A 69681-nucleotide genomic window follows, 5' to 3' on the forward strand; every position below is an offset into this window, starting at 1 on the left:
GTGTGTGTGTGTGTGTGTGTGTGTGTGCTTGCACACACACAGGCACACGCATGCATGCATGTGAGTACACTCTCATGCCATGGTGCATATACAGATATCAGAAGACAGCTGGTAGAAACTGGTTCTCTCCTTTTACTCACATTGTTAGACTTGGCAGGCATGCCGTTAGCTGTTGAGCCATCTTGCCAGACCAAGGTCAATATTTTTAAAGAGGATTTCTTTCTTTGTTAATGTGTATGTATTCATATGTGTGTGCACATGCCTGTAAGTGTGCACAGGAGCCAGAAGAGGATGTGGAGTAGCCTCCTCTATCACACCCCGCCTGTTCCTCAAAGGCACCGTCTCTCCTTGAACTTGAATTTTCATGGTGAGGCTGAAAACAAACCAACCTCAGAGGTCTTCCTGTTTCTGCCCTCTCAGAGCTAGGATTACAGGTGAGCATGGATGCCCAGCTTGCTGAACTCTGTTCCTTATGATTGTGTAGTAAGTGCTCTAGCTGCTGAGCCATCTCTCCAGGCCAAAGGTTAACATTTTAACATCCCTCCAGACCTCTCCCTTACAATTGCAAAGGTCCAGGCACATATTCCTGTACTTTTCAATGTAAGCAAATGGGACTGTGTGCCTTGCTTACTTGCATGTATGAGTCCTTGTGACGTTAGAGACTAGTGCATATAGACCATGTACATTCCTTTACAGAGCTATATGAAATGTACTATAATTTGTCCATGTTACAAATGGTCCTTCAGTAAGCATCTTTGTGCATATGTAGAGGCTAAATTCTCGAGTGTGGAATTACAGATGGGGCTAACACATTCGTCACGATCCCTAGAAAGAAAAACAAACAAACAAACAAAACAAGAACTAGAGTCTAGATAATTCTAGTGTTAGTGTCCTGAGTGAGTTTCTGGGAAATGACAGCATGCTACACTACCTTCTTGGCAAATCAAAATCAAATAACATATTAGAATTCTGGAAAATGACCCAAAGCCATTCACTGTTGAGTGCTTTAAGAAAGAGTTGGTTCAGGGCTGGAGAGATGGCTCAGAGGTTAAGAGCACCGACTATTCTTCCAGATGGACCCAGGCACTCATATACATAAAATACATAAGTAAATCTTTAAGAGTTGTTTCAGAAGGAAAGACTTTGAATTCTCTTTGCACATGAAAAATCTCTCTGAACAAGGCTTGGTAAGCACCGCTGGATGGCAGGATGGTATTTCAAAAGAACTTGGCAGCTGGGATAGGATCAGGTAAGATTTCAGTCCACGAACAATGAATGCAAGGCCCAAACCTTTCGTGTCTGGTGCAATGGTTCCAGTAAGACCTGGTGTAAGTTATGTCTGCAGGCTGACAATCAGCAGGAGGCTTGGATTTCACACTAGCCTAACATCAGACCAGAGAGAGGCCTGCATGCAGACCCAAGTTCAATTCCCAGAACCCACTTAAAGGTGGGGGGGGGGGGAGAAGGGACTCCACAGAGTTGTCCTTTAATGTCTACATGCACACCTGTGACATGCCTGCACATGTGTGTGTGTGGGGGTGTGTGTGTGCAAGCACACACACCCCACACACACACCCCTGAGAGGAGCCACTGTGGTAGAGAGCTTAGCTTTTCCCGGAACCTGCTTGGTACCACTGCCCACTGTCACCTCTGTGAAACCTTCCTGACTTCTCACCCTTGCTAAGCCTCTTAACAGGAGTGAGCAGAGTCAGTCTGTCTGCTCCTTCCCCCTAACCCACCTCTCAGGAAGGGTCACAGAATAACCTGTGGACTTGAGTCTTCCCTGGCGAAGAGGGAGCTCCTCCATGGAGGGTTCCAGAGAACTACCAAGGCTTTCTCTCAGTCAACCATCTCTGACCAACTAGGCAGATGGATCCACTTACTGTCTTTTTATTTCCTGAAGCTCACATAGGCCGGTGTCTGAGCTCAGTGGCTGACACAGCAGGAACCTAGCACTAGCCATCTACTTTCTTTAAATTTTATTTTATAGGTGTGAGTGTACTGCCTGCATGGTCTGTACACCACTCGGGTGAGAGGGTGTCAAATCCTCTGGAACAGGAATTACATCTGTGTTGTGAACTGACATGTGGGTGCTGGGAATCGAACCTGAGTCCACTGGAAGAGCAGCCAGCGCTCTTAACTGCTGAGCCAGGCTCCAGAGATAGCAATCTAGTTGAGAAGTTTATCTTTGCACAGCCAGCAGCTTGAACTTACAGTCCAGTAACATTTTCTCAGAATGTCTGTCCACACTTTGTATTACAGTTCATTTGACTAAGGACATATTTTTTACTTTTATTTTTATTTGCTTACTTTATAAGAATATATTACCCAGCACTTGAGAGGCAGAGGCAAGTGGATCTCAGTGAGTTCGAGGCCAGACTGGTCTACAGAGCAAGATCCAGGACAGCCAGGGCTCTACAGAGAAACCCTTTCTCGAAAAAGACAGAAAAAAAAAAAAGAATATATTTAAAATATCAAGGGTGGGGGGATGGCTCAGAGGTTAAGAGCACTGCTTGCTCTTCCAAAGGTCCTGAGTTCAATTCCCAGCAACCACATGGTGCCTCACAACCATCTGTGGTGAGATCTGGTGCCCTCTTCTGGCCTGCAGTGTAAAAAAATAATAATAATTAAAAAAATAAATAAATAAAATATCAAGGGTGACCGTGAGGACCTGAGAGTGTGAAGGTCCTGGGGGCTCAGCCCAGCCCTATCACACTTGATTGGACCAAAGTTGGACTTGGTAGCGGCTCCCGCAGGCCGCGGCTCCCGCAGGCCCCGCCCCCAGGCGCCCGGGCCCCGCCCCCGGCCCCGCCCCCGCTCTCCATAGTTACGGCGCCGTGAGGTGGCGGCCATCTTGGCGGTGGAGCGATGAGCGGGTCGAATCCGAAGGCTGCGACCGCGGCGCCGGCGGCCGGGCCCGGCGGGCTGGTGCCGGGCAAGGAGGAGAAGAAGAAGGCGGGCGGCGGCGTCCTGAACCGGCTCAAGGCGCGGCGGCAGGCGCCCCCACACACGGCCGACGATGGCACCGGGGCCGCGGTCACGGAGCAGGAGCTGCTGGCGCTGGACACGATCCGCCCTGAGCACGTCCTGCGCCTCAACCGGGTCACCGAGAGTGAGTGGCGGGCGGGAGGGCGGGCGGGCCGGGTGGCGGCGCCGGCGGCCGCTCAGGCCGGCCAGGCCGTGCTTCTGTCGGCCCCGTTCCCGGGCACGGCGGCCCAGGGCTTCCAGAGGCCAGCGGTGTCCGGGCCTGGCCCGGCCCTGCCCGCCTGGGACCCCCGCCCTTAGCCACCCTGCTCATCCTCGTCCCCGAGCTTCCGCAGCCCTCGGGGCCGGAGCCCCTACCTGCTGACCCCGCCCTGCCCTCGGAGGGCTCGGCCCTGCCCGGTCCCGTCCCGGGTCGGGAGCCCGGCCGTGCCCCTTTGTGTCCAGGTGGGCTTGGGCTTGCATCGGACACGTGGCCGCCGCCTTTCTGGCAGACTTAAAAAGGTGTGACACACACACACACACACAAAGTTTAGAGTTTCAGTGTATGTACGATCTAGCACGCGGATCTTGCTCTTGACATTTTTCCCCCGGTGAATTTATAGTTATGTCAAGGTTTCAGAAGTGTGATTTATTTTTATTTTTGCATAAAAAGCCACCTTCCTGTGTCTGTAAGGTGTAAGGAGGGGTGGGAAGAAAGACGTGTCTGTTCCCCGGTACTCTCTGTCTTTTGGAAACTGCCAAGTCCGGCCTTGACCTGATACCCTTTTCCTTGCTATTATTTCCCCCCAGGAGTTTGCAGTCACCTGGTTATCTTTGGCTTGTTCTCCTTATCTCCCCTGCCCTTGAGACTTCTTAACCCCACTTCCCTGATGCCAGAGTGTCCGCCAATTGCTTCACTCAGCCCAAGGCTGTGAGGTGTAGTTCAGGTTGTTGGTGGTAGCTCCGGAGACTTGGAAATGGGAGTTTAAGGGGAAGTGGCTACTACTGGTTCAGCCTGTGCTAAAGGAGAGAGCTCTATCTCCTGAGATAGTTTTGACTGGATTTTGGACGTTTTGATGGCCCAGTTTCCCAACACCGGGGTGGAACTCTTGTTTGCCTGCCTGGATGCAACTTTAGATAGTCCAACAGTGAAAAGCTGTTTCAGTTCTCGATTTTCACTTGGGGATTTGAAAGTTCAGAAATGGTTAGCACCTGACTGTTAACATCCTGTTGGCCTTGCCGGCTCCTGACATCCAGAGTGAGTGAGGACTTCAAATGCCTGGCCCCGTAGACATAGTAACAGCACTCAGGCCTCCTCTGAAGGCTTTGCCCAACTCTGCAAGTCCTTAGAGAAAGCCACTGACAGAGAGAGCTTAGTGACCTTTGGATTTTGTCACTCTTAAGTTCTTCTGTGCTATGAGTTATTTATTGAACGCCTCCTGACTCAGAACCCACGCCACAGGGTTTTGGAGTTAGAGCAGAGTTAGCCATCTCACTGGAGACCGACCCGCTTGTAAAACACGGAACAACTAACTAACACACATGAGCATGCTCAGATAGCCTGGAAGGAGCTGGAGAAGATGCAGTGGGGAGTCAGGCTGACGAGACAACAGCATTTCTGTGCTGTGCAGTTTTGACTAGCTTCTCGGGTTGTTGAAGGTGCTGTCTGGCCTGGCATTCTCACTGGCCCTTTCTCCGGCTGCCCTGTTAATGTATGCATGCTTTTGTGCAGCCCACAAACTCCACATGGCTTTAACCTTTTAAGTGGTTGAAGTAGATGTTAAACTCTTGTTACAGGTGGTTATTAAACTTGGCTTCCGTGTGCACCCACGGTTCCTTTTGCTCATTCGCTTCCGGCCCATAGACCTTTGGGTTACCCTGAGAGTTGAGCAGTTACGTCATATACTGAATGGCTGAGTTATTTGTGACCTAGCCTTTTCCAGAAAAGTTTGTTGTTGATCTGTTTTCTGATAGAGTTGGCAAACAACCCCTATATTACTTGTCAGTATGTATTAAATATGTTTTAATCTTTATTCTTTGACAATGTCATACATGTATATAATGTATCTCTGAGCCATCTTGTTCCGCATCTTTTCCTTTTTGTTCTTGAATTGTTTTCTAATTTTGATAATACAAGAGTGTGTTTGGGGGCTGAGGAGATGGCTTAATGGTTAAGAGTACTGGCTGCTCTCCCAGAGGACCTGGGCTCCATTACCAGCACCCACATGATGGCTCACAACTACTTAAAACTCCAGTCCTAGGGGATACAACGTCTTCTTCTGGCCTCTGCAGACACTGTACCCATGAGATGCACCCATATACATTGTGGAGGTTTGAATAAGAACGGCCCCATAGGCTCATGTATTTGAATGCTTGGTCACCAGGGAGTGGTGCTGTTTGAAAGGATCAGAAGGATTAGGAGGTGTGGTCCATTTGGAGGTGTCACTGGGGTAGGGTAGGCTTGGAGGTTTCAGAAAGCTCACAGAAGAAGGCCCAGCATTGTCTGCTGCCTACAGATCAGCAGCAGCTACTGCTCTGGTGGCGAGTGTGCTGCCCTGCTCCCACCATGATGGCAGACTAAGCCTGAAACTGTGAGCAGACTCCTGGCGAATGCTTTCTTTCATCAGAGTTGCCTTGGTCACAGTGTCTCCTCATAGCGATACACCAGTAACCAAGACAGACATAAAGTAAGGATAAAGGTCAGTAGAGCGCTTAAGGCCCTGGGTTCAATCCTCAGCCAAAAAAAAAAAAACAAAAAAACAGAATAAAGGTCAAACAAATTTTAAAAGAGGTTGTTTGGACCTTGAGAGATGGCTAAATGGTGAGAGCACTTAGCCAGGGGACTTGGGTTTAGCTCCCAGCTCACATCTGGCATCTTACAACTGCCAGTAGCTGTGATTCCCGGGGATCTGACGCCCTGTTATTACCTCTTCCAACACAGATGTGGTGCTTACATGCAGACAAAACATCACACATATAAAATAAAAATAAACCTTAGAAAATAAAAAGCAAAAAGAATGTTTGGGGGAACACTTTGAGTGAGTTTCATCAGAGAAGAACACATTTGCTTCAAAAGCAGGGAATGAAATAGATGGTAATTTTGGGAGATTACTTAGTAGCATTGGTCTCTCCTTTTCAGATTATTTATGTAAACCTGAAGACAATGTCTACAGTATTGATTTTACCCGCTTCAAAATCCGAGACCTGGAGACGGGGACAGTGCTCTTCGAGATTGCCAAACCTTGCATCTCAGGTAGGCCTGGGTATTGTGGGGCTCACCCACCACTCGGGGGAGGAAAGGTCTTTGGAAAGCCCAGTGTGTGTGTGCCAGCAGCACGTGTGTTTCTGGATTTCACTGTGTCCCGATTCCGTGGCTGAGATCACTTCCTGTGGCCTCGCCTGCCAATCACACTAGTTTGGAGCAGTCACACTGCTGATTGGTGTTTTGTTTTGTTTTTTAGTTTTTATTTATTTCTTGTGTGTATGTATAAATGTGGTGGCTACATGTGCCAGTGTGTACACATGGAGACCAGAGCATAACTTTTCGCAGTTTTCACATTTATGTGGAGTCCAGGGGTTGGATTCAGGGTGCCATGATTGTGTGGCAGGCTCCTTTACACCTGAGCGATCTCACTGGTCTGCTTTTGTTTTTTGGGACAGGTTCTTATGTAGCCCAGGTTGGCCCAGAACTTGCTGTGTAGCTGAGAGTGCCATGTGCTAGGATTACAGGCTCATGGCATCACAACCAGCCTAGGAAGCAGACATTTATTGTGTGGTGGCACTATCTAGGTTCTTCAGCACATTGCCTGTGTAATCATGACACTGTGAGTCACTCAGCCACTTTTTCCTGAGAGGGAGCTGAGACCCAGAATTGACATGTGACGACACTGCTCTAAGATCCCTCTTGTTCAGTGAGTCACATTGCCTACGGTGGCAGGATTGACCCTGCAGCCAGACAATACTGAGGAAAGCTCTTGCTTGTCTTTAAATACTGCTTTAGGCTTCCGACCAGGTCCTGCCTTAGTGGTTCTGTTTTTGTTTTTTCTTTTGAAGGTTTTAAAAAAAAAATCATGTGTGCCACAGTGTATGTCTATCGGGGGTTTGTGCACATGAGTACAGTTCCCTCTGGAGACCAGAAGAGGGTGTTGGATCCCCTAGAACCGTAGGTACAGCAGCTGTGAGTTGCTGGACAGACAGGGTTGCTGGGAACCGAACTTGAGTCCTCGTCAAGAACACTAAATGTTCTAACTGCTGAGCCAGCTTCCCAGCTCCATGAGTTTTTTGTGTTTATTTTTATTTTTAATAAATAAATAAAAGATTATTCTTAAGTATACAGCAGATTCCAAGACAGCATTTTTTTCTGGTTGTGGGTGACAAATGATGAATCCAAGAATCTAGTCACGGGGTCCTCTCAGATGCAAGAACAGCTAACTCCTTCACCTTTGCTCTGTTGTTTGTTTCTATTTTTGGTTTTGTTTTGAGATATAATCTCATGTAGCTAGAACTAGCCTCAAATGCACTGGTAAAATGAAGGTGACCTTGAGCTATCTCCTGCATCTCCACATCTCAGGGTTGCTGTCGCAATGGAGACTTTTGTTTTGTTTTTTTGTTTGTTTGTTTTTTGTTTTGGTTTCTTTCGAGACAGGGTTTCTCTGTGGTATTTTGGTGCCTGTCCTGGATCTCGCTCTGTAGACCAGGCTGGCCTCGAACTCACAGAGATCCACCTGCCTCTGCCTCCAGAGTGCTGGGATTAAAGGCGTGCGCCACCACTACCCAGCTGTTCTGGTTTTAATTGTTGCCATGTATATGAGTATGGTGTGTGGGGGTGGGTGGGTGGGGTGAGGTGGTGTGTGTGTGTGTGTGTGTGTGTGTGTGTGGTGGATCAGAAATAAGGAAGGAGGTCAGAGGACACTTATGAGAGTTGGTTCTCTTCCTTCCGCTCAGTGGGTCATGGTGATGGAACTCATGTCTCCATGTACTTCACTGGTAAGCCATCTTCTAGGCACTCTCCTGTGATTTCTAATTTATTTTGCAAAGTTGTTCTCATTTGATTTGTTACTCAGCATAAGCCTGCAACTCCAGGAAGGGAGGTGTCGGGATCTTAGGGAAATCAACTTTCCCAAGCTGGGGCTGTCTCTCAGGAGTGGAGCACTTGGTCAGTGGGAGGCCCCAGCTTGGTCTCCAGACTGAGGCAGACAGACAGACAGACTACCCTAGGAAAGTCTTAAATCGATTACTGAGCCGTGGCTCAGCCTTGCCTCGTGTTTCCCTGTCATAATCCAGTCCTGACCAAGGCCCTGCAGACCTGCTGCAGATGCTGCAGGGTTCGGATCTCCATCCTTCCCGCCTCTGCCTTCGGCTCATTTGACTACACAGGTGCTCACATCCTGCAAGGCCTGTTCTCATGAGCAGGAACACATCAGCAGACCCAGGTCCCTTAGCCGTTAGGTGTGAGCCCCAAATTGGGGTAGTTTTCCAAGGCACCCATGGACTCAGGCAGTAGAAAATTCCCTTCGTGTCCATATTAAAACAGTTGAGATCTCTTCTCTGGACTCACAGTAGGCTAGAGCAGAGGCAAGCATAGACCCCATGCCAGTCCACATGCTGGTTCCTGGCCAGTCTGTTTCCACCCTTTTCCAGGTAGTCAGAGAATTGGACCTGGAAAGGCCTGGAATAGACAGGCGTGCCTCGAGGCTATAGGTCTGTCTTTATTGAAATCACGAGTGTTGAAGGGACACAGGGACCTGTTAAACCTCTGTGACCTTACTCTCTCTGGTTAGTGGTCAGAACAGACCTAGTCTGTGTGATGGATCACGTCAGAGACTTGGTGTCCAGCTTGTGTTTCTGGCTTCATCCAGGCCATGTCCGGTGCCCGAACGGTATCTGCATTTGGCAGTGTTTAAGAACAGGCTCTAGGCAGGTGGGCTGCACTCAGAACTTGCTGCCTTTGTTAGCTGTGCAGGAACATTGGGCAAGACGGCCTTTTGAACTCGTTTTCTTGTCTAAAATAGAAACAACTCCTCCCTGCAGGGTGGCTGTGAAGCCTGGTGGCTGGTGCGTGGCAAATGGGGTTGTTGTAACTAGCAGGAGCTTGTTAGTCAGCCATTGTGCTATGTTGTTGGTGGCATGCTAAGGCAAGGCTGTGTTCTTTCAGATCAAGACCAGGATGCAGAGGAGGAGAGTGTCGATGTGGATATCAGCGTAGGGCGTTTTGTCCGCTATCAGTTCACACCAGCCTTTCTCCGCCTCCGGACAGTCGGTGCCACGTGAGTGTGCTGTTGCTTGTATGAGGCTGAACATTGTGCTTGTTCTGGGGAAGATCCTGCTCAGTGGGGTTGAGGTTGGCCTCCAAGGAAGGAGGAAGCGAAGTCGGGCCAATAGAGATTTTTTTTACAGGGTAGAGTTCACAGTGGGGGACAGACCTGTGTCAAACTTCCGGATGATTGAGCGGCACTACTTCCGGGAGCGTTTGCTGAAAAACTTTGACTTTGATTTCGGCTTCTGCATCCCCAGCAGTAGAAACACGTGTGAACACATCTACGAGTTCCCGCAGCTCTCTGAGGATGTCAGTATGTATCCCCACTCTTCCTCAGTGCTGTAGGAACTGTGGACCTCGTGACCCATCTGGCCTAGCTGCCTCCTTTTGCAGAAGAGGAAAGTGGTGACTTGGTGTCATCTGACCTGACTGCTTCTGTGGGGCACAGGCACCCCTGGGCCCTGAGTAGAGAAGACAGCCTCCTCCCTCTCTACTCACAGTCCTCACTTTCTCCACACCTTTTCTGTCAGCGTCTCAGGTCCTTAAAGGTTGCATGCTCTGGAGTGGGCCCTTCGTGGCACAGCAACACTACCCAGGCATGTGGGCAGGGCTTTGTGACATCTCACTTGGGCTTGAGTTGGCCTGGAATATACAGAAACTTGCAAGAATAGATTAACCTGTGAAGCCAAATAGGCCAAAGGGTTTGGAGAGCAGTCTGAATGTAAACCGAATTGCTTTGGCCAGGATGAACTCAGAGATCTTAAAATCTCTGACACCTTCTAAGACCTGCGATGCCTTTCCCTGGGGTTTGGAGATGCACATGCTTATGAAATCAGAACTGACAGGAGGTGAATATAGTGCAATTACCTTCCAGTGGGGTCAGGGCTAGTATTCAGACAGACAGGCAGAGACAGACAGACAGAGGCTTCAGTTCTAGGCCTCTGTCTGGATTTTACAGGTACATAAATTCCAGAGCCCTCTCTAGAGAATGCATCCCCATTATTCCTCTGGATGTATACCTAGGATTCCTTCGGCTATCAGGGAGCATAAAAAATAGGAAGGCTTGAGAGATGAGTAAGAGCACTTCCAGAGGACCTGGGTTCAATTTCCAGTACATACAAGGCCGCTGACAACTGTCTGTATCTCCAGTTCCAGGCATCTGATGCCCTCTTCTGGCTTCTGCAAGTATAGCACACATGGTGTCCCGACATACATGCAGGCAAAAAAAACCCAAAAAAACCAAAACCACTCACACGTAAAATAAATAAATTTTTAAAAATTAACAAAACAAAAAACAACTAATTTGGGCATGGTAGTGCCTCCCTTTACCCCCAGCTCTTGGGATGGCAGAGGCAGGCAGAACTCTGTGAGTTCAAGGCTGAGCAGAGCGTTACAGTGAGATCCTGTTTCCACAAACAAAACAACCTAAAGAAGCAGGTAGAGAGAGGCCCAACCAGGGGTTTTTACTAGGGTGTCTAGAGGTAGGCAGCAGGCCAGAAGCCAGGGCTTGCTAGGCCAGCCCAGAGCGCCGAGGAAGTAGATGACTGTGACAGAGAGAAAGTCTGTTTCCTGGATACTAGCTGGAAGAATCAGGCTGGGGATGACTAAAGAGTGGATGGTGTCCTTGTACTGAAGTGTACCTCATGTTCCATGTGGAGCCCTCCCGGCTCTGGCTTCTTTCGTTTTACCACATTACTGGAGGTAGCGGAGTCAAACTTTCCAAAGCACCGGTTTATCAGTTTTGGAAGGATGCTGAGGTTTTTCTCTACCTAGTTGTGGGACCAATTCACATTCTCCGCTTTTCTTCCCTACCCCGACTTACAGTTCGTCTGATGATCGAAAACCCGTACGAGACCCGCTCGGATAGCTTCTACTTTGTTGACAACAAGCTGATAATGCACAACAAGGCTGACTACGCCTATAATGGAGGCCAGTGACTGCCGCAGGAGCGGGCAGGGAAGGTCCTTTGCTGCCACCACGAGGCACATGGGGGAATTGCAGCTACTGCTTGTCAACACTCGTTGAACCTGGTCCGGGAAGCTGGGGTGGCGGTTTGCTCCAAGGAGGTGCCGGCCAGCAGTTTCTTTTCCCGGTATTTTTTCCCCTGCCCCCTAGTTCTCAGAGGTATTATAGTAAAGATTAGGGTAAGGTTCCTGGGATCCAGATAAAAACGTTTATCTCTGTGTAGTCTTAGCTATGCACTGGTTATCCCGACAAGCCTGACTGTCCAGGCACAGCTGTGTCAGTGAGAAGGCTCAGGCTAGGCCACCCTCGGCTTATCAGCCATTCTGCAGCTTCCTGGGTGCTGGGGGCAGCTGAGAGCAGCTCGCTTCCTCCTTCACCACGGTGTTGCGTGGGCACAGTCTGTCCTCAGCCACTGCACAGTCTGAGGCCAACCGGTGGAGACTCGAAAAGACAGGGAGGGCGGAGGCAGACTGAAAGACAAGATTTTGAGGGTGCTGCTTACTGCCTTGGGGACCCACAGCCAGTCCTAGAGAGACCGTGGGCTGAGCCTGGTGGTCTTTTCTGTTCTCACTCTGGAGGCCACATGGTGCTCTGCTCCCCTGGCCTTGACTTTTTCTGCAGCAGACCTCGTCAGTTCTGTTCCTGGAACTAGTGTCTCTTGAGTTCAGCGTAGGGTGGATGCTTTGGGCTCTTCAGTCTGACCACTGTGGGGAGTTCTTACACCGTGTCTGTTCCAGCACCTGTGATTCGGGTCTATCCCTGATAGAGTTGACCTGGCTCATGCCAGGAGAGGCGAAGTTGCAGCCTGGCCCCTGCATAGAGAGAGAGCTGACTGTGTTTACATGGCTAGCCTGGAAGATGGGCCTAGGTCGGGATTTGTGTCTGGAATTCTGAGTCTCCTGCTTAGGAATGTTTTCCTGTCTGTTTGCCTTTCCTGGAACCATCTGGCAGATGGTCCTGAGTGATGCATGTTCTCATCGTTCCTTCAGGCTGCTGGATGCTTGAGTGTTGGAAAGGGCAGTGCAGGCTGAGGTTCCCGCCAGAGCACTGTGGCCTCAGACATCCTCCTGCGCTTGTTGTGGGCATCAGGTGTCCCCGGATCCTCACTGACTAACTCCCTCCTCTCTGGCTCCCCAGGTTGTCTGTGGACTGCTTGAGGACTCTGCTGTGGCTCAGGTCCATTTAGCATTGATGAAGTGTCTGTAGTGGGCAGATGTGCCTATAGTGGGGCAGATGTGCCTGTAGTGGGCAGATGTGCAGACATCACATTGTCTGTAATGAGAGCAGGGTCCCGAGTGCGCTCTGAGGAAAGGGCATACTTTGGCCAGTGTTGCTCTGTGTTTGGTTTCTAGAGCACTAGGAGCCTTGGATTTTGGTCCTGCGCTCTCTCTCTGGCCAGCAGCTGACAGTGCCGTATGCTGGAGCCTTCGGAATAAGAAAGCCCTAATCACCTTTCATGCTGCACGGATTTACCCACTGAGACGGAGAGCCAGGTGCCCTCCGGGTGGGTACCTCCTGACCACTCTAGTGAATCTCAGAACTGGAGTCCACTCCAGACCCAGGTGCCTTCAGTGTGCTCTGCCCATATGCTGCGGGGGAGCTGCTGCATGCCCCTCTTCTCCTCCCCTGGGACAGATAGGGGCTTCTCTACCTTTTCTCACGTGGCTCCTCTGCTGGGGTTTGCATGTTCTTGACAAAGTTCTGAGTGCTTCTTGCTCTGTTTCCGTCTGCTGAGGAGAGATTTGGTTTTCAGTATTCAAATAAATACTACCTAGGAAAGAGATTCCTGGGGCTGTGGGATCTTTGCCCAGTGGAGCCCAACTTGGGCTGCTCCTGTATTCTGCTCTGCTGTTTCTTGCCTGTAGGGCTTTTGCTTGGAAAGCACCAGAGGGTGGAGGAGCTGGACACACTGGCTTGAGAAGGGCTGGTCACATTGAAGACCACTCAGACCCGAGCTCCGTCGTTGTTGGCAGGATGGACTGGTCCTCCTTTGCTGCTGAAGGCCAGTGGTCCGTGTCTGGCTTCTTAGGGAGGCATTTTGCTGTTTTCCACTGTTTGTACCTGACTTATGGAAACTGGAATTCATACTTGGCAAGTAACAAGCAGAAGCCGAGTCAGACGTCATGTGTTCAGGAATATCATCCATCCACAGTGGCTTCCTGTGATGCAGTGAGAGAGAACCATTGCTCCAGTGTGAGGAGGCCCTGCCCTGTGTCAAGAGCAGGAGTCTGAGCAGATGGCCGCTCCCAGGAGAACCTCCCAGCAGCCAGGCGGCCAGAAGCCTTCCTGCTGTGAGCAGGGCTCTGCTTGATCTCCATCCCTGCGCTCTGCCTCTCTGAAGATGTAGTTGATCTGCTCTTCTTTATTCTAAACCACAAGCATAGGAGGAAGGTGCCAGTCCCTGGGGCTGAGATCAGCTGCTGTCTCCGGTTAGCTCAGCGCTGTCTGCACGGACTCTCTGAAGCTTCTCCAGGCTTTGGATATTTCCCATTCCAAGGACAGTGCTTTACACTACCTGGGACTGACCGTAGACTCAGATTCTGACAGTGTCCACATTCCGTGTCCAGAGTATCATAGCCACAGGGCGGGTTGGGGGAGATAGGTTCCCCTCCACCTTGTTTCACAAAGGATCATGTAATGTCATTGAAATTGTGAAAGTCTATTTTCCCTGTAAATCTATTTTTCACAGAATATGAGAAACATCTCTGTCCTTCCCACTTTACCCAAGATCCTCATTCCAGAACCAACCAGGTGACTTTATTTGTATAAGATGTTATTTTACCACAAGAGACAGTAATAAAAATTTTCACAGTATGTCCACTCTGTCTTGTCTCCTGATTGGGCCATAGTGGTGGCTCCCAGTTTCTTTCTTGAGCTATTGCATTTCTGTTGACTTTGGTGACCCTCGTTCCTCATTGGGGAACAGAATTAGGCTTCACCAAATTTTTCTGCTGTATGTTTTACTCAGGGACTTTGAGTTGAACATTTACGTGCTGGGGGGGATGGAGGGCGGAGGGATGGCCTGGTGCGGCAGAGCACTGGCTGCTCTCCCAGAGGACCTGGTTTCTGTCCCCAGCACCATGCTCACCATTGTCCTTAACTCCAGTTCCAGGGACTTTGACACCACCCGCCTTCTGGCCTCCAAGGGCACCAGGCACACATGTGGCACACAGACAGACATACAGGGAAAGCACCCATACATGCCTTATTGTTCCTAAAAGGCCTGTTTTTATGGTCTCTGCATGGGGTTTGATGGGGATCAAACCTGGTGCTTATGCATACTACACAAGTGCTCTTCCATTGGGCTGTGTCCCAGCCCTAAAGGTAGGTTTGATAAAGTGACAATAAAATTGACCTTATGAGTGTGCTTCTGAACTAAACATGGTGTCAACACGCCTTTAATCCAGCGCTTTGGGGGCAGAGGCAGGTGGATCTCTGAGGCCAACTGGGTTTGCTGTGAGTTCCAGACCAGCCAAGGCCACATAATGAGAACCTGTCTGTTGCAGTTTAAAAACGGCGGGAAGAAGCCACACCATACCACAGGGCCCACATGGGAGGTTTATTGAGGGGAGGGGAGAGAAGGGGACAGAGACCTGTCCCTGGGGACGAGAGCCAAGGAAGAGAAAGAGGTGGTGTACAGGGTCCGCCTTTTATAAGGAATGTGCACGGGGTGCTTTCAGTGGCTGCAGCTGAGGTATATCCTGTCAGGACCCTAAGGGCAGGCCAGTGCACTGTCTCAAACAAAACAGTCCAGTTTGGGGCTGGAGAGACGTGCCTCCTGTGCTTGACAAGGACCTGGGTTTGGTTCCCAGCACCCACATCAAGTACCTTGCAACCACCTAGAATTCCAGTTGCAGGGGATCTGACTCCCTCTGGCCTCCACAGGTACCTGGATACATACAGTATACATTCATGTGTACACATACATACATTAATAAAATCTTTTTTAAAAAACGAGTGCAAAGCCCAGAGGTTGCGGCGCACACCTTTAGTCCCAGCACTCCAGAGGCAGAGGCAGGAGGATCTCTGTGAGTTTAACACCAGTCTGGTCTACAGAGCGAGTTCAGGACAGCCAGGGCTACACAGGGAGACCTTGTCTCAAAAAAATGAGTATACTTTAGAGCCAGGAATTGCAAGTACCTGTCTGTAATACCAGCACCCAGGCAAGAGGATTGGAAGTTCAAAGGCAGCCTAGGCTGCGTAGCAAGATCCTGTCTTCGAAAACAAGCAAATTCAAAAGTACAGTTTGGTCTGGGGGTATAACTCAGTAATACAGTGTTTGCCCTGGATTCAAGCCCCATCATGAAAGAAAGAAACAAAAAACCCCACACATTTTTGTTTGTTTGTTTGTTTTTCAAGACAGGGTTTCTCTGTGTAGCTTTGCGCCTTTCCTGGAACTCACTTGGTAGCCCAGGCTGGCCTCGAACTCACAGAGATCCACCTGTCTCTGCCTCCCGAGTGCTGGGATTAGAGGCATGTGCCACCACTGCCCGGCAACCCCACACATTTTGACACACGCACACAACCTTATCCCCACCACAGTCACTGTAGAACATTTACGTCACCCACCCTGAACACCCCTGGGCTCCTAGGGGTTTACACCCAGTTCTTTCCCTTACCCTGTTCTTCCAGCTAATTTGGCTGTCTCCCTAGAAAATGTGTACACTTTTAACCAAAACAGACTCAATAGTTAAAAATGTGCACTGCTTTTGTAGAGGACCCAAGTTCAGTTCCCAACACCCATAGTGAGTGGCTCACAGCCACCTGTAACTCCAGCTCCCGGGGATCAGACTCCAGGTCTCTAGGGGCACCTGAACTCCATGTAGACACATTTACACACAATTAAAAATACAAACTTTAGACCTATGTACACCCCGAGGTCAGGGTACAGCTTAGTTCTAGAATAGGTGCCTAGGATGTGTACAGTCCCCAGTAGCAAAAGGAAATTTGTTTTAGGTGGTTTCTGGCATAATTACTGGCCTCTGTTGAAGATCATGACATTTTTTTCTTCTTGCAGTATCTGTGTGTGTGCATGTGCACACATGGCTCTGAGTGTGGGTGAAGGTCAGAGAACAACTTGTGCAGTCAGTTTTCCTTCCACAAATGTGGGTGCTGGGGTTGAACTCAGGGCATCAGACTTGGCAGCAAGTGTCTTTACTCCCTGAGCCATCTTGTAGGCCCATGATAAATTTGTTTCCCCCATTTATTTATTTATTTATTTATGTATGTATGTATGTATGTATGTATGTATGTATGTATGTATTTATTTGAGACAGGGTTTTTCTGTGTACCCCTGACTATCCTGGAACTCGCTCTGTAGACCAGGCTGGTCTCGAACTCACATAGATCCACCTGTCTCTGCCTTCCAAGTGCTGGGATTAAAGACATGCGCCGCTGCCGCCACCACCACTGCCCGGCTCCCTTTTATTTTTGGTGGTACATGCCTGTAATCCCAGCATTCCAGAGGCAAAGGCATGCTGATCTCCACGAGTTCAAGGCCAGTCTCTAGTCTACTTAAACACAAGTTCCAGGCCAGCCAGGCCCAATGGGCCACAGGCCATCTTATTTTTTGAGACAGGTTTTTCTTGTTGAGTCCTCTAGACTGCACGCCAGTGAGCCCCCAGGATCCTCCTGTCTTTGTATTCCCTACCTGCTGCATTGCTGCACCCAGGTCTAATGGACTCCAAACTGTGTAAAGCACTTCAAGGTGCCGTCGCTCAAGCCCCAGTATTCCTCTCTGTTTGTCACCTGCTCTTGTCTTCCACCCAGAGCTGGTGACCAGGCAGGGAGGATGACGGGGTAACCTCAGAGTATTGACTAATAATGGTCATTTAACACATTATTTGAAAGGCTTTTTTCTTTTTCTTTTTTAAGGCAGCTCCAGACTTTGGAGAGAGGGAGAAATGGACAGATGGGGACATTTGTAACCCAAACCACTGCACCTTTACTGCAGTTTATTGTTTCCTAGGAAGTGGATCAATTCCATGAGGGGATGTAGACTTTTGGTGAGCAGGTCAGGTCAGTGCTAACTACAGGTGTCTGGTTCCAGGGAGAAATGCTACCAGCCGCAGGAGTGTAGTAGGGATTCAGCTGAGTATGGTAAAGCTATGCCTGGAGGAATCAGGGAATTCTTCCCGAGGAACCCAGATATCAAGGAGTGTTTGGTGGTATTCAGCTTTTAATACGTCAGCTGTTTCCTGCTATGACTTTCTTGTGTGCTCTCAAACCTTCCCCAAGAACTTGTAACAGTGTGTTTTATCTGATAAACTTCTCTAGCATCCAGAGCAAAAGGCAGACAGGACAAAGCATTTCAGACAAAGCTCTGATTCTCCTAAATTAAGGTAAACACCCTTATGGAGACACCACCTGTCTCCTAGGTCTAGGTGCATAGCTTTGTTTCTTGTGCAAATTAAGCTCAGACCCTCCTTTCTTATACAGCCTTGTTGGTTTTGTTTGTTTGTTTGTTTGTTTGTTTATTTGTTTGTTTTTGGGAGCTGAGGACCACTGAGCTAAATTCCCAACCCCTTAGTGGCATTTATACTAACATTATAGACTTCTAACATTTTACCTAACCACCTCTAGGAATGTAGTTTGAGCACATAAATTCACTTTTTCTGATATATTAACCAATTTTAGCTCTTAGTTGACCCCCTCCTTTATTTACCACTCCCCTTTTTGGGTTGTAAAGGAAAGCCTGACAGTCACTGCCTGAGGAAAACTCTCATCTGCCTTTATGACCCTGTAAGAACTCAAGCCTGGTGACCTTGCCTTAGCCAGAGCACTGCTACTGCAGGGGTGTATACCTGTAAACCTCAGGGGCTTGGAGAGACTGAATTGGAGAACTAGAAGGCCAAGATGTGGATGAGGAAGAGCCTGACAGGGAAGAACGAGATGGGAAGACCAAGGTGGGCAGAACTAAGATGACGGACTCAAGATACCACTTAGAGGGAACAGCAGAACGATGTAGAGGGAATCAGGCAAGAAAGTGTGAGAGCAGGAAAGAAGCTGTGTAGAGAGAGAACGACTCAGAAGAATAAAGTATGGACTGAAGAGTTTTGTGTGCACAGATTCATTAGAGAAGCCCTCGGATTAATCCGCCACTGGTAGCGTCTCTTCTGGAACTCTGGATGAAGGCTATCGAGGGGCAGCACCCCAATAGCTTTCGATAGAGAAAGACAGCTTAAGAGGATGCTGGTAAACCAGGAGGTGTGAAGGTTGAGTTAGTGTTATTTATTTGTAGGTGATATTTACCGGGCAAGAGAAAACATGAGGTACAACAGAACCCACTGTAAGAGTTTTTATTAGGGACAGGACAGGGTGAAGGTGAGTAGGCCTACCAAAAAGAAAGGCTATCGAGGGGCAGGACCCCAATAGCTTTTGATACCTGATGCCTTTGAACGGTAACCATAGTAATCAGAAGAGTAATCATTCAAGTCCATTCAGGGAGAGAGGTGTCGCTTGGCAGAGGCTGTCCAGAGTAGACAGCTTCCAAGGGGTTCATAAAGGTGACCCCCGAAGTCTTCAGCTACGGAGTGGACCTCACCAAAGGGTGCCGCAGACCCTGAGGACCCAGTACCTCCTAGAGTGGTGAGTAGTTTGAATATGAATCCCCTCTTCCCTAAGAATATTTCTGGCACCATGGGTCAGAAGGAGTCTAAAGAGAAACAGTTTTTGATAGAAGTTATAGGACACAGACTTAAGAGGCATTTCGGTCAGCTCCAGTCTGTTTGCAAGCGTAGATGAGGAAGCAACAGACTATCTGAATCCCAAAAGGCCCCCTGAAAAAAAGAAAGGTCAAGAGGACCCCTAAGGGCCGTGGACCTTGTGGGATGGTTTCACTGGCGGACTATGATAGCCGCAAAGATTGTGACCCCTCCCTTCTAGGGAGGAACCTGCTGTTATTTCATTTGGGGTCTTAGAAGGAGGTAACACAATATTATCACACTACAAGACCTCCTGAGAGTGTAAACCAGAGGCAGTAACAGGGATAAAACTTAAAGTTCTAAGTTTATAAGGACAACTAACATAAACTGTTAAGAATAAGTTTACTTTAATTATAAGCTATTAAAGATAATTAGGATATACAACTTATTGATTGATTGGCCAACTTAAACTATAAACTGTTAAGGATAAATTGTACTTAAATTATAAGCTATTAAAGATAACTATTAGGATACAAGGTAAAGCTTGATTATCTTAATAATGGTCAAATTCTCTAACATATACAAAATCATGTTTATATACATGCTAAGTATGCTAAATATTAATATAATCAATTCATTACATAGCCCCTTGGCATTTAAAATATTTAAGCTTCCCACTTTAGATAAAACTGCCATACCTCTTATTGCCAGGGTTTTGTCCAAATTATACTTTGAGATTACTTAGATTATTTCCACTTAACCAGGTCTAAAGATAATTTACCCTGCTATCTAATTTCAAATAAAAGATAGCTCACCAAACAGATTTCAAAATAATCTTCGACTGTTCCTTTGTTTAAAGGAATTCACCACATTGGCTGCTCTCTGTAATTGATCACCTATGTCTCCTGACGAATTAAATGTAAAAATGCTTTTAGATGTAAAGTTTTTTATAAGGATATGGAGGATTAGATATAAAGAATGTTTAGGAAAGCTAAGAAATAACAGGATATGTGAAATATAGGTTATTGGGATAGATAAATATGTAAACATCTAGATATGTTATAACTGATACATGAGTCTCAGTAAATAACCTAGACACATTGGGGGTGCATGCCTAAGTTAGATCTATGGATATAATTCTTTACTGAGGTCTAACGTATATAGGCTTTAAAATGGACTTATATTCCACCTTCCACAATACAAAAACAATTCAGAGTTGTGCAAGACAGAGTATAGGGTACTGCCGCTGTTGACATGGCTTTCTGGGTTTAGGAAATTAAATACTCCAGACCAACTAAATGCTTAAAATACAGGGAAAGAAAATAATTGTCATTTCTCACATTTCAGGAAAAGACTGGCTGAGTGCTTGAGACCATTTACTCCTTCGTCTTTTATGGGCCTAGGTTAAGCTAATAATGTAGCCAGAAGCTCAGGAATATTAAGATGGTCAGATTAAAAAAATTATGGCGGGGCTGGAGAAATAGCTTAGAGGTTAAGAGCACCGGCTGCTCTTCCAGAGGTCCTGAGTTCAATTCCCAGCAACCACATGGTGGCTCACAACCACCTGTAATGATATCTGGCACCCTCTTCTGGTGTGCAGGCATACATACAGGGAAACATTGTATACAAATAAATAAATAAATCTTTAAAAAAAATTATGGCATATTCTGTCCAGACGTCATCCCCTTCTTACCTATCACCCTCTGGGGAAGACATGTCCTGCAGCAAATGGCTGGGTTATTAATCTCTAGTATGGACGATTGCAGCTCAAATGCTATAGATGGGTTTTAACCACAAAAAGGGATTGGGTAAACAAGGCCAAGGTAGAATTGAGCCCCCTATTCCAGAAATAAAAAATGATAAATAAAAGGCAAGAAAGGAGCTAAGTGTGAGAGCAAAGGAGAAGCTGTGTAGAGAGACGGACTCAGGAGAATAAAGTGTGAACTGAAGAGTTTTGTGTGCACAGATTCATTAGAGAAGCCCTCAGATTAATCCGCCACTGGTAGCATCTCTTCTGAACTCTGGGTGAAGGCTATCGAGGGGCAGCACCCCAATAGCTTTCGATAGAAAAGATAGAGAAAGACAGCTTAAGAGGATGCTTGTAAACCAGGAGGCGTGAAGGTTGAGTTAGTGTTATTTATTTGTCAGCGTTATTTATCAGGCAGGAGAAAACATGAGGTACAACAGAACCCACTGTAAGAGTTTTTATTAGGGACAGGAGAGGGTGGAGGTGAGTAGGCCTACCGAAAAGAAAGGTTCCGGGGGAGGAGAGGGAGTGAGGGGAAAGACAAGAGAAGGGGAGAGAGGAAGAGAGGGAGAGAGAGCAAGCGAGTACGGGGAGCGGGTAGAGCCTGCTTTTATAGGTCACCTCGTGCGTGCACATATGGATTTATGTATGCCACGCATGCACATAAATTCCGTGATCTGACAGCATTTAGATTATGTGATCACACTGCGCAGCGCACAGATTTAGGACGGAAGGCCCTGGAGTGACTAAGTATTTTGCCTGACTGCTGACAGCCATGTGCAGTCATGTGACTCCAGAGCAGCTAGGAATAATACAGACTTGGTGGGCCCTGTAATCCAGAGGATGGTGACATAGTTTCCGGAACAGAGTGAAGGTATTCTGAGGGTGCTAGGACTCAACCCTTGGCATTAAGGGGCACCACCCCTGCTCCCAACAGGGCTCTGCTCCCAACTAGGAGGTGCTCAGGACAGTAGCTGTATTTCACATCTCAGGGCGGGAGGGTTCTTCCTGCCAGGCAACCCCATGCAATGGGCCTAATTCTGAGCCCTCCAGCCCGTTTTGGAAACAGAAATAAAAAGTAAAAACATCCCCAGGGGCAAAGTGTGGAAGCAGCTGGAGCTGGTGGAGCAAGCCCTTAATTCCAGTGGAGGAGGAAGGCCTGGCAAGACAGCCTTGGTGAGGTGAAGAGGATCATCCAGGCTGTTTTGTAGAAAAGCTGCATGCCCTGTATGGACAGAGCAAAGGTGGTCAGGGAGCCAGGCACCACACTGTCAGGATGCAGGGTGGCAGGGGTATGGGGGCTAGCCCTTTTCTTCTCTCCCTAATACTGAAACCAGTGCCTTAAGTCTCTAGACAAGAGCTCTACCGCTGACCTGTAGTCCCCAGGCCTATTTATACTTTATTTTGAAGCCAGATACCACAAAGTTGCCCAAGCTGGCCTTGAATTTACTTTGTCACACAGGGAGACGTGTGTGTGTGTGTGTGTGTGTGTGTGTGTGTGTGTGTGTGCGCTCTTTGTATAGAATTGGATTTAGGGAATGGGTTCTCGTACCGAGGGTTTTAAACCGAGGGTTGTTTGCTTGTTTTTTTTAATTTAATTTTTATTTTATGTACATTGGTGTTTTGCCGTGGGTGTTGGGTCCCCTGGAACTGGAGTCACAGACAGTTGTGAGCTGCCACGGGTGTCCTGGGAATTGAACCCAGGTCCTCCGGAAGAGCAGTGCTGAGCCCTCTCTCCAGCTCCTTGTTTTTATTTTTACGCCTCTGCGCCGTAAGCAGCCTTACTAAAGAAAGAGGGCTGGAAAAGGAGCTGAGGAAACCTGCACTCTCTGGATCGGCGGGAGTAACACCCCGCGGCCGTGTCCCTAGGGCGCAAGCGCGTCTTGGGCTTGCCCCCCCCCCCCCCCCCCCCCCGCCTACCGTCAGGTGGGCGTGGCCCCGGCTCCGCGCCCGCCCCGCCCCCGTGGGCAGTGGGCGTGGCCCTGCCCTGCCCCTGCCATCCGGAACACTCGGCCGCCGCAAGCCAGCGCTCGGCGAGGTCGGTGTCCATGGCCGCCGCGCTGCTCGCCCGGGCCCCTGGCCCGCTCCGCCGAGGTGAGTGCGCTCGGGCTGTGCCCGCGGAGCCCAGGCCCGGCCGCACGGCGGAGATGCTGCCGGCGGGACCTGCCGCGGCCGGGGGCGGGCGGGCGGCGGGCGGGCGGGGGCACCCGGCTGCGCGCGCGCGGCCTTTGCCCTAGTTGGGTGCCCGGCCCGGGCTCTGCGGGGATCTGGGCTCCTGCCCGGCCCCCTTCGCGTGGGACCCTCATCGCCAGCTCCTCTTCGCGCGGCCGCGGCCACACCCCTGTCCCCCCCATTTCAGTGCCAGCCGAGGTTCTGGGTGAGTTGGTGGGTCCTCCAGTTTTGAGGCCTGGCCTTGAACTCCCACCTGTGACCTTGGACGTGACGCGCTCAGCATCAGTTGGTCCAAGTGTGAACTGTTTCTGCCCTCGGAGTTGTATTAAATCACAGGATGCACATGAAGTCGTAGTGGTTGGCATCTAACGGGTTAGACAACCATGTTAGCCTTTAGTTTTAGTTTTTGTTTTTAAATAGTGTTTTGTCTCCTCTGTAGCAACCCTGACACTATGACCAGCGCTTCCTCTGGCTAACAATAACAATTGACCTGTGCTAAACCAGGCATTAGTACTTCTTTTTTCCTCCCACTCCTGGGAGCTGTGCGCTGTTGTTTCCCACACTTTATAGAAATCCAGACCCAGTGAAACTTAAACCCCTTTCCCCGAAGTGTTATAATTGGGATTATACTGGGGATGCAAGCGTTTAGCCAGCAGTTAGGCATTCAGTTAGCCTGGGCTCTTCAGTAGCAGCTCTATTGACATTGTATCAATAAAGCTGTTTGTTTTTTCCTTTGAGAGAGGGTGGGGGATCTGGAGTAGTGATCTAATTTTTTTTCCTTAAAAGTTTATTTTTGTTTTATGTGTATGAGTGTTTTGCCTGCTGGCAAAAGATACATGCCGTGCCCAGAGGCCAGAAGAAGGTATCAGATCCCCTAGAACTTTAGTTACAGACCCTTGTTAGCCACCCCATGGGTGGTGGGAACTTTGCTAGGTCCTCTGCAAGAGCAGCATGTGCTCTTAACCGCTGAGCCCTCTGAGATGGAGTCTTGATAAATTGCCTAGGCTAGCCTGAACTCCAGGCTTAAACGATCTCCCTGCCCCCAACCTCAGTATTTGCTGCTTTTGCAGAGGACTTGAATTTAGATCCCAGCACCCATGTTGGGCAGCTCATAACTCCCTGTAACTCCAGGTCCATGGGATCTGATGCCCTCTTCTGGCCTCTGTGGGTACCTCCATGCATGTGCACCAACAAAACACAGATATGTAAAACGAAATAAATCTTAAAATGTCTTCCAAGCTGGGTGGCGGTGTGCACCTTTAATCCCAGCACTTGGGAGGCAGGGGCAGGTGGATCTCTGTGAGTTTGATGCCAGCCTGGGCTACAGAGTGAGTTCCAGGAAAGGCACCAAAATTACACAGAGAAATCCTGTCTCGAAAAACAAAAAACAAATAAACAAACAAGATCTCTTCCATTGCCCTTCCCTAACTCCTGCCCTTCCCTGATAGCTCTCCATTCTCGAGACTGGCGCAGGTTACATACTGTTTACCAGTCTGTGGAGCTGCCTGAGACACATCAGATGTTGCGTCAGACATGCCGTGACTTTGCTGAGAAGGAGCTGGTCCCCATCGCAGCCCAGCTGGACAAGGAGCATCTCTTCCCCGCAGCTCAGGTGAGAGTAGCAGCCTCAGCCACTTGCTCTTGTGTGAGTGGCAGCGGCCAGAGGCACCAAGACCTCGGGTAGGAAGCTCAGGACGTGCTTGGAAGGTTCTCTCTGCTCAGCTTCAGGCCTTCTGCTGAAATTTGTAAAACTTTTTTTTAAAAATTATTTATTAATTTAATGCCTATGTGTGTGCCTGCTTTTCTACCCATCATGTGCATGTAATACCTGTCAAGGCCAGAAGAGGGCATCATATCTCCTGAAACTGGAGTTACAGGCAGTTATGAGCCACCTTGTGGGTTCTGGGAATTGAACCCTGGTCCTCTGCCAGAGCACCAAGTGCAGCCGGGCAGTGGTGGCACACGCCTTTAATCCCAGCACTCGGGGGGGGGGGGGCACAGAGGCAGGCAGACAGATCTCTGTGAGTTCGAGGCCATCCTGGTCTACAGAGTGAGTTCCAGGACAGCCAAGGCTACAAATAGAAACCCAGTCTTGAAAAACAAGAAAAGAGCATCAAGTGCTCTTAACCACAGAACCATCTTTCCCTGTTTGCTTTATTGAGACAGGGTCTCACTGTGCAGCCCTGACTGGCCTGGAACTTTCCTGTGTTGATCAGACTGGCCTCAAACTCACAGAGCTCTGCCTGTCTTTGCCTCTTGTGCTACCACACCTGGCACAGTGGACCTCTTAATACCATATTCATTTTCTTATTGTCTTAACTATTATTATCATTATTGTGCATGTGTGCTATGTGTATGGCGTGTGTGTGTGTTTATGGGTGTGAGTATGCTATGGTATGTGTGGGGAGATAGAGGGTGACTGTGTGGAGATGCTTCTCCCCTTTCACCTCTACATAGGTTCCAGGGATCAAACTCAGGTCACCAGGCTTGCTTGGCAGGTACATTACCACTGAGCTGGCCTCTGTGGTTGCTTTCTTTGGGTTTATTTTATTTGTATTTATGTGTGTGGGATAGGGTATGTGGGGTGTGTGCAGGTGCCCACAGAGGCCAGAAGAGGGTGTCAGATCACCTGGAGCTGGAGTTACAGGTGGTTGTGAGCTGCTTGATGTGGGTGCTGGGAACTGAACTCTGGTCCTCTGGACGAGCAGCCAGTGCTCTTAACCACGGAGCCATCTCAGCCCTGTGGTCATTTTTAACCTAGTTAAAACAGCTGGAGAACGGAGAAGTGCAGTGTCCTGGGTTTGCTGGTGTGTGCAGCTCTGCTGGGGTTTGCTGGTGTGTACAGCTCTGCCTGGGGTTTGCTGGTGTGTGCAGCTCTGCCTGGGGTTTGCTGGTGTGTGCAGCTCTGCCTGGGGTTTGCTGGTGTGTGCAGCTCTGCTGGGGTTTGCTGGTGTGTGCAGCTCTGCTGGGGTTTGCTGGTGTGTGCAGCTCTGCTGGGGTTTGCTGGTGCGTGCAGCTCTGCCTGGGGTTTGCTGGTGTGTGCAGCTCTGCCTGAGGGCCTGCCTGCTTCTCTTCCTCCCCAATGCTTGCATCTTTCTTCACATTTCCACTGAGCAAGGTGAGGCACAGCTTCAGGTGGGGTCACCAAGAGGAACATGTCTCGGGGGACAGGGGAGGTTTGACAACATCATTCCAAATTGAAGGTGGCTTCCTTGCCACCCATGGGACCTGAGTGGTGGATGGGAGGATTTTGGAACCAGTCTCTCAGACTCTGGGGTCTGAGAAACTGGGAGGCCACTGCCCTGGGCTCTGCCAAATCTCCCTACGCTTTGACACATCAATACATTTCCTTTCTTCTGGGTTTTATAATTCCTCAAATGTTTTGTGCTTTGTTATTCAAGAGAGAGTCTTGCTAAGTAGCCCTGGACTCAAAAGTCACAATGCTTCTGTCCCAGGCTCCCTCCTGAGCGCCAGGGTTTTAGGCCCAGCAGCAGCACACCATGCTAGGGGCCGGTGGTGTGAGTCTTTATAATCATTAAATTCTATTCTGGACCTGGAAGTTTAGAACCCTCTATAATAACCGAGACAGGAAGTAAGCAGGCAGCATCATCAGTTAAGACAAACAAGCCAGGCTGTGGAGGCGCACACCTTTAATCCCAGCACCTAAGATGCAGAGGCAGGTGGATCTCTAAGTTTGAGCTAGCCTGGTCTACAGAGTGAGATCCAGGACAGCCAGAGCTACACAGAGAAACCCTGTCTGGAAAGAGAGAGAGAGAGAGAGAGAGAGAGAGAGAGAGAGAGAGAGAGAGAGAGAAGCAAACACTGACTGTAGCTGGAGAGTTTCTCTCCAGGTCCTGCCAAGCCTCGGCAGTCCCGCAACCCACTTATAAAATAAACACACAAACGCTTATATTATTTAAACTGTTTGGCCTAATGGCTCAGGCTTCTTGCTATCTAGTTCTTCTATCTTAAATGAACCCATTTCTGTTCATCTAAATCTTGCCACGTGACTCGTACTTTACAGCCTGCTCCTCATGGCATCAGCTGGCAGCGTCTCTCTGCCTCAGCCTTCTCTTCCCAGCATTCTCCTCTCTCTTTGTCCCGCCTATACTTTCTGCCTGGCTACTGGCCAATCAGCATTTTATTTATCAATCAATCATCCATAGCGACTGACCGGTACCGTGTGACTCCACAGCCACCAGGCAAGTGCCCAGCTCAGGTGGCACAAGTCTCTCACTATCCCACCCTGAGCTGCCCCATGACTTCCTCCTCCCGGTTCTACTTCCGCCATGTGTGCAGGTGTGCCAGGCTCAGTACCATCCCCAGGGGCAAGCCTATCTGTGACCTGTGACCCCTGGAGATATGTCCAACCAAACCGGGTGCCTTCGTTCACCCACAGACACGCACAGGAACATTTGCGTCTCCTTTCCTTTTTAACAGCTCAACTGGAAACAGGCAAAAACCCACCAAGAGTAGCATAGAGAAAGTAGGGTCTGCCCAAAGGGAACGTAGCCAGAGAGCAAAGAGCTGGGAGTGGTGCACACACCCTTAATCCCAGAGAATCCTAGTGCTCAGGAGGCCAACGCCAGACCTCTGTGAGTTTGAGGCCAGCCTGGTCTACAGCCTGAGTCCCAGGCCACCAGGACTGTAGAGGGACACCCTACCTAAAGTTGTTTTTTTTTTTTTTCTTTTAAATGCAACAAGAACTTAAGCAATAAAGCATGATATATTCCTGAGGCTGAGGCAGGAGGATCCCAAGGTCAAAGTCAGCCTGAACTACTTAGTGAGATCACAAAAACCAACCAGCCAAACAAAAATCACCAAAAACCCCACAAAATTCCCAAACCAATAAAAACCAACCCCAAAGCAAAGGCATACTAATAACAACACCTGTAGCTAACGTCTGGACGTTTGTGTGCTGCATATGACATACCCATGTCCTCTTCAGATCAGCTCACGGGAACCTGTTCTTTATGATCAGTAGCTTCTGCTGAGGAAACAGGCCAGACAGACACTCTGCTCAGCAGTCACTCGGTCATGTGGAGGTAGAAACAGACTTCGGAGCCACCTCTGCAGGACCCAGAGCTTGGAGAGTTCTGAGCTTTTTGCTGAGGAATGGTTTTATTTCCCCAGAATAGGAATAGCAGGTTTGCCGAGGAGCAGAGGGGCCGCTGTGTGGAAAGTGGGCAAGCCTCGGGAAGGCTGGTGCCAGGTTCTGCCTTGTTGGCCGTTTCACAGCCAAATTGAACTTCAGTCTTTTTACGCCTAAACTAACAAAGAAAAGAAATAAACGTAGGTGTACCAAGCCAGTGTTTATAGCTTCATGGTCCTTAGCCTTGAAATGGTTATTTTGTTTGGGGGTGGGGTGCGAGGCTCGGAGTCCTGAGCCTTGCAGGTGTCCAGGGAATGGAAAGAAGAAATCAAAAGGAAAGGCCTCTAAGGCCATGCTGCTCCTGGGAATGGTGGAGCGGAAAGTTTATTGTAGGTAAAAGGGAGAGCATAGGCAGAGACAGGGACACCTGGGAGAGCCCAGAGTGGACATGACCATGATGGGCTGGGCCGTGTGTGGGGAGGGCGAGGGCGAGGGAGAGAGGAGAGAGGGGAACCAGGTGCAGCTGCTAGGACCTGGTCAAAGGTAAGGGGCAGGGGAGGGGGGTGGTGCTGCTGGTGGTGGTTTAGCCAAATGTCTGGATCATAGAGGGAAGAGCCTCTGGGAGGAAGGGCTGCCCAGCCCCTGGGCTGGAGAGTTCAAGGTGGAGGGCGGGGTATGTCAGCCACACCCCATAACAGGTAGGGACTGAGGGCCTTGAGGCCAGGTCGAGGTTAGATACATTAAATGGCATCTCATCCATTTGTCCTGGGTTTGAAACTTAACACACAGCACCCATAGACCCTTCTCAGTGGAGGAAAAAAACGTTTTTAAATAGTTTTTTTTTAACTCAAAAAGTATATTTTTATGTGTGTATGGGTATTACATCTACATGTATGTCTGGACACCATGTGTGTGCCTGGTGTCCAGGGAGCCAGACAAGGGCATCGGATCCCCCAGGGACTAGTTTTGAGCCAACATGTGAGTACTGGGAATCCGGGTCCCCTGAGAGAGCAGCCAGTGCTCTTCAGTGATGAGCCGTCTCTCCAGCCCCTCCATACGTTTATTTTAATCTATTTATTTATCTATTTATTTTGCAGCGCAGGGCATGGTAGCCCATGTCTGTGATTCCAGCACTTGGAGGTGAAGGCAGGAGGTCAGTTTAAAAAGTAAACAGGTGGTTAGAGAGTCAGAGGCCTTGACTCTGGGGCGTTGGAGGAGTTAGAGGGAGCACGGGGAAGAGGGAATGGTGCAGAGTACTCTTATTTGAAACTCAAAAAAATAGAGGAAAAAAACTTCTTTGGAAAGAAAAAAAAAACTCATGTGGGTAGGGATGTAGCCCATTTGGCACATGCTGGCATGGCGAGCATCGGCCCCAAGCTTTGAGTCCAAGCAACTCATAACTGAGCACAGGAAGTGGAGCCTGCCTGTGATCCTGGCACACAGGAAGTGGAGGCAGGAGGATCAGGTAATAGCTAGCTCCAGGCCAACCTGGGCTCCACGAGACCCTGCCTCAAAAGAAATTGGTTTTTTTTTTTTTTTTTGAGAGTTTAATTCATGAGTACACCATCTCTTCCCTCTCTTCCCTACCTCTTACTGTTCCCTCAACTCACATTCATGGTACACACACACACAGTGGCTCACGGGGATCTGCCCTCTTCTGGCCTCTGTAGGCGCTGCACACACATGGTGCAGACACATGCGGGCAAAAAACGCTCACGACACAAAATAAAAATAAAGGAAAACGTTTAAGTGTATGGAGGGTGCGTCGTCGGGTGCCGTTACCTAGAGCTGCGCATTGTGTAGCTGCTGGGGATCATGGAACTGGGGATCAGCCCTCACTGGGCACTGACCATAAAAGATCTAATGGTAGCGACCACCCTCCTCCATCCTTGTCCCAGATCCCCGGAAGTCGGGTAGGGTGTGGTCCACCTGTCTCTGGACAGCAGGCTGAGAGGTGAAGGAATCTGGGGGTCCTCGGGGGTCCGAGTTGAGTGATGGAAAAAGCTGCCTAAGATTCTCTTGCTCAGTTTGCAGTCCCACCCACTCACAGCCCTTGGAGCAGCGGTTCTTACCCTTCCTGACTCTGTGCCCCTTTAATACAGCTCCTCCTGTTGTGGTGACCCCCAACCATAAAGTTTTTGTTGCTACTCCATAACTAATTTTGCTACTATTATGAATCATGCTGTAAATATCTGTGTTTTTTGATGACCTTAGGTGACCCCCGTGAAAGGCCATTCTACCCCAAAGGGGTCGGGACCCATAGGTTGAGAACTGATGCCTTCGATGCTCTGTGGACCTGAGCAGATTGTTTAACCTCTCTGAGCCCGGGTTCCACCTTACTAGGAGGTTAACATAGTGTTGCTTTCATAGAGCGGCTGAAAAACCTGTGCTCATCCATCACTTAGTAGAAAGTTGGCTATGAGTAAACAGCGAAATGGTACATGCAAAGGCCCTGTGGTGAGCGCATGTGCTTATACACACATACATGCACGGAGGGGACTGAAGAAAAGTCAGTGTGGCATACTGCTTTCTGTTCCTTACCCCAAATCCTCCAGTGGGCATCCCCTACCTGTTCCCTGTTGCAGCTGTGGGCAGATACAGGCCTTGCCAAGTGTGGAGGCTGCCTGGCCGGAATGGATGGTGCTGCCATGCAGACCTCAGCTGGGGGGTCTGGTCACCGTGGGAATGTTAGGGTCCCTGGCCTGAGTGTGCAGGTTCTGGCTCGGGCTGTGGGTTTGGAGCTGGGGAGAGAAGGCTCATGGCAGCTGCCGCTGATGTGTGCTCTCTCCCTGGGGCCAGGTGAAGAAGATGGGTGAGCTCGGGCTGCTGGCCATGGATGTGCCGGAGGAGTTCAGTGGTGCGGGCCTGGATTACCTGGCCTATTCCATTGCCCTGGAGGAGATCAGCCGTGGCTGTGCCTCCACCGGAGTTATCATGAGCGTCAACAACGTGAGCATTCCTGGGTCCTGGGCACAGTTGGGGAAGTATGTGTGGACCCTGGCCATGTGTCTCACAGCATCCTGGGCTCCTAGACTCGTCTCCTTGTAGTCCCCCTGGGAGGACCTCTGGAGAGAGTAAGTCTTGGGGTGGCCTCCAACTCTCCGCTCTCCCCGCCAGTCTCTCTACTTGGGGCCAATCCTGAAGTTTGGATCCCCAGAGCAGAAGAAGCGGTGGATCACCCCCTTTACCAATGGTGACAAAATTGGCTGTTTTGCCCTCAGTGAGCCAGGTACTGCACGGGGCAGGGTCCCTGTCTCCTCACCTCAGAATCGGGGTGACAGGCAAAAGCCAGATGCCCCCAGGGGGAAAGGCAGGCCTGCGACCTGCTGTTCCTGGAATTCTGAACCCCTGGAGCACCTCCGGGTGGGGTGCCAGGCTGGACTGCAGCCCCTGGCCACAGCAGGGGGCGCCGCGCCCACTTGGTGAGGGAAGTCCCTCACCTTGAATATGTCCCATGCCTGTTCAGAGCCCAAGTCGCAGGGTCTTTGTGCTTGGCAGCCAGGGCTCCCAGCCAGATGCCCTCTGCCCTGAGGGTGCTTGCACGGGGTCCCGAGTCTGTGTTCCTGGCAGGAAATGGCAGTGATGCGGGAGCTGCCTCCACCACGGCCCGGGAAGACGGTGACTCGTGGGTCCTCAACGGCACCAAAGCCTGGATCACCAACTCGTGGGAGGCTTCGGCCACCGTGGTGTTTGCCAGCACAGACCGGTCCCTGAAGAACAAGGTGGCATCCCAGAATGGGCCAGTGTACCCCTGGGACACCCTTACGGTCTCTAGGCCCTGCTGGTGCGGTTCCTGCTGGGGCTGAGGTGGGGTCTTTCTTTCCCCAGCAGGGTTTAGCACCCTGAAGCCAGCAGAGGGTACTGGGGCTGGGGTGGGCAGGGCTTGAGCTCGGGTGTCTGTGTGGGGCTCTCCCAGCTCTGGGGAGTCACTCTAACTCTTGGGCCCTTCCAGGGTATCAGTGCCTTCCTGGTTCCCATGCCAACTCCCGGGCTCACGCTGGGTAAGAAGGAGGATAAGCTGGGCATCCGGGCCTCATCCACAGCTAACCTCATCTTCGAGGACTGTCGCATCCCCAAGGAGAACCTGCTGGGGGAGCCAGGGATGGGCTTCAAGATAGCCATGGTGAGGCTGGCAGAAGGGTAGCACCCTGGGGACAGGCCCTGGGCCCGGCCTGCAGCTACTGACTGGGCGCTCCCCACAGCAAACCCTGGACATGGGCCGCATCGGCATTGCCTCCCAGGCCCTGGGCATCGCCCAGGCCTCCCTCGACTGTGCTGTGAAATATGCTGAGAACCGCAATGCCTTTGGGGCCCCCATCACCAAGCTCCAAAACATCCAGGTAGGGGGTTGGAGGTTGGGCTTTCAGGAGCTGGGCGTGGGTTGAGGGAAGGTAGCCTCGCTTTTCCACTGCTCACCTCACCCCCGACACTCCCACCCCCATCCCTGACCATTGGGAGGGAGAGCCCTGGCTGATGGGTGGTGCTGGATTGTTGCAGTTCAAGCTGGCAGACATGGCCCTGGCCCTGGAGAGTGCCCGCCTGCTGACCTGGCGTGCGGCCATGCTGAAGGACAATAAGAAGCCGTTCACCAAGGTGCCTGTGGGGAGGGGCTCCCAAGGCATAGATAGCCTGGAGTGTGTGTGTGGGGGGGTGGCACCCCAGGCCTTTGAAGGAGAAGTCAGATGTAGGCCTGCACGTTCACTGTGCTAAGGGGGAGGCTGTGCATGCTCCTCTCACGGAGGGGTTGAGCTGGGGGGTCTCTTCTGAAAGTGAAGGTGTTAACTCTGCCATTCCTGGTGGGTAGGAGTCGGCCATGGCCAAGCTGGCTGCCTCTGAGGCTGCAACCGCCGTTAGCCACCAGGTGAGCATGGACCCTTTCCCCAGCTGCTCCCCACCCTGTCTTTCCCCTGTGTGGGGGACTTCTCTCTCTTAGCCTTGTTTTCCCTCTTAGGCCATCCAGATCCTGGGCGGCATGGGGTACGTGACAGAGATGCCAGCCGAGCGGTACTATCGAGACGCCCGCATCACAGAGATCTATGAAGGGACCAGCGAAATCCAGAGACTGGTGATCGCAGGGCACCTGCTGCGGAGCTACCGGAGCTGAGCCCTCTGGGGGGCTTGCCTGCCTGTGGCCCGAGGCAAAGGGCAGGCAGAGCCTCGTGGCTTACCATTGACGCCTGGTCAGACCATAAAGGGACCTGCCTCATTCTGAACCCTCCCAGTCAGACTGGGGGTCGGCTGTCTCAGGGAGAGAGAGGAAAGACTGGCCGCTGTGACCTGTGACCGAGAAGAAATGAGTCGTCAGATCAGGACTGGGCTTGGCTACTTCTTTATGACCCATCCACGGTGCCTTTCTTCATCCGAGTGGCCTGCTGGAGGAGGCAGGGCCACGGGAGGGCTAAACCACCCTGCCTCTTACAGTGCTGTTCCCAAGAGCCCTGCTGCCCGGGCAAGAACACGAGACAGGGCAGGGGTCAGGAGGAGGAGGGGGTGGCCCAGTGGCCAGGCCTCAGCCGGTTTCAGCGTTTGGATCCCTGGGGGGGGGGGTGTCATCTTGGGATGGCTGGGGGCTGGGTCATGGGCCCTCACTAGAGGTCAAGTGAGTGCAGGTGTGTGTTGTGCTGGGCAGCTGCCGCCTGCCTGTGGCCAATAAAACGCTTGTGCCCGACCCTCCTCCCGAGTCTTTCTTCACTGGGTCTTGTAAGCCACAGCCCTCACCCAATGGGATGTGTGGTGTGGGAATGTGGGAAAGCTGGGCCTGTCGCCTGGCTGAGTGGACGAGCAGCCAGCAGAGAGACCAGGGGTCCTCGGACTGGAGGGCATCTCTGTAAGTACCCGCCCCCTGCAAAGAGCAGCGGGGCCGGGGAGACGGGCACAGGAGCCGCTGCGTGAGGACCGCTGTGCCCTTTGCTGGCCTTAAGTGATGATGTGAGCTTCAGCCTGGGAGTTTCAATTCTGGGTGTGCCCTGCTCAGGTGGGCTCCCCGGGGTGGGGGCGGGGCAGACGCGGGCTGCCTTCCTGGGAAGGAGGCACACCTGTCCCAGGAATCGCCCTTCCAACACTCTTGAGGGCAGAGGGAGGCCTGCAGCTTGCGGAAGTGACCGTTCTCTCCATTCCTCCTGGTTCCAGGTGAGCGCCAGAGGGTCCACTCTTCGGTTTCCTGAAATCTCCTCTTATTCCCGTGGGCTCCAGTGCAAGCCAGCCTTGCCGAGGGTAGAGTGGGATCCAGTTTAGCTCATGTTGCCTTGGGGGCCGGTGGCCGCCACTCCCACTCAGCCGCAGGCGGGGACCTTGGGAGCCAGGAACGGTGGGCATGCATGTTCAGAAGACTCCAGTGGTTCCAGTGGTGCAGGAGGGATGGGGTGTGTGGCCGGGAGAGCCCAGACTGAGCCTGTGCCTGTGCCTGACTGAGACCTAGCTGTCACATCTAAGGGTGGGCACAGCCATGGCTGTGCCCAGCAGTGAGATGAGTCCGCTGCAGCCTAAGAGCTGGTTCACGTGGATTTCTACGTCTCAGGACTAGTGCCCAGCCTCGGGGTGCAGGGCAGCTCAGGAGTGTCCCTTTCCAGGGTGACGTAACTTTGGCATTGAGCCATGCTCAACGTTGGGGTATTGCAAAGGGCTGTCGTGAGTTCATGGGTTCATAGTCTGCCGCTCTCCTAAGTGGTGGTGGCAGCAGCTTGGCTTTCGCAAGGACATGGGTGTACTTACAGTTTTTGTTTGTTTTCCGAGACAGGGTTTCTTTGGGTAGCCCTGGCTGTCCTGGAACTCACTCTGTAGACCAGGCTGGTCTCGAACTCAGAGACCCATTTATGTCTGCCTCCCGAGAGAACTGGAGTTCTGAACTCTCCCCTTGGGTGCATTTGAACCTGAACTGCTGTGGAGTCAGCTGTAGACCCCTGGTCCTTTGCACCCGTGTTCTCCGGCCGGTGCACATACTGAGGACAGGTGCATGTCCTAAGGCAGTTCCCTGGGCTGGGAAACTCAATTTGCAGCAGCCTGGGACTCCATTCACTTTGGCAGGTTTTCCCAGTGTTGCGCGGTGCTGCTGGCCCAGGACCAGGCCGTGAGTTTGGCTTCAAGGTCACATGGGACAGGACATCAGCCTGTAGCTGCCTTTGGGACTCTGGCCTTTCTGAAGTGTCCAAGCTGGGTGGCTTAATGGACTGTTCCTCAGTGTTGATCAGTCTGATGATTTTGTCCGGATTTGACTCCGACCTGGGATTAGCTCAGCCACTCTAGTTCCTAATTAACCATTGCGCCCGTTAGTTTTATTGACTATATTCATCTTTCCAAGGAGCCAACTGTCGGCTTAATTGACTGGCACTGTCAGTGTTGTGTTTTAAAGCTATTTGTGGAGGGGGGGGGCATTGGAGAGCACTGGCTGCTCTTGCAGAGGACCTGGGTTCGGTCCCAGCACCTACATCCGGCAGCTCACAACTGCTGGTAACTCCAGCTCCAGGGGACCCATCACCCTCTTCTGGCCTCCTTAGGCACCGGCACTCACATGGCACACACACAAATAAAAATAAATATCTTTATTAGTGTAATAAATTTGTTTTAACCATTTCAAAGCACACAGTTCAGTGGCCGTTGAGGACATGGGCAGTGTTTGAGAGCCAACTTTTCCAAAAAGGAAATCCCATGCCATCATCACTAATATTTGCCTCACTTGTACTGTGGCCTCAGAACAGCTATAGTGTTTACCTTTGTTGAAACTTCTTAGGTTTTTTCCTCCATTTTTGAAACAGACTCTCACTATGTAGACCAGGCTGGCCCCGACTCAGAGACCCAACTGCCTCTGCCTCCCTGGGATTAAAGGCAATTATTTAGAGGGAGGGAGAGGGGAGTGGGAGAAAGAAAGAGACAGACAGACAGACAGACAGCAAGAGCACACATGCTGCTCTTGCAGAAGACCTGAGCTTGGTTCCCAGAACTGAACTGTCTGAAACTTGGGGATCTGATGCCTCTGGCTAGCCCTTAAGTGCACAGATTCATAGTCTCTCCCTCCCTCTCCCTTGCACAGATTTCTCTGTCGCTTTTTCTCACACACACAATTAAAATATAATTTAAAATTAAAAACGCCACTTGAGTTATAAACCATCAAGGTTTATACTTGTTTTGAGACAAGGTCTATCTCTAACCCAGTCTGGTTTTGAACTCATGGTTTTCCTCCTGTTTCAATTTTCCAAGGGCTGGGATCACAGGTATGAACCATCACTCTGGCTTGTGTGTGTGTGTGGGGGGGGGGGTGGTGGGGTGGTGTGGTGTGGGGGTAATGCTTGACCCAAAACTTGTGTCTTTAGGTTTTGGAGATAGGGTCTTATGGATCCCAGGTTGGCCTCAACCTCACTGTAGCTGAAGATAGTCTTGAATATGTGATGCTGTAAGTCTGAGGCCTAAAATTGGGGCAGGTCACAAGGCTCAGTCTCTGAAGAGTGATTCTTGGTAGAGCATCTGCCGGGCATGCACAGAGCTCTGTGTTCTGTTCCGTTCCGTCTCACATCAAAGTGTTCATGGTGAGATGGGCAACGGTGGCACACACCTTTAATCCCAGTACTTGGGAGGCGGAGGCAGGCCGATCTCTGTGAGTTCGAGGCCAGCCTGGTCTCAGAACAAGTTTCAGGACAGCCAGGGCTATACAGAGAAACCCTGTCTTGAAAAAACAAAACAGCTCATGGTGGAGAATGCCTGTAATCTCAACTCTTGGGAGGTGGAGGAAGGACCCAAGAGTCATTCCTCAACAATGTCCACGCATGCGCCCCCCCCCCCCCAACATCGTACATCCTGTTTATTTTAAGCTTTTCAGGCACATGGCTCTGTCACATCTGCAGGCCATTAGGCAATCTCAGCTGTGAATAATTCTTCATTTTAGTCTAGGTGGAGGCAGCTGGACTAGGAGGCCTCAGCCAGGGGCCTGGTGTTCCCTCCACACTGGCGACTGGGCCGACGCAGACGCCAGGCACTTTGGAAACGAACTGCTTTTTTTGTTTGTTTGTTTTTGTTTTTTGTTTTTTGAGACAGGGTTTCTCTGTAGTTTTGGAGCCTGTCCTGGATCTGGGCTCTGTAGCCCAGGCTGGCCTCAACCTCACAGAGATCTGCCTGCCTCTGCCTCCCGAGTGCTGGGACTAAAGGTGTGCACCACGGCCGCCTGGGCCAGATGTATTTTTTATTTCTTGCATTGGGCTCTAGGAAGCTCTGGAGCGTGGTGTGAGTCCTCGTGATATGGGTGACCCACAGAATTCTTGAGGCTTTCACACCAGTCATGTTGCACTACCACCGAATACAGAGCAGAATCGGTGCAGGCTGCTGGAATTTGTCCAAGAGTCTACAGGCAGCCAAGAGGCTGATGGAAATCTCTCAGGGTGGGCACATGGATGATACAGGGCAGAAGTCGTGAGCACCAAGGCTGGAGGATTAACTGCTCCCAACCTAGGGACCTGCAGTTCTGGAAGCCGGATTCCAGAGCCACTTGGAATTGTGTTTCCTGTCCTGGTCCCTTCTCTTCCCTCGGAATGTCTCAGGCCTGCTCTGCCCTGGCCTGCCGATGCATTTGGGAGCAATTAACTTGTCTTTTAACTTCACAGTCCTGGGGGAAGATTGGGCCTGTGGATGGATCGTCTACAGCTGGACTCATGGCTGCTTTAGATGTTATAAACGGTGATGAGACCTTTGAACCAACCAGCTGTTGTATTTCGGGAGTCTCTGTAGCCTAGGCTGCCCCAACTCATGACCCTCCTGCCTGTTTCTTCAATGTGAGGGTGGCCATCATGTTTATGGTTTCCCACTCTGTATTGTCTCCCACCCTGAATCATACCTGCGGTGTTCACTGGCGCTTTTCGCTGCCTGTTTCCTTCCTGTTTATTGGTGTTTGATTTTTCTACTGTCTTTTTCTTCTGCGTGCCTCATCCTGGGGCATTTCTGTTGTTCTGTCTTCAATGACTTCTGTGGCGTCCAGCGTGGTTGTTAGTCTTCTCTGGCATTTTTTTTTAATTAATTAACTTTTTAAAAGATTTATTTATTTATTATGTATGCCTGCAGGCCAAAAGAGGGCACCGGATCTCATCACAGATGGTTGTGAGCCACCATGTGGGTGCTGGGAATTGAACTCAGGACCTCTGGAAGAGCAGTCGGTGCTCTTAACCTCTGAGCCATCTCTCCAGCCCCAACATGCCATCTTTGTGGGGTTTGTTTGTTTTGTTTTGTTTTTTTTTGAGCTGAGGATTGAACCCAGGGCCTTGTGCTTGCTAGGCGAGCGCTTTACTACCACTGAGCTAGATCCCCAGCCCTCTCTGGCATGTTTTACATTTGTCTTAGGGTTTTCATTGCTATGAAGAGACATCATGAGCATGGCAAGTCTTATTAAAAAACAACAACAAAAACAAAAACAAAAAAACAGATACCGGGCGGTGGTGGCGCACGCCTGTAATCCCAGCACTCAGGAGGCAGAGGCAGGTGGATGTCTGTGAGTTCAAGGCCAGCCTAGTCTACAGAGCTAGTCCAGGACAGGCTCCAAAGGTACAGAGAAACCCTGTCTCGAAAAACCAAACAAAACAAAAGTTTAATTGAGGTGGCAGCTTAGTGTCAGAGGTTCAGTCCGTTACCATCATGGTGAGTGAGACATGGCAGCGTGCAGGCAGACGTGGTATTATTGGAGCCGAGAGTCCTACATCTCACAGGCAACAGGAAGTCAACTGACACTGGGCGAGCATAGGAAACCTCCAAGCCCGGCCCCACAGTGACTTCCTCCAACAAGGCCACACCTCCTCATAGGGCCACTCCCTGAGATTATGGGGGCCAATTACATTCAAACTACCATACCATTCTAGTTTATGTAGTGCACGTGTATATGTATGAATGCATGTGTGTATATAAATCTGTATGTGCATGTGTGTATGTATGTATGTGTGTGTATATTTGTATGTGTGTATGAATGTATTCGTGTGTGTGTGTGTGTGTGTGTGTGTGTGTGTGTGTGTGTGTATGTGTGTGTACACTCAGAAGACAAAGGACGACTTTCTGGAGTCATCTCGTGTCCCGCCATGTGGGTCTCAGATTGGACACAGATGCTCAGCTGTCTGCCCACTGAGCCATCTGCCCACGGCTTTCAACCTCATGCTCACAGCTTCCTTTTCTTCTTAACATATGAAGCATATTTATAGTTGTTCTTTAAACACACTGCTTGACTATTGCTATCATCCGAACATCTTTGCTCCTCTAGGTCCTGGACTTCTGTTTCTGTACATACCCATTGACTTTGGAAAAAACTGGATAGCAGTCATTGTGAATTTTATACTGTAGGCTATTTTATATTACCTAGGTGTCTTTCTTTTCTTTTTTTTTGTTTTTTTGTTTTTTTGAGACAAGATTTCTCTGTATAGATTTGTACCTATCCTGGAACTTGCTCTGTAGACCAGGCTGGCCTTGAACTCACAGAGATCCACCTGCCTCTGCCTCCCAAGTGCTGGGATTAAAGGTGTGCGCCACCACTGCCCGGCTCTCATTTATTTTTGAGGGACACTGGGCAAGTCTCTACCACTGAGCTGTGAACCCAGCCTGACGTGTGATTTTCTGAACGTTAAGTTTCATTAACAGGGTGATCTTCAGTTCAGGCCATTTTCCTGCAGATGATGCTACTTCATTTCTTTTTAAAATTTTATTATTTTTTAAAAAATTTATTCATTATTTATTATTAGCAAGTTCTGGGCCAGCCAGTGTTATATAGTAAGACTGTATCTCAGAAAACAAAATGTCTTTGGTCCATTCTGAGTTGATTTCTGTACACACACGCACGCACGCACACACACACACAGACAGACAGACAGACAGATAGACTAGGAATGAATGAATTCGCATGTAGTGTTCCCACACTATTTGCAGAAGAGGCTGTCTTTTGTCCAGCGTACTTTCTGAGTGCTTTGTGTGGACTCCATGGCTGTAGATGGTTCCCTTGAGACAGGCTCTCCCACCAAACCTGGAGCTAGGCTGGCAGCCGGGAAGCCCCAATGAACCCCCCTGTCTCTGTCCCTACCCAGTGCTGGGGTTCCAGGTGCGTGCCATGCTTGGCTTTTCTGTGGGTGCTGGGGTCCCAGCCCAGGTCCTTGTGTGTCAAGTGCTGAGCCGTCTGCTCAGCTCTCCTGTTGCTTTTGAGGTTTTCTAATTTTAGTTTCTGCATTTACAAAGTCCTTAAGTGTGGCTGGCTTGCTTTGCCCACCATCATATATATCTATGTATATACATAGATATGCACATATATATCTCTATATAATATATTCCATTTATATACTTGGCATGTTTCATATCTTTTTTTTTCCCCAAGGGCAGGGTTTCTCTGTGTATCCCAGGCTGTCTTGGAATGCAGAGATCCTCCTGCCTCTACCCTCCTGAGTGCTGGGATTAAAGGTGTGCACTATCACTGCCTAGCTACATAGTATCTTATATATACACACATGTGTATATATAAAATTTTTGAGACAGGGTCTCACCCTGTAGCCCAGGCTGGCCCTGAACCTGCATTGATTCTCTTGCCTCAGTTTCCCAAGTATGAGGTGATTTTCTTTTGCTCTACCTGGGACTTTGTGGGGTTCTTGACCCTTTTCCTAAATCACTGCGGTAGTAATGTAGCAGCAGCAGAACCAGCTGGAGAGATTGAGCAAAGTGGTAGGGCTTCTGGGCTGAGGCACGTGGAGAGGTGCAGGATGGGTCCAGATGGAGGTCGGCAGTTCAAACAAGCCACACAAGCAGTAGGGGCTACAGCTTAGGAGGCTTGGGAGTTCTCTGTCGGCTCCTCACTAGACACCAGGCAGTCAGGTGGCAGTCAGTGGGGGCTGTGGTCACATAGCATCATGTCCACCTATTCATGGGATCTAAATGAGGGTGCGACACCCTTCCTGACTCTGGTGGGTTTGAGGAGTTCTTGTGGTGTTTTTGTGGTTTTTTTTTTTTTTTTGTTTTTTGTTTTTTGTTTTTTTAATGAAACTTAAAAAAACAATTGGGCAGTGGTGGCGCACGCCTTTAATTCCAGCACTTGGGAGGCAGAGCCAGGAGGATCTCTGTGAGTTCGAGGCCAGCCTAGGCTACAGAGCGAGATCCAGGACAGGCACCAAAACTACACAGAAAAACCCTGTATCGAAAAAAAAAAATAAACTAACGAATAAAAATTTGTTTTTTCAAACAGGTTCTCATTATGTAGGAATAGCTGGCCTAGGATTCAGACCTCACTGAGTGAATGTGAAATAGACATTGAGCCATATTCTAATGTGCAAGGCTTTGGAAGCTCAGTCCCTTGGCCCCAGGACTGGCCAATTTGGTTCTCTTATTACTGTACTTAGTTTGTTTTGGTTTTTCAAGACAGGGTCTCACTATGTAGCTCCGACTATCTTAAGACTCATTATGTAGAGCAGGCTGGCCTTGAACTCACAGAGCTCTGTCTGCCTCTGCCTCCCAAGTGCTGGGATTAGAGGCGTGGGCTACTCGGTTAGGATTTATTTACTGTGTTTTTCCTGACTGCTTACCTGTGCATGCAGTACCTATCAAGGCCAGAAGAGGGCAGAAGATACCCAGGGCTGGATAGTTATGAGTTGCCATGTGGATGTTGGGACTCAAACCTGGGTCCTCTGTAACAGCAGCCAGTGCTCTCTCTTAACTGTTGAGCAGTCTTTCCAGCCTCATTGTTATATTTTTACTGAAAGTGAGTGTATTCTCCTGTGAATCTTGGAATGTGGTTATAATAACTGCTTTAAAAGTCCTGAATGATGGGGGGGGGGGGGGGGGGGGGAAGTCCTGAATGTTTCCAGGCATGGTGGCATACACCTTTAATCCCAACACAACAAAGTGGATGTGAGTTTGTGAGTTTGAGGCCAGCCTGGCCTATATAGTTTTAGGCTAATCAAGGCTGCAAAGTGAGACCATGTCTAAAAACAGTCTTGAATGTTGCTGGGTATGAGGGCCTATGCCTGCTGTCCTGGCTCCTCAGGAGGTGGAGACAGGAGGATCAGTTACGGCCAGGAAGGCAGCCTGGGTAACACATGGATACCTGTTTCAGAAATAAGACAGCCCCCCTATTCTGAGCTCCACACACATAGTGTGGTATACGCACATAAACAGAGACACAGCATACATGTTTATAAGCAAAAAAAAACCAAAACAAAACAAAACAAAAAAACTGGGCGGTGGTGGTGCACGCCTGTAATCCCAGCACTCGGGAGGCAGAGGCAGGTGGATCTCTGTGAGTTCTAGGCCAGCCTGGTCTACAGAGCTAGTCCAGAACAGTCTCCAAAGATACAGAGAAACCCTGTCTCAAAAAAACAAACAAACAAAAACAAAAGAATGATTTAGAAACCTTTAAACCCCAGCGCTCCTATAGTGCTAGAACCGCCTGAGGCTCGGCCCGCCAGGCTGAAGAATGCAGCCGAAGCCACAGACCTGCCTCAGCATGTGGAGGACAGAAATGGACTCTAATTGTCCTGTGATCTCCATGAAAGCTGTGGCACACACATGCACACACGCCAGCACTTAAGTCTTGGTCTAACTCAAGACTTCCAATGAATCCCTGTGGTGGCCAGCAGCTAACAATCAATAGTTTCTGGGCTGCTTGGACTCTCACATCAGCACACACACACACACACACACACACACACACACACACACACACATGTGTGCACACACACACTCGAGGTCCTACTTGTGGGCAGTTGTGAGCTGAGCAGTCCTATGGGTGCTGGGAACTTGGTTCCAAGAGCAGCACATATTCCCCACTCGGCCCCCTCTCCAGCTCCTTAGTTTTTGAGGCCAGGGACTTCGTGTTTTAGCTGTGCCTTATGGCGGCTCTTGGGGGCCCTTCCTCAGATACACGGCAGCTGTCCAGCACCTCCCCACCCTGCTCTGTCTCTAGGACTTGACATCTATCATTTTCAGGAGGGTTGTGAGGATTTGGGACGCTTTTCAGTGCCATTGGGACATCGTCTCGGTTTGTGTTTAAGGTTCTGTCTGGCGGGAGTGAGGACCAACCAGCTCTCACTGAGGTCTCCGCTGCAGCTGCGGTCTTCATATTGGCCACTGGAGCCCTGTAGCTGACATCAAATCTGCTAGGACCCTGGCTGGCTGGGCGCGTGGTCCTGCTGCCTCCTTCCTAGGGTGTCCTGGTTTGTGTTTGATCTCATGGTTGGGAAACAATGCTTGTTCATACGCACAGTAGTTTAGAGATTGGTTTTTTTAAACTTTGTCTGCAGGTGTAAGGACCTAGGTGTGGCATCCCCCTGGAGCTGGGGTTGTGAGGGGCCCCATGTGGGAATGTTTAAAGCCTTCTCTGTATTGGTGGGTAGAAGTCTCTAATTCGGTGATCCTGGTGGTGTGGCTGGTCCTCCATGACACTAATAGCATCTACTGCAAAGGACACTGGGGAGCCATTACTGATGCCTAGTGGCTGTCATTTGCCACTCAACTAAATTCCCCTAGGTTGATAGCCACATTCCTCCTGTCCTGTCCTTAGGGTCTCCGGCAGCAGACCTGGTTCCAAGCCAGGTCTAACTGTGTGGTCCTGGGCTGCACTTTGTGTCTCTCACATGGGCGCGGTGCCAGCGTGAGGCAGAGGACATGGCCCTCATGGCCTGGAATGCTGGCAGGCAGCCATCCTGCCCTTTGTCCTGTGGACACCCACTTCTTTCATTCCTTACGAGGTGCAGCCCCCCTGCCCACTGCTCGGGAGACTTCCCCAGCCTGGGGCTCAGCCTTGTTCCCACCCCCGTCCAACAGCCTCCCTCCCGTCTCCTTTTGCCTCTGTGGGGGACTCAGAAAAGCTGAGGCTCATGGATGGAGACCCTCAGTCCCTCTGTTGCTGGAGAAGCAGCACCAAGCTTCACACGGTCCACTGAACAGGGGTGTGGCCGACTATGAACAACCAAAACCACAGGAGGCAGCGGTAGGAAGCACTTTGAGTTCGAGGCCAGACTGGTCTACAGGGTGAGTTCTGGGACAGCCAGGGCTACACAGAGAAACTGTGTCTCAAAAAAACAAGGGAAAGGCACAACCATTCCAAGCTTCCATGCTAGAATCTGTAATTCGTTTGATCTTGTAATGTTCTTTTTGTTTTTTGTCGGAGCTGAGGACCGAACCCAGGGCTCTACCACTGAGCTAAATCCCAAGCCCCTTTTGGTTGGTTTTGAGACAGGGTTTCTCTGTGTAGCTTTGGAGCCTGTCCTGGATCTCGCTCTGTGGACCAGGCTGGCCTCGAACTCACAGAGATCCGCCTGCCTGTCTCCCAGTGCTGGGACTGAAGGCCTGCGCCACCGCCTGGTTATCTTGTAATGTTCTTATGTAGGTCACCACAGCTAGTGTGACTCAAACACCTCAGGCAGCAGCCACTGGTGTAAACAGCTCTGAGTGCCACACACAAGGCTGTCACACCCTCTTGGCAGAGGAATAACTGACTTCTGAGCCCTGTTGTGGTTGAAGGTTAATGTGTCGCAGGCTGCTACGTGTTTTCTTTCTGGGGTGGCCACTTATGTGTGACATCTCACAGGGGCCCTGGCTTCTGCACCAGCCTGTCCTTCAGCCCTCTCTTAGCTGGCAGGTCTAGCCTGCCCCACAGGACTTGGGATGTTTTGCTATGAAGAGAGTAGGGAGCAAGCCATGGGGGCTTCTACTGAGCTCAACATGGAGCTGCTGTGACTTGTCCCTGTGCACAGGGCTGGCTGCCACATCAAGGACTCAAGCGCGTCCTCTACCCACTTGACTGCAAAAGAAAGGGGACCGGGGTACCGGGGCTCGCCTTTAATCCAAGCAGAGATAGGTGGATCTCTGTGAGTCTGAGGCCAGCCTGGTCTATCCACAGAGCGAGATCCAGGACAGCCAGGGCTACAGAGAAACCCTGTCTCAAACCGACCCTCCCCCACCCCCACCCCCACAAAGTAAGAGACTAGGATGTTAAACTTGGTTTGCGTGAACACCCAGTGCTCTGTACTGACACGTGATTGAACGTCCTATAGGAACAAAAAGGATCTTGGGGTCTCAGGGAGAACAAGTGGAGGCTGATGCAAACCCAGGCAAGTCTGAGTTTCCACTCCCCAGGAGCAGCTAGCCTGTAGACACTGTCTCTAAGTTTCAGCTCGATGCTTGTCTCTCTTGCGCAGACATTAGGGGCCACCATTCCAAAGATATCTCACTGCCACGGGCGCAGTGGTGAGGCTGAGCGACATGCCCTGCAGAGGGAGCGTGCACGCAGCTGGCTCCTGTCTACACGCCTTCCAGAGGCTGCTTACCAGCACTTGTTCTTACAAAGGACCCGGGTTTGATTCTCAGCACCCACGTGGCAGCTGGCAAACACTTCTACTTCCAGTTCCGGGGGAACCCGATGCCCTCTGTGGCCACCAGGCACACATGTATTGCACATACATACATGCAAGAAAAAAAAAAAAAACAAACACCCACAGACATTTTTTAAAAGGGGGCACTGGGAGAGGACTTGGATTTGGTTCCTAGCACCCACAAGACAGTTCACAACCACCTGTGACTCTAGTTCCAGAGGAGCTGGAACCTTCTGGCCTCCATGGACATCAGACATGCATCTGGTGTGCCCTTAAGACCTGCAGATAAAATATTAAAAAAAACAAACAAACAAACAAAACCACTTAATGTCCTGGCTCTGAAGCAGCGTCTCCTCACAGGCTGACCTGGTGAGCCAAAAGGAACTGTACAGACTCAATTCTACTTTTAACACTAGTGACAAGACCAAATCCCCTCCCCACCAAATCCCCCCACTGTGGGTACAGTGGCCAACCTGGGTAGTGGAGGCCTGTGCTGGCTTGCTGTAGAGGAAGTTAAGCTTACAGTAGCCTGCTGCCCGGGACCCTACAGCTCCAGCTGTCCTATATATACAGGGAGCTATGTGGCACACCTTACTCGGAAGGTGGCCGACACCATGGCAGTCTGAATGGAGCACGCTTTGGGGTGAGATGTTTATCTGTGTGAAAGCAGCCTGCAGGTTCTTTGGGGATCAAACCTGAGGCTGGTGAAGACCCTGCCTGACAGACCTGAGAACATGTCGAAACCTTCCACTGAGTGACCAGGAGGAGCAGGGCAGGGGTGTAATAGGCACAGGCAGGGGACTGCGTCTCCCAGGGCCCCACTTTGTCTTCTAGAACTGGAGGAGCTCGGGTACCTGCCAAGGCTCCGGGGAGCGCTTCAAAGGCTCTAAAGCCAGGCTTGCGGATGGACACTGAAGTCAGGGCAGCACCTCAGACTTCTGTCCCACAAACTCATACCAAAGAGACAGACCGCGTCGTTCCTTGGTCTGGAACTGAAATACTGACCCCACCAGGCACTCCTGGACCCTACGGGCACTTTCCGTGGCGTCCCTTGCCCCCGCCCCCACAGCACCTCTGTACTAAGCCTTTGACAGCGCCACATGTAGTCTGTAGACAATGGGAGCCTCTGCACCGTGACATTGCCACCATGGAGCCAGAGTTGCAGGGGATGGCAGGGGACAGGGTTGGTTTCCCATCAGTCTCTGGCACAGAGGAAGGAAGTTAGAGGAGCTCAGTACCAACCACCAAAGTGAAGTCCGGACAAAGGCTAGAAAAAGGAGTCATTTATTAGAGACAAAACCCAGCCCCTCAAACCCTTCAGCAGAGTGATGACTACAGGAACCCACACCGCCACACCGTGCTGCCGGTGTCCTGCTCGCTGGGGAGATGGTGACAGCGCCCCAGCCCTGGCCTCCACAGCACCCACTCCCTGCACAGGCAGGCCAGGCTGGCGGCGACTCCAGGGAGAACAAACTTGGTGCCCGCCATCGGCGCTCAACACAGGCAGCTCACCAGCCTGGTGCCGATGCCAGGCGCTGCCCGGCCCTGCGGAGGCCACAGACCGCACAGGGCTGGGATCTGAAGCCACGATACAGCCTGCTTCAGCCCCAGCTCACCAGCTCGTGGACTTTAGTCCCATTTCCAGAGAGGCAACTGACATCTGTCCCCAGTGCCCACTGTCACTCACCACAGGTGAACCAAGACTGTAATCACCACAGCAGGGACAGGACTGTGTTGCTTTTTCCTTTTTGATTTTTCTTAAAGGAGTGAGGGCATGGAAAATACAGCGCACCAATGAAACGAAATGTCAAAAAAAATACAAAAAAATATAAAATAGAAAAATGTATTTACAGGTAGTACATTACTATGATCAGAAAGCACAGAGGACACCTGGCGGCTATAATACATGCACTGGTTCAAGAGGCGATTACTAAAAACTGCGAGGGAGAAGCCTGTAAAAAGAAAAGGGTCAAAAAGTTCAAACTTTGTATCCCTAATTTGCTACACTGATCAAAAGAAGTGGAGTCCCCCAATCAAGAGTCTGTCAGTTCAATGCGTCCACAGTTCACAACTGCTGGGGACTCGTGGGGGGCAGCAGCGTATGCAAGAAAGCCATAGTCAACTGCTCTGCATGCTCAAACCACAGCAAGCCCTGTCTGCTACACGGCATGATCTTAGCAGGGTTAGTCGCTGCTCACTCACAGCTGTGTGTGTGTGTGTGTGTGCGTGTGCGTGCGCACGTATGTATAAAACCGTGTCCTTGCTCACCGCCAACATGGCTGGACACAGTCATCACAACAGATTCTTAGGTGTATGTTGTAAGAAGTCATATCTGTGGATTGAATAAGTCACTTCACACCACAGAAAATATTTAATAAATCCAAAAGAAAAAGGATGGGAGGCAGACCTTCTGTCCCAGGTCTCTGAAATGGAGTCCCCCGGAGGAACTGGTCCCAAAGTTTTGGAGGGTTCACTGAAGACTTGCGTTCGCCATTTCCCCGTCCTTTTAGTGTTCAATGCTCTGGAACAAGTCCTGGCCGTCTGGAATTGTTAAGTCCGTCCGCTCTGCTGCTCCCGCAAGGAACCAGTCCGGTGCAGACCCACACAAACCGGGGAGGGCAGTCACTTCCGGAAGGGTCCACTCTGCAGCGTGCAGAAGAGGAGGATGCGCAGCAGGCTCCAGCCCTCCTGCACTCCCTGCAGACGAACCCGTCACACTGCCGCTCCTGTGAGGGCCAGGCCAGCTTTAGAGGAAACAGAACCGTGAGGTGAGAGAGAAGGGCGATGATGACATCCTGGTCACGTCCCTCGTGATCCATCATACTTCCAGGAACCGGGAGCTGCTGGATTTGGAGTGGAACGGTTCAGACCACATCCTTCGTAAGTCACCCTGGGGACAAGGGGCACGGAGGAGGAGCTCAGGGTCAGAATGCTTCTGTGGCGATCACAGAGCATCAACCTTCCCCACTGCAGATGCCCCAGGCCTCTTGGGTATGAAGAAGCTCGTCTCTGGGGACTCCTCACACCCACCCTGAGCCCTGAGGGAAGTTCTCTCTCTCTAGCATGTTCATGAACCTCTATCTGTTATCTGTAAAACGAGAGACTAAAAACCTGGTAAGTAAGGAATCACTCTTTGGGCCGACACAGGTGTGTGTATACACACACACACACACACACACACACACACACACACACACACACACACACACACACCCTTTAGGATTATGCACAGTGCTATATACAGTCAGCAGGTACATCTTTGTAAGTAGGTCAGCATGGGCTACATTGTGAAACCCTGTCTTTATCTTTAAAAAGAAAAAAGTTACTCTAAATCAGGGGACTTGGAGGACAGGGGTCATATACTGCCTTAACAGTAACTACTTATTTAGATTCTCATGTGTGTACGTTCAGCACGTGTGTGCCCAGAGCCCAGGGAGTCTAGAGAAGGTGCTGGATCCCTGAACTGGAGTGATAATATAGATGGTCTTGAGCTGCACACAGTGCTGGGAACTGAAGCTGGACCCTCTAAGAACAGCAAGGACTCTGGACGACTGACCCATCCTTCCAGCTCAGTATTAAATCATTTCTCTCAAACAAAGCTGATAGTAAAAGCCACCAGGGGCAATGGTTTTTGTTTGGTTCCTGGGTGATGGACACCGACCCCAGGGCCTTACTGAATTCCAGCCCTTTTCAATGGGTGCTAAGCTAACCAGGCTGGTCCCAAACTCTCAGTCTCTAAGTGCTGAGGGGACAGGACTGCCCTGGGTGCCCGTGGCCGAGGGCACTAGTGCAATCAAACACAAGTCCCAACAGGGGTGACTCAGCTAACCGATGATGACCCATGATGACGCAGTGACTTCGTAGTCGGCCCTCCCTGTGGTTATGGCGTAGCCGCCGCTGCTCGCTCACCTTTAAGTAGGCCATGGTGAGGAGCGGTAATAAGGTAAATGGCACCAAGTAGAGGAGAGCGGGCTGGGCGGCTCGGTGGATTCTCGATGCCACCGTTGCAGTGAGCAGACCTAGGCGAGAAGACATTGTTAACGGGTAGAATTGTTGTCATGGAAATGGAGGCCAGGGAAGCCCCTCCAAAGCTCCATGCCAGGCTCACAGCCACTCTGCGGACGGTCTCCTGAGGTGAGGACAGACTTAGGATACAGCCTCACAAGCTTGCCTGAGCCTTTCTTCTCAACCTCTCAACCTCTACCTGCTAGATGGGGACACTGGCGGGTGGGGAGGGGGGGGCACGAGCGAGCGCACATGTTGTTTCTATTTCTGGCCTAGCGACCACTGCTGCTTCCTGTTTGTGGTCGTTTGTGTGCATGAAGTCAGAGGTGTGTGTGTGCACTGGAGGGAACCACAGAGGAACATGCAGCTGGAGCAGGCGTGTGTGGGGACTGAGAGCTGGCGCACACCCCTCCAGGACCCCTGGGTTCTAAGCAGCAGTTCCTGCTCTTCTGGGGAAGGAGGAGGGCGGGCCGCTGTCCTGTAGCCTCTCACCTACGAAGTACCCGATAAGGGTGCAGTGGAAGTAGGAGACCTTCTGCATGCGCCCAGAGATGTTGGCGGGGCCGGGGCCGCCGCACGAGTCGCCAGTGGCTTGCTTCTTGTAGTTGTCATAGCGAAGGACGAAGCACAGCAGGAGGCCGGGCATCACGATGTCCCCGATGCCCAGCATGGAGAAGTGGCTGCCAGTGGAGCTGAAACACAGCACACACGTGAGGGCTAGCTCTTAGACACAGAAGGAGCTCTCCCTGTTTCTTCTGGTGTGAGACAGGGTCTCTCTGTAGCCCTGGCTGGCCTGGAACTCACAAGCTGACTTGCCTCTCCAAGTCCCGGGATTAAAGGTGTGTGCTATGATGCCTGGGCCAAAGCAGGCCTCAAACTAACACCGCCCGCTAGCCTCCTGAATGCTGGGGTAACCGGCATGCGCCACTAATGGCAAGTCCCACACTAGCTTCTAAAAGTACAAAGACCTCAGAGCATTGGCCTCAGCAGTCTCCAAGGGGGCCACTGCTTCCAGGGAACAGTGAGTGCTGGTGACCCCTTATGGGAATGTCACCATCTGTGACCCATTCACTCCTGAAACTACCTATCAACATGTTGCAGAACTATGCTCCCCAGTGAGAAATCACTCCGCACACTTGGGGAAGAAAGGAGAAAGCTCTTTACTGAGAGAATAAAAAAACATGAGGTGGACTGCGGCTAACGTCCAAAGAGGAGCCGACAGAATAGAAGGTGTCACTGACAGACAGCTGAGGCTTGGGCAATCCCCCCCCCCCCCCCACTCACACACTGTCATCCCTAAGTCGTTTTCGGCTCTTGGGCCCAGGAGGAGGGATTAACATGCAGAGTGGGAACCACTGTCAGTACATCAGCGTGGGTTTTGGAATAGTTGTCAGCCAGGCTCACCTTGCCCACTAACTCCATCATGCTTTCCTTGGTAAGAATGCAGGGGACGTGGGGGTCATGATCCTGCACGCAGCTCAAGTCTTTTGTTACGGGACTGGGGCCTTACAGCTGGTGAGTCCTGGGGGGCAAATGTTTATACCCCAGCACCCTAAGTTCCTCTAGCAAGCCTTGTTAGCAACTACTTCTGATACTTTGCAGGCATCACTCTTTTAGCTAAATTCTCCGTGTGTGACTTAATGTGAGCAAATCCAGTAACAAGTCCTTCCTAGTGTCCACCTTAGACAGAGACTGACGCAGCACACTGGTTATCAGGACTGTTTCACTGAGACTGTTTCCATGAGAACATATTTTTACAAATGTCTCTTGAAAAAAAAAACCCAGATTTTATTCATTGCAGCCAACTGTAAAAGCAGAAGCCGCAGCAACATGCCGCTGTGTGATAATCAGCACCGTGTTAAGGTGGAGGAGGCACTTAAACATGTCTTTATGGTGCTGAGAAGAAGAGCCAGTGAGGTGCCAGGCCAGCTGAGAAGCAGAGCAACAGAAAGGCTGTGCGCCGTGAGAAACGGGCCCTGCCCCAAGGCCCAGGGAGGGAGAGGAGCCTGGGTCTCATCTCCAGAATCAGCCAGGTGGCAGGAGAACATGGTGTTCCCAGGCCTCAAATGCAGCTGGGGGCCATGGCATGACAGTGCCTCCCATGGGCCAGGACAGCTACAGAGACAACTTCACTCTGCACTCTTCTATCTCAGAGGGCTTGGAACCAGGCGCCAGCTTGAGAGGTGGTCTGAGTCGAGAATGAGCTACTCTGAAAACTAGGGCTAGTCACATGTCACACAGTCTGGGGACGGCTGGAGGAGGTGGTCTGGCTTTCGACAACGTCAGAAGTGCACAGAAGATGGCAGTCCTGTGTCTCTGGTGAGGACAGGTGACATCCCAGTGGAGCACTGGCTTCGGCAGCCTCTCCTCCACACAGGACGGTCACTGCTGGTGGGATGTGACAGTGCTGGGCTCAGTCCTCAGCCCAGAGCTGTTTGCTTCCTCATTTTCCAAAACAACAGACAGACTACTCTTGACTGCAACCAACTGGGGAGAGTCTAGCCCGTGGCTCTGAGCCTCCCTAACACTGAGACCTTTAACACAGCTCCTCACGGTGTGCTGATCCAACATAACATTATTGCCGTTGCTACTTCAGAACTGTCATTTTGCTACTGTTATGGATCAGAATGTAAAGATCTGACACCGACTCTGTGAAAGGGTTGTTCAATCTACAGGTTGAGAACCGCTGACACAAATGTAGTTGATTTAGATAAAAAATTAGATGTCTATAGAATATTCCAACAGCTGTGGAATACACATTCTTCTCAGTAGCCTATCAAGTTAAAAAAAAAAAGTCAACCACTGGCCAGGCGGTGGTGGCATATGCCTTTAATCTCAGCACTTGGGAGGCAGAGCCAGGCGGATCTCTGTGAGTTCAAGGCCAGCCTGGTCTATAGAGCGAGTTCCAGGACAGGCTCCAAAGCTACACAGAGAAACCCTGTCTTGAAAAACCAAAAAGAAGAAGAAGAAAAAAAAATAGTCAACCACATCACATTTTAGGCAATAAGGTAAGTCTTAAACTTGAAATAATTTCATGGATCTTATCAGGTCACATGAGAGTAGAATTAGAGGTGAATAAGCATAAAGATTACATAACCCGTGTCCTGCTCGCTAGGCTGTTTGGATACTTGGCCCCTGCTAACAGCTGTCTTCCAAGGTTGTGAAGCCACCAGGAAGCCAGGCCGAGCAGGAGGAAGGGTCCCTCTGAGGCAGCGGTGTGGCATACTGAGGGACTCGGTTTCCTTGGATAGAGAACAAGCCATGCCCTCAAGCTCCCAGCACCAGTGGTGAAGCTGCAGCCTCCATGGCGGCACCTCCCCTGCCAGGATGGACTGCGCCCCTTAGATGGTGAGCAAGGTAACCCTGTCCTCTCGGGGCCTCGGTGGGGTTTTTGTTACTGGGATTACAGAAGACAGATGGATTCCCATGGCAGGGAAGACACACAAGAAGGCAGTGTGTTCACTGCAGGATGGGGACCCACAGGCCAGTCTTACCTTGGGAAGACCAATTTCCCAGGTAAAGACAGGCGAGGAACATCACGCCCGACACTGGGTCCTAGGTGGAGTTTCCGAGACAGAACATCAAGGGGATTGTCGGCTGGTTGTGTGGCCACTTTCACCATGACATTGCTGTTGAAGATGTAGGCTGAGAAAAACACCTGCCAAGATGAAGAGGAGACTGTAAGAGTGCTGCAGACCACCCGCGTCAGCCCGCAGCCCGCTCTGCTGTCCTCTGACTGCAGGTCTGAGGGGAAGAGAATTCTCACTTGTGCGCTGGCCCACAGCATGCTGTGTCTTTCCACTAGAACGGGGTGCTCCTGGGCAAGAACGCTCCCGGCCTGTTGCCCCAGTCACACACACTATCTACCGTATACAGAGGCCGTCAACAAAGGGACAAATGCCTGGACGTGCTCAATAGCTGCAGCCCCAGAGCAGCAGGACTCACCTGAGATGGTCGGCACGCCAGGCTTTGGGTATTTAGCAGGACACAGCTTTAGCAGCGACTGCTTCAATTAAACTCAAAGGAGAACGGGCTGCTGCCGAGGCAGACACTCACCCAGAAGACATCGTAGATGAGAAGCCCTGAGAGAAGCAGGCAGGAGACCTTGAGGCTTGGCAGGCGGACGAAGGCGATCATGGCAACACAGAGACCCATGGCCAGAGCTGGGAGCAGGGGTAAACACGGGGATCAGTCAGCTTGTGGATGGTAGGTCTCCTCCCACAAGCTCTTGACTCCCCAGCCCTACAGAGTCTGCAGGAGAGCTCTCATTCCAGACACCTGTCCCTACCGCAGCAGCCCACCTGGACAGCTGGGATCTGGGGCAGGTATCAGCTCTTCTTATGCTACCACACAGAGCTGGGCTGTCTGGAGACCCAGGAACTGTGCCCGCGTTAGCTACAGGCCTGGAAGATACCTCCTCACTCCTTTCCTCAACATTCCAGGTAGATCCTACTATCCTTGTTAAGAAGTCAGCTTAGCTGGCCAGAGTGGCTCACACCTTTAATCCCAGCACTCAGGAGGGCAGAGGCAGGTGGATCTCTGTGAGTTCAAGGCCAACATGGTCCACATAGGGAGACCCTCCCCCGTCTCCAAAAAAAAAAAAAAAGGGGGGGGGGTCAACTTATTCTGAGTCACGTCCCCTACTTCATTTAGACACACCATTCCAGTGATTCACTCTTCTCCCTCGGTGGCATTTCCTTCATCAACTCATCAATATTTGCAACATTTTAACCTTAATATCTGTCAACAGCCTTCTCTCTAGCCACCTTCCTCTTATTTCTCTGACCTAATTTATACAAATGCCCTTTAAAGCCAGTTTCTTAAACTGCGTTTAGCAAAAAATTAGTCAATAGTAAGGATTTCTAAACACAAAACAGTCAAAAATTGAAATAAAAATGTGACAATTGGGAGGCCAACCATGTTCACCTATGTACCCCCACAGCACCTCATGGAAACACTGGTCATGACTATGTGCACTGGACTGTTCATGTACCATGTGGTGTCAATGACTGTGGCCCCAATCCAGCAACTGCGCAAGCATTTTCGTGCACAGGAAGTTTTCTTTCTGCTCTCTCAGAACAATGGTTAAATTACAGACATAAAGACTGTTTTTGTACCATCATTCTTAGTGTGTTAATATGCATCAAATTAGTTTTTAGATTGTACCATGTTAGCTGACTTGAGCTTCATAAATAATTGTTAAATGAATTTTGACTTGGGATCAGGACACAATCGCCACTAGTTTGTGCTCTGGCCCTGATGAATATTCTTTCTACACATCTTGCAAAATGAAACATTCAGCATCTATGTATGTATGTATGTATGTATATATATGTGTGTGTGTGTGTGTAAAAGTCAATGAGCACCTCCGTTTCATTAGTGTGCATGTTTTGTTTTAAACAGTGGAGAGCAGAGTGCAGTAAGCAAGCCTCCCCTGGAAACACCTGGAGATCCTAGCATTCTGCCCACGAGCCCTGTAAATACATCTATCACAAAATTATTTTCTGGGATAGGATCTTTCTATGTATCCCAGGCTAGCCCCTAACTCACAGATCCACCTGCCTCCTCCTGAGTGCTGGGATTAAAGGCATGCAGCCACCACCTCCCAGCTAGAATGTAGCTTTTTAAACACTTTTAACTTTTAAAGTTTATACCCCGGGTGTGCAGATGCCTGCAGAACCAGAAGAGGTGGGATCCTACGGAGCTATCGGTATGGGTTGTGTGAGCCACCCCATGTGTGTGCTGAGAACTGAACTCGGGCCCTCTGAACAGTCTTCAAAAGGAAGAACTAGAGACAGAGGTGACCTTGAAAACATTTTGTCAACTCGACGACGGGCAGAGGCCAGGGCGGGTCTCGGCAGGCAAGGCTGTGGCTGATCTGAGCGAGTCAGGGGCAGGAGTGTTCTAGGACTGCCTGCCTGTGATGACTCAGTCTACAGCAGGCTTACATTTTCTTCACTGGCAGCTTCCTTCTGCTCATCACGTTTTTATGTGACCCTGGATAGTAGGCATGTAAAACTGGTATACAAAGCAAACACTTCCTGATAATAAATTATGAACATTTCCTAGAGTTGTTATCTCTGTCAAAGCCAAGCATACTGCTTTGCATAAATATGCAATACAAAACACTAGAAGTATGCGTAGTACCATTTTAGAAATTGTTGGAAATTCTGTCCTAATTCCAAGCTAAAATGTATTCAATTATTTGTTTTAAAATGAAAATTAGGCCAGCAACCCAAAACAGCAATTTTATTTATTTCTTGGTTAGTTTTTGAGAGGGTCTCACCGTGTGGCCCTGACTCCCGGAATTTGCTTTGTAGACTAGCTGACCTTGAACTCACAGAGATCTTCCTGAGTGCTGGGATGAAATGCATGTGCTGCTGTCTGCTCTACAGAAGGAGTTCCAGAACAGCCAGGACTACATAGAAAAACTCTGTCTTGGATAAAACAAAGTATGTGCCACCATGCCTGGCTCAAACAGCAATTGTAAAACTCAATATTCTAGCACACTCCAACCCAAAGCTATGCTAATTCAGTATTTACACGCTGAGAAATGATAGCAGAGAATATGAAAACTTTCCGTTTTCTATTACAGCACTGTGTTTCCGGGACAGAGAACTCTGTACTGCAGCAGAGACACTTCAGTTATAACATAATAGGCGTCGTTATGAGCAGAAGTGTCTTAGGCAGGGACAGTTTCCAGGACCAAGGGTTTGGTGAAGGCACACGGTCAGAACACTGGAGTACCGTGTGTCTGGTTCTGAGCTACCCTCTGGTCACGGCATGGTCAGGAACCTTCTACTGTTGACTGGTTGTTCCTGTTTTAACAATTCACTACTCACGTGGGTGGGCCCACGGTTGAGTCACGACCTATGAAAGCATGCTAGGTACAATGACAACCTGTCGCCTTACTCACCATCCATGAGGAGCCAGTGGCCTGTAAGAACCCAGATGAGGACGAGCATGACAGACAGAGAGAAGGACAGCAGCTCTGCAGCAGTGAAGCGCCCACAGCAACCAAAGGAGATCCTGGAACACACAGTTACAGGAGGGCATGCTGCGTTTAATAACCAAATGCTCCTGTGGCTCTCAGTGACCGGAGCTCAGAATGGCTAAGCAGAGCCGTAGGAAACACCTAATTACCAGGGAAACGAAGACCCAAGCCTTGCTGGAGTCATCTAAGAAAAACTCAGCAATTCTTCTTTAGCACTCGTATGGTAATGCATTTCATTTCTAAAATTTACATTGTATTTATTACTATTATTGTGGGGGGGGGTGAAGGTAAAACTGGAGACCAGGTGACAACTTTGTGGAGTCTGTCTGTCCTTCCACTTGGGATTCTAGGGATCAAGCCATCAGGCTAGTTCAACAGCACTTATACCCACTGAACCACTGCACTGCTCTGACAGTATGGTTTTTTTCTTGTTTGTTTTTTTGTTTTTGGTTTTTCGAGACAGGGTTTCCTTGTGTAGCTTTGCACCTTTCCTGGAACTCACTCTGTAGACCAGGCTGGCCTCGAACTCACAGAGATCCACCTGCCTCTGTCTCCTTAGTGCTGGGATTAAAGGCGTGTGCCACCACTGCCTGGCAACAGTATGTTTTTTTATACTAAATTATCAACATGGGTTTCCACAAGTTTAATGTAGCAACCTCAGACTCTGGGACAGCCGAACATAAGGGAAATCCTATTCTTCTTCTTTTTCTTCTTTTTTTTTTTAAATTTTTTAAACTTTCTTTTATGTGCATTGGTGTGAGGGTGTCAGATCTCCTGAAACTGGAGTTACAGACAGTTGTGAGCTGCCATGTGGTTGTTGGGGAATTGAACCAGGGTCCTCTGGAATAGCAGCCAGTGCTCTTAACCACTGAGCCATCTCTCCAGCCTGGGAAATCCTATTCTTAAGAAAAAAAAAACCAAGAGAAGGAACAGATTCCATTAATGTAGCAATGATGAAATAATTAAGATTTGTAAGCCGGGAGGAAAATCTACTCAGTCACCACTAAATTCTGGAAAATCAGCTGCCATAACTGATCAATCCCAACACCATCTCCACCAGCACACCACATGGTTACATGGAGCCATGGGCCCTGGGGGAGAGGGTAACAAGGCAGCAGTCTATGTAGGTCACCAGAGAGCAGTGGGAGTTCTGAAGTCAGTCACTATTCTCACATCCTCACTGTGCTCGGTCCTTCCTTCCTCATCTAGCTCAGCAGGAAGTGGATTCCAGCCATTCCCACTTTGGAACATCTGTCTGTGTTCCTCTGCCATGATGGTGTGAAGGGGACATCATCATCTTCCAGTTTCAACAAGTGCGGCCAAACATCCCATCCCCAATCCCCGGCTGCCTGTGTGTCTCAGCCAACCCCCGTCGCTCTTCTAACTCGAAGGAAAGACCTAAGGACTTACTTGTTCTGCGGAGAACAGGGTCTTGTTAAATACTGGCACATCGGGAGAAGAAGAAAAGCAAAAGCTATTGTTGCAAGAACTAGGGAAAGAAAATAGGTTTCATTAAAAAATATTTTCTTTACTAATTACAGGGAAAAAATGGCATTAACTCATGTAAAATAGTTCTCCAACATCTCTTTCTTGACAAGTGGGAAAGTTACCTAAATGACCTCTGTTAATTCTTGCCGAGCTTGAACACACAATGAAAAGCTGGCAGTATTTCTATCTGCAAACACGTTACTAGAGGATGCAATGGCTGCCATGCCTACCAAGACCTTTGGGCACCTGCCAGAAATAAGTCACCACATTTGGTGTCACGAAAGCTCCTGAGTTTTCCAGTGCCCACCCTCCTTTCAGATGGTGCTCACAGCCGGTGAGGACACAACTCACACGACAAGGCAGATAGGTCATATTCCAACAAGGACTAAAGACACGCCTTTTTCCTCTCAGTACACTGAAGCTAACTCACCTGCTGTACATATTGTGAAAACTACTTGAACTGAGTCGAAGAAGAAGAACATCACTAGGAGAGAGACCGACGCTCCAATTGGCAGGAACAGAGCTTGGGTGGAGTCGATTGTCTGGATACCTGAAAACAGGACAACAGGACACACTAACCACTTACTTCCTAACAGCGAAGATGTCCACATACCCCCACTTCATAATTTACTGTACAAGCTGAGTCTTACACAGTGAGCTGACATTACCTTTTCCAGGCTTAAAACAAGAGCTCAGATATTTTAGAATCCATTTGTTGTTTTCACAGCTTAAGGATTTTTAAGACCTTAACTGGAAAGTAACAGAGCATCAAGGAAATACCTCAGTATGTGGCCAGAACAGAATTCATCTACCTGAGAGTATAGAAAACACCGAAATGTATATTTTTGTTTGAAGATTTATTTATTGCTGGGTGGTGGTGGTGCACGTCTTTAACCCCAGCACTCGGGAGGCAGAGGCAGTAGGATCTCTGAGTTTGAGGCCAGCCTGGGCTATAGAGTGAGTTCCAGGAAAGGCACCAAAGCTACAGAGAGAAACCCTGTCTTGGAGGGGGGGATTTATTTGTTAATTTATTATGTATACAGTGTTCTACCAGCATGTATCTCTGCAGGTCAGAAGAGGGCACCAGATCTCATTACAGATGGTTGTGAGCCACCATGTGATTGCTGAGACTTGAACTCAGAAACTCTGGAAGAGCAGTAAATGCTCTTAACCTTTGAGTCATCTTTCCAACCCTGAAATAGATTTAAAAATTTTTAACTTTATGTACATGGAGATTTGCCCATTTGTAGATCTGTTTGTGTGCCACAGGTATGCAGCGTCCAGAAGGGCCAGAAGAGGGCACCAGATCCCACTAGAATTGGAGCTACAGTTAAGTGGGTGCTGGAACTCAGGTCCTCTGCAAGAACAGGCAGTGCTCTGAACTGCTGAGCCACCTTTGCAGCTCTCTGAAATATCTCCTAGCACCGGTGAACTAGAAAGCGCCATCAGTTTCTAGACCTGCCATGATTTCAATTTTTATCCAAACTGCAGGTCCTACAGCTGCCATCATTGTCCTTCAAGGAATCCATCTAGCTTCCCACTCAGGCCGGCGGGAACACGTCCACGCACTTCCACTACGACAGTGACCAAAAACACTTCCTCTGAGCTGGGGGAGATGGCGCCCATCTTTAATCCCAGCACTCTGGAGGCAGAGGTAGGCGGATCTCTGTGAGTTCGAGGTCAGCCTGGTCTATGGAGTGAGTTCCAAGTAGCTAGGGAATAATAGTGAGACACTGTCTCGAAAGGAAAATAAAAAACAACAATGATTTCCTGGAGCTGGGGAATAGCTCAGTTGGTAAAACATTGCATTTGGAAGGACCCCACGTTAAACAAACAAACAAAACAAACAAAAACAACAAAAAACCCCTCAGGTGCAGCGGGGCACTTGGGATGCCGGCCAGCACTAGGGCAGAAGGGACAGGAGGACATCTGAGGCGAGATGGCAGTTAACTGCTGAGCTCTGCAATGAGAGCCCTTATCCTAAAGGAGGTGGACGGCACTGTTGAAGTGACATCTAAGGTTGTCCTCCAGTTTAATACACAAGCACACACATGCTTACATGCCGGCATTAAAACATTTGGGGGATGGAAGGAGGGCTCAGCACTTTAGAGCACTTATTGCATCTGCAGAGGACCCAAGTTCAGTTCTCAGAACCCACATGGCAGCTCCCAAGTCTGTAACTCCAGTTCCAGGGGACTTAATATCATTGGGCTTCCTGGACATGAGGCATGCACATGCTATGTATACACACACACACACACACACACACACACACACACACACACACACACACACACAGAGGCACATACATTTACACACATAATATAAAATAAAACCCTAACAGAAAGTTTCTTGTGGCTGGAGAGCTGCTTACTGGTTAAGAGCAGCTCCTGCACTCACATGCACACATACAGAAGCACTCGTACACACATGATGAAAAAGAATCCGTGGATTTACTGTCACTCTGGTGGGAGTTGGAGGAGAGATAGCCTCAAACAGCCATACTGTGTGTAAAATTTCAAGGCACCAGAATAGGAGATTAATAGAGAAAGTGTCCTGGGATAGAGCAGGATGTAGCTCAGTGGTTTTTTGTTTTCTTTTCAAAAGTATTTTATTTGTATGTTATGTGCACATTTATCTGTGTGAGGGTGTCCCCTAGAACTGGAGTTACAGACAGTTGTAAGCTGCCATGTGGGTGCTGGGAATTGTACCTGGGTCCTCTGGAAGAGCAGCCAGTGCTCTTAACCGATGAACCACCTCTCCAGGCCCCCAGTTTTTTTTCCTCCCCTTTAAGATTGATTTATTTATTATGTATACAGTGTTCTGTCTGCATGTGTCCCTGCAGGCCAGAAGAGGGCACCAGATCTCATTACAGATAGTTGTGAGCCACCATGTGTTGCTGGGAATTGAACTCAAGACCTCTGGAAGAGCAGCCAGTCAGGGCTCTTAACCTCAGAGCCATCTCTCCATCCCTTTTTTGTTTTTGAGACAGAGTTTCTCTGTGTAGCTTTGTGCCTTTCCTGGAACTCACTCTGTAGCCCAGGCTGGCCTCCAACTCACAAGAGATCCACCTGGCTCTGCCTCCTGAGTGCTGGGATTAAAGATACTTGTGAGCTACCATGTGGGTGCTGGAAATTGAACCTGGGTCATCTAGAAGAGCAGCCAGTGCTCTTAACCTCTGAGCCATCTCTCTAGGCTGACTTAGTGTTCTTAATTCTTGGTTGTCCATTGAAATCACCTAAAGAGATCGTCACTATTTAGAATTACAGTTACTTATTTACTTACTATTTTTGTGTTTATGTGTGGGTGTGCCATAGCTTGACCTCAGGTAGGTCATTAGGCTTGGCAGCAAGTGTCCTGTTCGCTCTGATGAGATTTTTTTTTTAACATTACACTTCTTAAATAATTACAACTCAATTTCTAGGGGTTAGCTTTAGCTAAAAATCTACAGAGAAGTTTACTTTGTACCCAGAGTTGAGAACTACGAGCACAGTACTCGACAGAGAAGGGACTGGCAAAATCTGATGATCAGTGAATGAAAGGGAACCCCCTTGCTGTGTCTTGTATGCCATCTACATAATTATCCAGTTGAGATGTCATGAAAAACTGTCACACAGTTTATTATACTGGATTACTAAAAGTAAGACTGTGTTAAGGCCACAAGTGAGACACACAACTAGGATGAAACTCAGGCCTAAAGGCTGAATGACCAGTCAACACTGAACACCGCTAACAGGCTGCGGACAGCTCTCTGAGGTTAAGAGTACACTCTGCTCCTGCAAAGGACTTGAGTTCCCTTCCCAGAACCCCTATCACACAGCCCACAACTGCACCGATGTGTAGCTCCAGGGGATCTGATGCCCTCTTCTGGCTTCTATGATTACCTGCACTCATGTGCTCATTTTTAAATAAATAAAACTTACACACACGCTTACACACACACACACAATCTGCTCTCAAAACTAGGCATGGGGGCTGGTCAGAGAGCTCACTGTTGGGCAAAGACACCTGTGCCAAGCCTGATGTCCTGCACATCCTGAATTCCAGGACCTGAATGATGGAAGAACGGAGACTCCTGTATCTTGCCCCCACTCTGAGCAAAAAGAAAGTAATCCATTTTTTGAAATAACAGAAACGGGCAGCAGCAAAAGCCTATACTCTCAAAGCTGAGGAGTGTGCGGGAGGACTATGATCTGAAACCCGAGGAGTGTGAAGGAGGACTATGATCTGAAACCCGAGGAGTGTGCGGGAGGACTATGATCTGAAACCCGAGGAGTGTGCGGGAGGACTATGATCTGAAACCCGAGGAGTGTGCGGGAGGACTATGGCTCAAGGACAGCTTGTCTTAAAATGACGAACAACTCTGGCCCTAAGAATTTAAATTGGCCTATCATCCCAGGAGTTATTAGAGTTTTAGGGGAAATAAAACATTATTTCTTCAAAACAATACTGCTTCTTACTGGTTAGGTGACGGTCAAGTATTTCACTTGGGAAAAGTGACCAAGGTGTGGTGACAAACAGATATGACCAGGCTTTGAGCATGCCATACAGGGTCTTGAGGACACAGGACAAATCTCTGCGACACCATTTCCCCTAAACAATTTTGAACACAGGGACTCTTCTGTAGTTCAAAGAACTAAAGAAAAGTATAGAAGCAATCGTCTTGAACATAAATGACTGCTATTAGATCAAAACCCCCTTTTATTTTTATTTTTTTGGTTTTCTTGAGACAGGGTTTCTCTGTGTAGCTTTGTGCCTTTCCTGGATCTCGCTCTGTATATCAGGCTGGCCTCGAACTCAACAATCGCCTGCCTCTGCCTCCCAAGTGCTGAGATTAAAGGCGTGCGCCACCACCGCCTGGCCAAAACCCTTCTTTAAGTCCTGTAACACGAATTCTTAAACGGTCTTTTAATACAAACCTGGAGCCAGACATTGAGGTAAATGCTCGAAGATCAGAGAGACAAAGGAACAAACCACAGCTTACCTCTAGGACTCCTCAGCCTGAAAAGCCTTCAGTTCCTGTCTCCTCACACCTTATATACCTTCCTCCGCCCAGCCATTACTTCCTTCCTAGTGCTAAGATTAAAGGTGTGTGACTCCACTGCCTGGCCTCTATGTTTAATCTAGTGGCTTGTTCTGTCCTCTGATCTTCAGGCAAATTTTATTAGGGCGCACAATACATCACCACAAAACCATGTCCACATTCTCTCCTCTCCTGTAAAACCAAGCCTGCTACAATCTCTAGATAACACAAACGGTTCACCTGTGAGTGTGGTGCCTGACTATGATCCCGTGAGCTGAGGCAAGCCTAGCAGATCAGGATTACACTTGGTTATCTAGTGACTGTGAGGTCATCCTAGCCTCACAAAAGCCTGTCCCTTGAAACCACAGTATGAACACAAAATTAAGATGCTTGTTAGAAAGATGATCATATTGGCAAGCCTGTAAGATGTATTTCTAGTAAATCTAAGTTTTATCTGGCACGGTAACTAAACACAAAGAACAAAGAGGATGCTAGAATGCACTGGATTTCTCTTCCGAACCACCAAGTTTAAACCAAGAGATGTCACTGGGCAAGGGGAGTTCTTTCAGTTGCTGCCACTGTACTTCCTGGGCACCAGAGAGAACGGTTCTACAGGGGAGGGGATAGCCAGTAATTTAAATGCAAAATAAAACAGAGCAAGACATTTAACATAGTCACAAAGGCTTACACAGGTCCAACTGCATTATCTTTAGAACTAAAGTCAATCTAATGAAAAGGCATGATTATGGAATTAAAAATTATACATAGGGCTGGAGAGGTGGCTCAGCAGTTAAGAGCACTGACTGCTCTTCCAGATGACCTGAGTTCAATTCCCAGCACCTACATGGTGGCTCACAACCACCTGTATTGAGATCTGGTGCCTTCTTCTGGCCTGCAGGCATACATGCAGGCAGAATACTGTATACACAATAAATAAATCTTAAAATATATAATATATATACACACAATTTTTTATTTTTTGGAACCCAGTTTTATGTAGCCCAGGCTGGCCTCCAGTTCATGATGATGACCCTGAACTCCTAACTCTCCCTCCTGCACCTCTCAAGTAAGCTGCCATGCCCATGCCCAGCTCACACTGTTATAGTGAACACAGCCACAGCAAACACACACCTGGAGTGTGGAGCAGAGTGTGAGAATACCAGTACCAACTGGTAGTTGTTACACTGCTGACTTTGTATCTTTTCACTAACTACTTATCAATAACTATCATAGACTACGAAACAGGAGGGATTAGGAGAAATCTCTAGGTGTTTTTTGTTGTTGTTGTTGTTTTTCGAGACAGGGTTTCTCTGTGTCACTTTGCGCCTTTCCTGGAACACACTTTGTAGACCAGGCTGGCCTTGAACTCACAGAGCTCCACTGCCTCTGCCTCCCGAGTGCTGGGATTACAGGCGTGCGCCACCACTGCCCAGAGAAATCTCTAGTTTTTATGGGCTTTATCGTCAAAACGGGGCGATTAAAGATGTGTATTCTTTATTAACAAGAGGATTCCAAGTGTATATCCATTTTCATAGCTCAGTACTTCAAGGTGTCCAGTGCAGGGAGTGGAGAAAGCCCCAAATGGATGTGTGCTGTTGACATGAGCTGGCCGCGTCAAGGACCCCAATGCTTCAAACCCATGGGAAAATGTCAACTTCCTGCTGAGGCTCAGAGAAATGGCAAAGCCTTCTTCGGGAGTCCACGAGGGAGGTAGTGTTCTCCTGGAGATATTTAGGGTGTAAAGGTGGCTCTCCAACCCACTCCAACTGAGCTTAGCTAACCTGCCTCCCTGATCCCACTGTGGACCATCAGTACTGCCTCTCTGTTCAACTCTACAGAATAAATTCACAAGCTTCAGGGCTGCAGTTTCTCCAACAGGGAACTTAGTCTACCCTACCCCACATTTTCCTTCTGTGTCTGTCTTTGCTTCCTTCCTTCACCAGCCATCAGATCTGTCCCTGGAGGCCATGCAGGAACTGAAGTCAGGTAATGGAATTTATGTGGCTTTTTAAAAGAAGTCTTACTACTACTAACTATCTCGGGGGGGGGGGGGGGGGGGGAAATTGCTATTTTTACCATGTTGGTTCTACCTGTGTATGGGCACGGGAGATCTTTCCATTTTCTGATATCTTCTTCAATTTCTTTCTTCAAGGACTTAAAGTTCTTGTCATTACAGGTCTTTCACTTGTTTGGCTAGAGTTACTCCAAGGTATTTTATGTTATTTGTGGCTATTGTAAAAGGTGACATATCATTCTCGGCCCATTTATCATTTGTATATAGGAGGGATGATATTTTATTTTTGTTTGAGTTCATCTTAAATCCTGCCACATTACTGAAGGTGTTTATCAGCTGTAGGAGTTCCCTGGTAGAATTTTTGGGGGCACTTATGTATACTATCATATCATCTGCAAATAGCAAAAGTTTGTATTTCCATTTTGTATTCCCTTGATCTCCTTTTGTCTTATTGCTCTGGCTAGAACTTCATGTACTATATTGAATAAGTATGGGGAGAGTGGACAGCCTTGCCTTGTTCCTGATTTTAGTGGAATCGCTTTGAGTTTCTCCCCCTTTATTATGATTAGGCATGCCCCCATGAAGGGGTGTTGGATTTTGTCAAAGGCCTTTTCAGTATCTAATGAGATGATCATGTGATTTTTTTTTGTTTGTTTATTATATGGTGGATTACACTGACAGATTTTCATATGTTGAATCACTCCTGCATGTCTGGGATGAAGCCTACTTGATCATGGTGGATGACTTTTTTTTTTAAGATTTATTTATCTATTATGTATACAGAAGAGGGAGCCAGATCTCATTACAGATGGTTGTGAGCCACCATGTGGGTGCTGGGAATTGAACTCAGGTCCTCTGGAAGAACAGCCAGTGTTCTTAACCTCTGAGCCATCCCTCCAGCCCGATTTTTTTTTTTTAACGTGTTCTTGGATTTGGTTTGCCAATATTTTATTGAGTATTTTTGCATCAATGTTCACGAGGGAGATGGGTCTGTCTGTAATTCTCCTTTTTTTGTCTCTGTGTGGTTTGGGTATCAGGGTTAACTGTAGCCTCATAAAGAGAGTTTGGCAATGTTCCTTCTATTTCTACTTGTGTGGAAAAACTTGAGTATTGGGATTAGCTCTTCTTTGAAATTCTGGTAGAATTCTGAGCACTGCACAGAAACCCTCTGGCCCTGAGCTGTTTTTGGTGGGAGACTTTTAATGACTGCTTCTATTTCCTTAGGGGGGTTATAAGTCTATTTAAATTGTTTATCTAGTTAATTTTGGTATGTAGTACCTGTCCAGAAAATTGTCCATTTCTTTTAGATTTTCTGATTTTGTGGAGTACAGGTTTTTGAAGTATGAACTATTGATTCTCCAAATTTCCTTGTTGCCTGTTCTTATGTTCCCCTTTTCACTTCTGGTTTTGTTAATTTGGATAATCTCTGCCTTTTGGTTAGTTTGGATAAGTGTTTGCCTATCCTGTTGATTTTCTCAAAGAACCAGTTCTTTGTTTCATTGATTCTTTGTATTGCTCTCTTTGTTTCTATTTTATTGATTTCAGCCTTCAGTTTTGATTATTTCTTGTCCTCTATTCCTCCTGGGTGACTTTGCTTCTTCTTGTTCTAGAGCTTTCAGGTGTCCTGTTAAGTCACTAGTGTGACATTTCTCCAATTTCTTTATGTGGGCATTTAGTGCTATTAAATTTCCTCTTAGCACTGCTTTCATAGTATCCCATAAGTTTGGGTATGTTGTGCATTCATTTTCAATGAATTCTAGGAAGTCTTTAATTTCTTTACTTCTTTTTTTTTTCCTTTTTTTAAACTTTTATAATTTAATTTAATTTTACATATCAACCATGGATTCCCCTGCCTCCCTCCTCCCACCACCTACCCCCACCCTCCCCCCAATCCACCCCCCATTCCCATCTCCTCCAGGGCAAGCACTCCCCTGGGGATTCAGTTCAGCCTGGCAGATCCAGTTGAGGCAGGTCCAGTCCCCTCCTCCCTTCACCAAGGCTGAGCAAAGTGTCCCAGCATAGGTCCCAGGCTCCAAAAAGCCAGCTCATGCACTAAGAACAGGTCCCGGTCCCACTGCCTGGGGGCCTCCCTAATTTCTTTATTTCTTCTTTGACCCAGTGGTGATTCAGCTGAGCATTATTCCGTTTCCCTGAGTTTGTAGGCTTTCTGTAATTTGTATTGTTGATGTATAACTTTGGTAATCTGATAAGATATAGGGAGTTAGTATTTTTCTTTTTTGTTTTTGGTTTTTTGAGACAGGGTTTCTCTGTGTAGTTTTTGGTGCCTGTCCTAGATCTCACTCTGTAGACCAGGCTGGCCTCGAACTCAGCGATTCACCTGGCTCTGCCTCCCTAGTGCTGGGATTAAAGGTGTGTGCCATGGCCACCAGGCTTAATTTTTTTTTAATCTGTTGAGATTTGCTTTGTTACTGAGTATGTGGTCAATTTTAGAGAAGGTTCCATAAGAGAAGGTATAGTCTTTTCTGTTTGGGTGAAATGCTCTATAGATGTCTGTTAAGTCCATCTGAGTTATAACATGTTAGTTCCCTTATTTCTCTGGTAAGTTTCTGTCTGGCAGACCTGTCCAGTGGTGACAGTGGGGTGTTGAAGTCTCCCACTATTAGTGTGTGGGGTGTGATGTGTGATTTAAGCTTTAGTAATGTTTCTTTTACAAATGTGGCATAAACAGGGTATAAATGTTCAGAACTGAGACTACATTTTGATGGCTTTTTCCTGTGATGAATATGAAATGTCCTTTTCCATCTTTTCTGATTAATTTTAGTTTGAAGTCTATTTTGTTAGAGAATAGGATAGCTACACTGGCTTGTTTCTTAGGTCCATTTACTGGAAAATCTTTTCCCAACCTTTTACTGATGTAATGTCTCTTTGAAGCTGAGGTGTGTTTCTTGCATGCAGCAGAAGGATGGATCCTGTTTTTGTACCCATTCTGTTATCTGTGTCTTTTCATGGGTGAATTGAGTCCACTGATATTAAGAGAGATTAGTGACCAGTGATTGTTAATTCCTGTTATTTTTTGATGGTAGTGTGTTTGTGTTTCCCTTCTTTGGGATTTGCTGGTATGAGATTATCTATTGCCTGTGTTTTCATGGGTGTAGCTTTCTTGAGTTGGGTTGGAGTTTTCCTTGTAAATAGGTATTGTTTAAAACTGACTTTTTAGACAGTGTCTTACTCTGTGAGCTAGGATGACTTTGATGATGGGCTTCACTCCTCAGCTAGTCAAGTGCTAGAATTACAGGCACTAGTCTCCAGCCTTTCTCTGCACGTTTCTCACCTAGTTAGGAACCCTAAGGCATTAATGTTTACTGTGCCTGGTTTTGAACTTTTTTTATTTTTTAATTTTTTGGTTTTTTGAGCCAGGGTTTCTCTGTGTAGCTTTGGAGCCTGTCCTGGAACTCACTCTGTAGCCCAGGCTGGCCTCGAACTCACAGAGATCCACCTGGCTCTGCTTCCTGAGTACTGGGATTAAAGGTGTGCGCCACCACCACCCGGCTGTTTTTAATTTTTTTTATAATGTGCATTGGGGGCTGGAGAGATGGCTCAGTGGTTTAGAGCACTGGCTGCTCTTCTAGAGGACTGTGGTTCAATTTCCAGCACCCACATGGGAGCTCATAACTGTCTGTAACTCCAGTTCCAGGGGATCCAACACCCTCATACCAATGCACATGAAATAAAGTTAAACTAAAAAAACAAAAACAAAACAAAAAAGCAAGAGGCAGAGGCTTTCTAAAAGCTGTCTTTACCCATACTGCATTCGACCACACACAGATGCACCAGACACAAGAGAGTTCTGAAGTTCACTAGGGAAGGGCAACAGGCCACATGCTCCTTGAAGGGGCAGAGTCCGCTTTGTTTCCCAGAACCATTCACTTCTTTCATTGGGCTAGTCTGGCCATCGCAGAGCACAGGTGCAAGCCCTTCCTCAGGGTTACAGCTCACCCCATAGCCCTGGTATTTGCATGTTCTTCTCTCCAACCTTGCCCTATATGTGCCTGTGACTACTGGGTCTCAGGGTGGCCGACCTTTACCCTCAGTAGATAATGTCATCAGTGTCCACCCACAGTCACTGTACACTCTCCCTGGTGTGGCCAGGGTTTCATCCTGAGCTGTCCTGATGGCTGTGCAGTGCATCTCAGACAGTTTACAGTTTGCTTCCCTATTTCTAATGCATTGAGTGCTATACTTTCAAGGAGGGCTCTCCTACCCTTGAGCTAACAGGTAGAGCATTTCCATAATCTGAAGTGGTAACTCCTGATCTTTGGTCAGGTATCCTAAGAACCCGCAGGAGGAAACAGTCACCATTATCTATTATGATGCATGTCATGTGGCTGCTCTAACCCCTTATCATTTACTACTTCTAGCTCCTTCAATAGTCAGGGACAGTGTAGCAATTCCTGACAGCCAAGGCAAGGAACCTAGAACCCCTTATTCTGCCTTCCACTCAGGACGGTGGCCCGTGACCTGCACTTCTTCCACTCAGGACGGTGGCCCGTGACCTGCACTTCTTCCACTCAGGACGGTGGCCCGTGACCTGCACTTCTTCCACTCAGGACGGTGGCCCGTGACCTGCACTTCCACTTTCATGTTTGTTCTCTACTTCCTTGACTCCTGGGCCACTTTCCCCTTTACAGGTCTAAGATCCTCCTGACGGCATCTTGGCACTAACTTAGCACCTTCCTCTTTTGAGGGCTTCTCTCAACTCTCATTCATGAGGGTCACTGAGGACCTCGGTATCCTTAGCGCCCACACAGTCGCCTGCGCTCCCATTCAACTTTCTAGACACTACTTCTATGCTTTTTGAAAATGTGGCCTGTTTTCCATACTGTCCTTTCAACCTAGAATGATGGAATACCCCACAGCTGACTTTTTTCTAGAACAGCTTTTTCTTAATATTTTTCCACATTCTATCACAGAGAACTGCACTATTATCACAATCTTCTTAGTGTCTGGGTCTCAGTGTGTGCTGTGGAGGTGTATGACTCTCCTGGACCCTGCTA

At 49.2% G+C, this 69681-nt stretch overlaps 3 protein-coding genes across 6 annotated transcripts in view; 2 read left to right on the plus strand and 1 right to left on the minus strand.

Annotated features, from left to right (window-relative positions):
- The first annotated feature begins 2842 nt into the window (after window positions 1-2842).
- Unc119b (unc-119 lipid binding chaperone B) lies at window positions 2843-13999 on the plus strand. Of its 3 annotated transcripts, none has more exons than XR_004943499.1 (6): window positions 2843-3112; window positions 6104-6217; window positions 9119-9230; window positions 9361-9533; window positions 11045-12689; window positions 13051-13999. XR_004943499.1 is itself a non-coding variant. In XM_036172284.1 (5 exons), the coding sequence occupies exons 1-5, from the start codon at window positions 2869-2871 to the stop codon at window positions 11155-11157; spliced, it is 756 nt and encodes a 251-aa protein (XP_036028177.1). In that variant the 5' UTR covers window positions 2843-2868; the 3' UTR covers window positions 11158-13999. The 3 variants fall into 3 exon arrangements, 1 of the variants encoding a protein (XP_036028177.1); XR_004943500.1 differs by having other exon boundaries at window positions 11045-11312; XM_036172284.1 differs by having other exon boundaries at window positions 11045-13999.
- An 8550-nt stretch (window positions 14000-22549) lies between these two features.
- Acads (acyl-CoA dehydrogenase short chain) lies at window positions 22550-33481 on the plus strand. Of its 2 annotated transcripts, none has more exons than XM_036172660.1 (10): window positions 22550-22669; window positions 24196-24359; window positions 30639-30788; window positions 30957-31068; window positions 31410-31561; window positions 31792-31962; window positions 32042-32179; window positions 32337-32432; window positions 32644-32700; window positions 32791-33481. In XM_036172660.1, exons 1-10 carry the CDS (start codon window positions 22624-22626, stop codon window positions 32941-32943), a joined length of 1239 nt encoding a protein of 412 aa, XP_036028553.1. In that variant the 5' UTR covers window positions 22550-22623; the 3' UTR covers window positions 32944-33481. The 2 variants fall into 2 exon arrangements, with proteins under 2 accessions (XP_036028553.1, XP_036028552.1); XM_036172659.1 differs by lacking the exon at window positions 22550-22669 and adding an exon at window positions 28937-28992 and having other exon boundaries at window positions 24302-24359; window positions 32791-33480.
- A 12929-nt stretch (window positions 33482-46410) lies between these two features.
- The window catches only part of Sppl3 (signal peptide peptidase like 3), a 100434-nt gene continuing 77163 nt past the window's right edge, over window positions 46411-69681 (minus strand). Inside the window, exons 4-11 of the mRNA XM_036172053.1 lie at window positions 58060-58179; window positions 57552-57630; window positions 56064-56176; window positions 53204-53310; window positions 52642-52805; window positions 49640-49839; window positions 49052-49161; window positions 46411-48032 (exon numbers count right to left, since the gene is read on the minus strand). Coding sequence (XP_036027946.1) covers window positions 47961-48032; window positions 49052-49161; window positions 49640-49839; window positions 52642-52805; window positions 53204-53310; window positions 56064-56176; window positions 57552-57630; window positions 58060-58179 — 965 coding nt within the window. The 3' untranslated portion in view covers window positions 46411-47960. The remainder of the gene's footprint in view (window positions 48033-49051; window positions 49162-49639; window positions 49840-52641; window positions 52806-53203; window positions 53311-56063; window positions 56177-57551; window positions 57631-58059; window positions 58180-69681) is intronic.

This window comes from Onychomys torridus, chromosome 22 (assembly GCF_903995425.1).
Source record: "Onychomys torridus chromosome 22, mOncTor1.1, whole genome shotgun sequence".
NCBI lineage: Eukaryota > Metazoa > Chordata > Mammalia > Rodentia > Cricetidae > Onychomys > Onychomys torridus.

Excerpts from the sequence above, each read along its gene's own strand:
- Unc119b (XM_036172284.1), top strand. The coding sequence starts at position 2,869 with ATGAGCGGGTCGAATCCGAAGGCTGCGACCGCGGCGCCGGCGGCCGGG. Across the intron at positions 3,113-6,103 it reads CCTCAACCGGGTCACCGAGA|ATTATTTATGTAAACCTGAA; the intron begins GTGAGTGGCGGG and ends TCTCCTTTTCAG. Across the intron at positions 6,218-9,118 it reads TGCCAAACCTTGCATCTCAG|ATCAAGACCAGGATGCAGAG; the intron begins GTAGGCCTGGGT and ends GTGTTCTTTCAG.
- Acads (XM_036172660.1), top strand. The coding sequence starts at position 22,624 with ATGGCCGCCGCGCTGCTCGCCCGGGCCCCTGGCCCGCTCCGCCGAG. Across the intron at positions 30,789-30,956 it reads TTATCATGAGCGTCAACAAC|TCTCTCTACTTGGGGCCAAT; the intron begins GTGAGCATTCCT and ends TCTCCCCGCCAG. Across the intron at positions 32,433-32,643 it reads ATAAGAAGCCGTTCACCAAG|GAGTCGGCCATGGCCAAGCT; the intron begins GTGCCTGTGGGG and ends CCTGGTGGGTAG.